This window comes from Mixophyes fleayi, chromosome 3 (assembly GCF_038048845.1).
Source record: "Mixophyes fleayi isolate aMixFle1 chromosome 3, aMixFle1.hap1, whole genome shotgun sequence".
NCBI lineage: Eukaryota > Metazoa > Chordata > Amphibia > Anura > Limnodynastidae > Mixophyes > Mixophyes fleayi.
Window position 1 is genome coordinate 191,413,261 of NC_134404.1, and position 72,089 is coordinate 191,485,349.

Here is a 72,089-nt window from a genome sequence, read left to right on the forward strand (position 1 = left end):
CCTTGAAATTGTTTTAAGATTTTGGCAAAGATCATGGCTAATAGATTACTATTACTTTTACCTCAACATCTTACACCTCATCAGTTGGGGTTTACCCATGGTAGGCACTCTATCAAAGGAGTTAGGACAGACATTGTGGCCATTATGGCAGCATCCCAGAGACATTCTGGCAATTCTGATTGCAATCATTCTGAGGGCATTCTTCTGAGCATTGATGCTGAGAAAGCATTTGATACTGTATAAAGGACACTTCCCCAACAGGTGTTTTTATACTGTGCTCTTGGAGATGCTTTTTCACAATTTATACGTTTCTTATATAATTTACCGGTTACCTTGCTCAACGTTAATGGTCAGAGGAGTGCCCCTATTACTATGTCAAGGGGAACACCCAGGGATGTCCGCTCTCCGCATTATTTAATTTGGCTCTTGATCCTTTACTCTGAATTTTAGATACTCTACTTAGCTTTAAGGGCATCCAGTCGGATACTTTTTAAATTAAGATCACGGCATTTGCCAATGTCCTAATGCTTTATATATCTAATCCTACAAGCTCTCTCATTTCAATCCTGGATGCTATTACACAGTTTGTTACTGTATCTGGCCTTATTATCAATAGGAATAAATCGATTGATATGTTTATAAACTCCACTATGATGCCCTACTGCCTTAAAAATTTAAGCTTTCTTGGGCACACTCTGCCATAACATATTTAGGAGTTCAGCTCCCTAAAAATCGTCACCAATTATATTTTGTTAATATGAAACCACTTATTAAACAAGTTTTGGATGACACCAATAGCTGGTTGAAACTCCCCTTGTCGGATTTGGACCATATCAGCTTTCTAAAAATGGTGGCTTTTCCAAAAATATTTTATCCCCTACAAATTCTTCCTCTAGTTTTAACATCGGCTAATGAGAAGCTTCTTAATAGAGAATTTTGTAAATTTATCTGGCCATAATAAACGCTCACCAATCAGCCCTGTCAAGCTTCAACAGAGTCCATCTGGAGGAGGAAGGGGTCAATCTCCCGAATTTAAAATTGTACAATTGCGCTTTATTTGAGATTGGCTTCGCTCTACAACCATTTGTACAAATCTTATTTTGGATCACTCCTTTTTGCCCTATGTTGATCTAGTATCTTTTCTTCATTTGCATAAAGCTGAACTTTCTCAGGCTATTTTAGACAATCCATTACTGATGTCCACTTGAACAACTTGGAAAGAAAAAATGTAATCTAAACAGTTCCCAATCCTTGTTTTTGCCATTTTTGGGGAACTCCTCTTTATCCTTTTCCTATGTGGAGCAATTTAGGTATTTGTAATGCTCGTTTCTTAATGAATCTTATTGATCATAAACCTATGACTATCACTCAATTTTTGACTAAATACGAGAGATACCAGTGACACATTGGTTTGTGTTTTATCAAGCTCAGCACTAAGCTTCTACTATATCTGTTCAACTGACCTCAGGTGAGTGGTCCAATAAACTTGATGATGTATTGTTACAGCTATCATGCACTCCTCACATTACCAACTCCTTTATAGTCCATTTGACCATAGCAAAGTCTCCTCTGGTTTATCTCATTGGCTTAGTATATTTTTCAGATCTCTCTATTGACTGTCTTCTAAAAACTCTGTCTTATTCCTGCACTACTATTCCAGACAGTTCATATAGGGAGATGTTTTCAAATATATTTCAACTGAGATATTTGTCACTTCAATGCTGACATACTATGGTTTTATCTAATAAAGATATATGCTTGAAATGGGGTTCTTCCTGAGACTCTTTCATGCATTGCATGTGGGAGTGCCTCCAAATTAAATATTTTTGGAGGCAAGTTCAACAATATGCCTCTGACTACCTTCTGAATTATAGCCCACTTACTCCTGAATGGCCGGTACTTGGTGTGTTCGACTCTTTAAAATTGTCTAAAGGTAGCAGGAAGCTGCTGCTTATTATTTTTACCGTGGCAAGAAAATGCATATTACACCAGGGGATTTATGAACAGTCTCCTACTCTTACTTTATTCAAAAATAAATAATTTTTTTGTGTTTAGGATGGACTGGTTGGAGGCATCACTACAAGAAGACATTTATACTGAAAAGTTTTTCCTTATTTTGGAAAGCTTTATCAACAGTTTGCCACGGTCCACGTAATGTCTTATTCTTCAATGTTTCCGCTATACCATTTGGTTCGAAACGAGAATATTGTTAGAAGATCTTCCAATTTTATTGAAAATCTCAGACTCAGTTAATAGCTATGTTCGTTGGATGCGGTGCCGCCAATATTTCCATCCATTTCTCTCTATGCTTTTGGTGTAGCAGTTTTTTCCTCCCCTTTTTCCTCTCTCCTCTTTTCCTTTCTGCCATATTTTGGACATTTTTTTGGGGCTATGTTGGGGGATTTCAGGGCATTCCTATTTAGATCTATAGAGTGTTGATCACGCCTGGAACATAATTGGTTAAGCAAGGGATAGAGAGAATGTTGTATATGTTGTCTTTCATGGCTCTACTGTAATTGATCCATTGAATTTGATTGTGAAGTTTGTTAACTGTAATGTTGTATTATGTTGCGTCAACAATAAAAATTATTTGGGGGCGTGGCTTGGAAGCCATTTCAGATGGTCCTCACATTGCAGAGCTCTGCACTAATTTATCATTTTACACCAAATTCAGGAATTTAATATATGTGCCATCCAAATACAACAGTGTCTGAACCCACCAGGCACACATGGAGACCCTTGGAGCCCTGCCAGGTGCGGCACAGACTTTGCTCTGACCTCCTGACAGGGAGTGTGGCCTGTGACCACAACTGACTCTGGAGATAGTCAATGGGCTAAAGAGAATTAGAGAATTAAAGAGAATATCTATAAGATTCTATATGGTTGGTACTATATACCTTTGCGTCTCTGTAGAATCCTTCCTGACTCATCTGATCAGTGTTGGCAGGGGTGCTCCCACGAGGGAACATTCCTCCATATATGGTAGATGTGCCCAAAGCTGTCAAGTTTCTGGGTTGAGAGCAAAACCTTGATCCACTCAATACTTCAGGTGGACATTCCCCTGGAGCCTAAATGCTTCCTCCTTCCCATGGGAGCTCCCTCGGCATCGCATCATCAGAATAAATAAATTAGACATATTCTCTCGGCAGCTACTTGCCAAATAGCGGCAGATTGGTGGCTGCAATCCCCTCCTTCCATGCAGTCCATTATCAATAGAGTCTGGCAGACCCAAAGGATGGCATATATCACCAGTGTTATACGCAACTCCTCAACAGCTTCCACCAAGGTCTGGGACCCGTGGTTATCCTTCTTTCAGTTGTGCCCACCCTTTACATAATTCAGTACTATTACTTCCTTTCCTTCCAGAGCTTCTCCATTCTCTTATATTGGATCTAGTCACTTTGCTCCCTCCCCCCTTGTTTTTCTTTCCTCTTCCACTTTTTCCATCTCCCTTTTTTCGCTTTCTCTCCTCTTCCTACTTCTTCTCTTCTGTAAGTATGAAAAATTTGGGTCACTCATTTTCCTTATATCTGATATGATTCCTAGTAAACTCAGGAAGCAGCCATGGAAGTATAATACAAATGTCTTTATTCCGGCAAAATATATGAGCAAAGATTCTGTTCAAGGAACATGCAGGTTTTCATAAACAGGTATAACTCCCAACATAATATGAACAGGTGTGCAGGAAGGTACACAGAAATAACAGGTTCCAGTGAATGCAAATATAGTTTAAATGCAGGGATAAGAATGGTGACTTACCCAATGCCAGGATGCAAGAATCTGTCCAGGGAAGCAAACAGAGGAGTAGAGTCAAATGACCAGGCAGAGGTCTGGCAACACCAGTACAAGCAAAACCAGAGTCCAGGCAAAGTAGATAGTCACAAGCATACTAGCATAGTCCGGTAATCAGACCGAGGTCTAGGGCAACGAGAGTTCAAGCAGTATCCAGTATTCAGGCAGAGTTTGGGGTCACGAGCAAACAAGCATAAATGGTAAACAGGCCAAGGTCACAACGGGAGATCAAGTATCAGCAGAACCAAACTGGAACAGGGGGACACAAGCAGCAGCCAGGTATACACGGATGAACTGCACTGAGCACAGGTTGAGGCAGATATAAGAAGCTGAGAGCCAGGTGCAGTTCTAATTGGCAAGGAGGTTAACCCCTTCAGGCATGGTGCAAGCTCAGGAGCAGAACAGCAGCACCTCTGGAGGATTAAAGGTACTGCTGACACATACAAAAACACAGGCAGAGTCGTAACAAAATCTTAATAACTGGTTGACTTGGTGATTTCTATGTTCTGCATTGGTTGTAGATTCTGAGTGGTTTTCTTTTACATTCAATATGTGTAGTCACTTTGTCAATCGTTATTTTTTGTTTATGTGACTTTGCAAAAATTAAACCTTCAAAAAAAATCAAACAACAATAAAAATGATTTAACAGGGAACAGCGTGTTGGCACTATTTGAGCAGCACATAGTGTGCTATAAGGTGTACAGGGGCAGGCATGGCTGGTGGGCAGGTCCCATAGTGGTTACCTTGGGCTGGGTTACTGGGCCACCCACCTACATTTACTTTTCCTTTAAAATGTTCCTAATAGGCTGCTGAGTCGAGTCTTGGCCCCGGGCTAAAATCTGCCAGCTCTCCCCTGCGGGTGTGTTGGCAGTGTTTGAACAGCGCTTAGTGTGCAATAAACAAATGGATATGACAGAATATATCTCAGTGACTCTGTAAAACAGAGATAGACAGCAAGTATGTGGGGTACACACACAGATGACAATAACAGATGGGATTGGCAAAACCAAATACACTGGCACCGAGTCAAAGACCCCCACAGGACCATAACCAGGGATATGAACTTTATTCAGTGAAGATCCAAATTGTGGATCAGTGTAGTTTGTTCCCCCCGTGAAAGCAACAGAATACTTGCCAAAACCACTGCAGCTGGATATGCAGGTATGGGTGTGCTACTGTCGGGGAGACTGGACATAGGAGTTGAAGAAACACAAATAGATGGTATACTTCTTAGTATAGTCCTGAAGCAGGAGTATCAATGTTGGGCATAATTGATAGTCAGACACTTGAGGAGAGCACTGAGCTGAGGTTCTTATAGCGGCTGAGTGATTGGTGATTCCCTACATGTGTCATCAGTACTGGAGGTTATATCATCTCTAGCTTGAGGCTGAGTGGTATGCGGTTGATGGTTATACATTCATTTGGTGATATTAAAAAAATTCAACAACATTAGGTTGACAATTCAAAGTTCGACAGTATTATTAGATCGAAACTTCACAGTGTAGACAGTAATATTAGGTTGACAATTGAAATGTAGACAGTATTATATGGTTAGTGTAAGGGGTAAAAGGGAGCTGAGGACAAAAGTGAGGGGAGGGTATGAAGGAGTAGACAGGGGCATCAGTAGCATATTACAAAATGCTCAAAGACAAGGGAGTAATAATAAGAGGGGGAAACTTCAAAAAATAGCAAAAAATATCTGAAAATAATATCTGTGTATAGGAAATGGCGGGAACAGTAGCAGACAGCTCGCCTCTTTTAACCACCACTGTGTGTTTAAGATAAGTAAAGGAGGGGCTGGTGAAGATTTGTGCTTTGCCTCCTGCCCTTCAAATAGTAGACTGTCTTAGTTGTCATTTGCATTTGTATACATTTCTGTTCACTGGCGTATAGTCAGTGGAGTGAATAACACAAGTGGGGGTAGTGAAATGAAAATTAAATTTCATATGTTCCTGCTTTACTCTCCCCTTGTCACACATGTTTCCCCACTATTCTTCCTGTTGTCATATATGTATACCTCCAAACTATCCTGATTCCCTCACATAAAAGGACTTTTGACCCGATTCGAGGACAATTGGGAGATACGACCCATGAAATTATGGTCCTTCAATGCTGCACATACTAGGGGCAGGTACCCACGGCACTGAAGGGGTGTTGTAGAAGAGGGGAAGTGCTGGGGTCACCCCAGCTGTTCTGAAGTGCTGGGAACACCCCCCAATGTTCCGTGGTAACGCCCCCTGTGTAACATAAGAATGCCCCTGTCTCTGTCTAGATCCTTTCATTCAAAAATGTAAGCAGTTATGCACAGTGGCACATAGGCCCACTAATTTCCTAAAATGCTGCTGCTATTAGGACACTGTTCTAGAGATTTGGAAGGAGCTTCAGCTGGTGCATTCACTAAAGGAAGTTTGAAATCTTTGTTGATAGTGTGTCTTCCTTAGGCCATTTATTTTAGACTACATGGGCCTGATTTATCATGGAATGCAAAGTTAGCACAATTTGTATTCTTTAAAATGGGCTGAAATTGTATGTACATATGCCCATATTAAAGTACAAATGGATCTCAAGAAACGTTTCCTGTTGAATACAGGTGAAGGTACACTCTGCCTACACCTCTGCATATTTATGTACAAGTAAAAATGGCAGCTTTGCTGGTTATAGCAGTGTGCTAGGGATTTTCTCTGTATTTGTTCCTTTCAGGATAACCTCGCCCCTTTCAAGCACCTGCTATCAACCTATAAATTGATTGAGTAACTTCCACTTCTGTATTGTTTGTTTGAGAGGCATGTTGGTGTCAGTAGCTGATGGGGAGTGCTGGTGCTGTATTGTCATTTTGAGGCTTCTTGAGTACATCTTGGTAAGTTAGCTCTCAATTAAAAAACACACATATATATATTTATATATATATATATATATATATATATTTATATATATATATATATATATATATATATATATATATATATATATATATGGCCCAATATAAGGACTCTCACTGTTTAGAGTTAGAACCACCCTATTAGCAGAAGCGCAGTGGGTGGGTGGCTTTCCATACATTTGCAAATGTGTGCAACTGAGATTTACAAGTACAAATGGCAGCTCCTTTGCTGGTTATAGTAGTGTGCGGGGGAATTTCCTCTGTATTTGTTCCTTTCAGGATAACCCCTCTCTTTCAATCACCTGCTATCAACCTATAAATTGATTGAGCAACTTCCATTTCTGTATTATACACTGTGCCTATATGTCACGTGCTGTATGCAGACAGACACAACACATTGCAGTATAAGCACAATGCATATGTACAATATAAAGTCCCATCAGAATGCACAGAAGAAAAAAATTAATACATTAAGGCCTGTTAATAATATAATCATTAAAAAAATATACATTTATTTTTTTAACATGAAATACATTTAATAGGGTTTTATTAATGCCTACTGTACATAAAATGCATTTTTACAGTTGCTCTTAATTGCAAACACATGTTCTGGCATGAATATGTAACTGTTATCTCTATCAATCACCACTTACACATGCCTTGTAGTTGGCGCAAGTAATATGGCAAAAATCACATACAAATGTACGTGTACTCATCCTTGGCACGCCCTTACTGTGCTTTGCCTCCTGCCCTTTAAATAGTAGGCTGTCGGAGTTGTCATTTGCGTTTGAAGATCAATTGTATGCATTTGTGGCGTATAGTCTGTTTCTGAGCATGTGCAGAGCAATTTCATGCAAAGTATGTCACACAACAGGACTCATGTTTCATAATGAATCAGACATCATATGTTATAATATTATTATTTATTATTATTTATTTATTATTTATAATATTATTTAATTCAGTGTGATCAGTGACAAGTCCTGTCTTTGTAAAAACTAAAACAAACATTTGAAAAATGTCACATGGCAATGTTGTACAAATAATTCAATTGATGAATATAAATGAAACATAATGAAATATATAACTGATAACCTGCATAGGTGTATATATTCTAATGAAATAATAAACACCTATTGAATCCAGTGTAGGAAGGGCTGTAACAATATATTGGATTTTACAATGCAAATAGATCTCAAATGCTAACTCAACCATATGTAGAGAGTTTTTGGCCAATACAGTACAGTAAATGGAGAGTTTTTAGCATAGTACAATAAAAACACATCAATCTGTAATAGAACCTGAATAAAAATGTTCTCCAGTGTCTCTGGATTGATACAGCATGCTATCTGCATAAGATTGCAATGCAGCAGAACCGGGATCAGTTCAATTTATAGAGATTGCTCAAAGATGTTGGAAGCAACATTCCTTAGTAACGTTGTAAGAGATAGATTACCCGACTATAGTTACACATTGCCTCTTAAGATTATTACTGGAACTGCACCAACACATAAAATTGAAGTGAAATGAGCTGGTAAGATGCTGAAGCTCCGTGATATGGCTGAAATGTTGATGGTGACAACATTAACAAGAGACAAGAAACCTGATATATGTTACTAGTCTATACCGGATGCTAATAAAGGCAGATTCTACAAATGCACATTTCTAGGGCAAAATGTTGCTTTGGGACCTATTCCTATGTCTGACTATCCAACATACTCCAGAAAATCCACAGAATGCTCTAACACATATATTTTATTATAGCTAATTAAATAAATAAATGAATGCATACATAGTACAAATAGATTGTTGTAGTAAAATAATAAAAGATATGCATGTTTCTTTAAACAAGAATAATACTTTACTGTATACAAATCTGCAAAAGTATACACATGAGACAATGTTACTGCTCACAAATGTTCTGTAGCTTGATTAGAAAAATAGTGTATGTCCTACAATTGTAAACATCTTGAAAAAACTTTTTTTTATAATTGTGTGAGAATCATTTCAGTTTTGATTAAAACTAGACGAGATTTGAATGATTCTGTGACCTGTGCACAGAATCCTCTCTAAGCAGACTCATTAAAATGAACTTATGAAATCTGAAGACTATTGCACATTTTATTCCAGCATCTAGATCTCCAATAGGAACTCATCCAAATAGCATAATATTTTAATATAATCCTGAGCTCTAACATACTATAATATTCTATAGCTAAGCTTGGGCAGAACTGCTTCACATTCTTTCCAAAACATCTTGATGAATGTCTGTTGATAAATGACCACAAGGGCCAAAACTTACACCACTGTGCTGTACAAGTTTGTGAAGATTTAGCATGCACGACTGTAAAATAGAGACACATGTTTAAACAATCTCTACATGAATTCTCTCCCATGTCTATAAAGTCCTGCAGATTCTCAGTGCAGAAGCATGGAGAATACAAAGGCATAAATCTCTCAAGGTTCAACTCTACTTTGTCCCTCTGAAACTGAAAATGAAGCATGATTTTCCACTGCACTGTAATCTTTCAGTTCTAATGTCTATTGGAATAACATTTGGAAATTCCACACTAAACTATGGATTGATACCAAATTGTTCTTACTTTACAATAATAATAATAGAATGTGAACACTAGGTAAAATTTTGGACTTTATCTATTATTGCGGTATTCTTTATTAAATTATGGTAAAATACAACATTCAATATAGAAGCAAATAATTTTTACTATGTGGAGCATTATAACATGGAAGTATACTGTAGTATATTTATTATCAATGTACTGTGGCATAGTTTTTTATATGATAAAATGTCATACTTGGGTTCTATTTAATAAAAAGCAATGATAGAACAAATTTTCTATCCTTGCATCTCGCAGCGATAGAAAATCTTCTATCACTGCTATTTATCATTAAATGGTCGCCGGGGCAGCTGAGCAATGCTCAATTTCTGGTGACAAGCAGAGACTTACATCTTTGCTGACCAGAGGTGATCCATTCTATGCATGTGTGACTCGGCATTGCCAGGTCAAACATCCACAGTTTGGGATTCAAAGAAAATTAAAAAAAAAAAAAAGTAAAAAAATATAAAAAAAATATAACAATTGAAAATGTAAAATATGCTTTATTTAATAAACTATTAATTATTATCGCTGCTGCAATATGCTGTGTGGATGGTTCTGTGTAAAAGACTTACTACCTAGGAACTGGCCTGAAAAAAATGACAACTGAATGGCGCTCGAATTGCCCATTTGGGACGGTACAGACATATGGTTTTTCATTTGAAAAAAAGTTCATATAAGAGGAAATTACATGTGAACAATGTATTATTATTATTTTTCTTATATGGCACCAGAAGGGTTCAGCAGTGTCTCACAAAATACAAAGTACAATACGAACAGTGGACCATACAGGGTACAACAGTACAGAACAAGACAAGTAAAACCAAGACTCCAATAGCTCCAAGCATATCAAATACAGTGCCTTTGAAGAGGAAGAAATGGAATTGTGACAGAAGAAAAGAGAGCTTACATACTAAAGGGAAAGGAAATGTACACTTATTCATGATCCCATATTTTAAAAATCCCAATCAACAGCTGACCAGCTGACCAATTTTGCTGAGACTTCATTGGTAAACCACTTGTTGTTGTATCTGGCCAGAGGAAGCCATCTGCTAAGGGACTGGGTAAAGAACATCCTATATGAGTGGGCACAATGACAATGGATTTTAGTGACAATGGACATTATAAATTCTGTAACTGCAATCTGCCTCATCTGTGGTGAGACCAATAATGGAAAAAAAACATGGATCCTTCCAAAGAGGCACCTGACTCAAACAGCAGTTTTAGATTAACTACATTGGACCAGTCCAAAAGGGCAGAAATCCAAAATAGCCCCAACACACTTATCTGGAAACAGTGTTCGAGAATCGGCCAATGACTCTGAAGTGTACTGGGTCCTGAATATGACATACCATGTCCCATACCACTCTTAGGCTACTTGTATTGCTTAGCGCTAAAATGACCTTTTCAAAGAAAAAACATGTAAACTAGTGCAGACAGTGATGCTGTTGAAGAATAGACCAATTGCTAGGAACACATCATTTGATAGGTCAATGGAGTCAGACAAACCATACACATAGTTATACTTGTCATATACAGTACGCTGGGGAGAAACATAAAATGTGGACAACTTTAATTGGGAAGTGACAGCCCATAAATACATGTTTTAAAGGAAACACACCACTAATTATGGGTGGAGATACCAGTAATGTTAAACATCAGGGGATGTTTAAAAGGAAGATATGAGGCAGTCTTTGCCTTCACAGAAGGACATATGAAGAGTCAGTTCAATATTCCAAGTGCTTGGTAGATACCACACAACCTGAGTGGAAAGTGACTTTAAGAACAGACTCAGGCCTGAACATCCGAAAGGGACATTTTGGGTACAGTATTTTTAGGTATCAAGCATTTGATAGAGGTACAGTAGCAAGGGTTAATCCGTTTCACGTGGGAGGTAAAGTGTGGATAGCCACAACACCTTGATAAATAGCAACTTTCAGTTAACAGGGAAAGATAGTAGGCAAAGGTCAGTGGTCTACTTTTCTGGTGCTTATCAAATTAGAAACTAAACAGTTATTTTTGTCTGTGCATTTTGTTTGCCATAGAGTTAAATCTCTTGGATTCAAGTCACTGTAGAATATGTTAAAGACAGACATGTATCCACCCAATTGTTGGCTTTGTACACATATACCAACTGATCAGCAAAGAGAGATACCTACGATGGGATTTCCTGTTGATTGCAATTTACAAAACTGTGAAAAATGAATTAAATGATATAACTCACCTAGGAAGTATAACACAGCTACAGGTATTACCTTGAAAGACACATTACTAGGATAGTTTTGTGTTAGTATGACCTCTGGAAACTAATGGAGTGGTAATATCTGAAATTTTCCCTTGGAAGTGAATGTTCATGAAATTAATTTACAGGAGCAGATAGTTATTAAGATAGGGCCTGATTCATTAAGGATCTTAAATGAAGAGGATTCTTATTTCAGTCTCCTGGACAAAACCATGTTACAATGCAAGGGGTGCAAATGAGTGTTCTGTTTTGCACATAAGTTAAATACTGACTGTTTTTTCATGTAGCACACAAATACTTGATAGCTTATTTGTACACAGAAATTTAAAGTTGATATGTGTGCTACATGAAAAAACAGTCAGTATTTAACTTATGTGCAAAACAGAATACTAATTTGCATTGTAACATGGTTTTGTCCAGGAGACTGAAATAAGAATCCTCTTCATTTAAGATTCTTAATGAATCAGGCCCATAGTTATTAAGCACTAGTCTGAGAATGGTGCACGCTCCTTGATTATGTTATAAATGCTGCTTCTTATAATCTATAAAAATATAGATTTAGACAGTATAGAATAAGGAGGAAAGAAGCACAAGTACAGTTGCTGATGAGGAAAATCTTGTATCTATTTAAAGATCATATTTAGCTGATGCAGCAAATTCCTACAGAAAGTAATGAGGTGGCAGCAATTATATAGTGAATGAATAAAGTGAAGCAATAGAATAAAATAAAATAAAATATACCAGAATGAGCAGCAATAAAAGTGATTCTAGAGAAGACACTTTATATTGCATAAAAAATAAATATAAATATGATGGCAAAAACTAAAACTAAAAACACACTCAGCACACAATCTGAAACCACAAAGCAATTTTTATCTGAACTGTAGAAAAGGCCCCTTCCTTGAATCCTTTCAGAAATAGGTGAAAGCGAAACTTGAATCCATAGCCTCCAAACCTAAGTTCAATCTTAACATCACTAAAAATGAAAGTAAAGCACTAAAAGAACTAAAAAATAGTGCCGATATTATCATCAAACCAGCTGATAAAAGAGGGTGGCATAGTGGTAACGGATAGAACCAAATATGCAGCAGAAGCCTCCAAGCTGCTATCGGACACTTCAACCTACAAAAAAATGAAGGAAGATCCTACTTTAATATATCAAAGAGAATTTCAAAATCTTTTTGAAGAAGGTCTGAGTCTATGCATCTTGGCAAAAAAAGAATATGATTATTTGTATATAAATATTTCAAAAATCCATGTTTTTTATCATTTATCGAAGGTTCATAAAACAATTCAGAATCCTTCCAGACGTTCAGTAATCTCTGGTATTAAATCGATAACATCAAACCTATCAGGTTATATAGATACGTTTCTACAGAAGCTGGTTACTTCACAATGAAGTCACTTAAAAGATACAACCAGCATCCTACAGGTACTTAGTTAAACCACATATATACTGGGCACTTGCGATGTCAAATCTCTATATAGATGCTGACGGCCGTGCCCATACCTATCATTATTTATACACTCAAACCAATCTTGAAAATGAACAGATCAACTTTATTCTGATTGGTGTCGAATACATATTACAACATAACTACTTTTGGTTCAATGGTGAGTTCTACAATCAATAAACCGACACCGCTTTGGGAACAAATTACAAAAATTTGTTTGTCGCAAAATAGGAAGATGATACCATCTGGAACAACAATCCCTTTTCTAAACATTTCATTATTTGGCGCAGATATATAGATGACGTTTTTCATTTGGGATGGACAAGAAGAAGATCTCTAAAAAATTCTCATATACATTAACAGCAATAACCTCAATTTAGAATTCTCCTCCCACACAAGTAAAGAACAAGTAACTTTTTTGGATTTAGAGATCTACAGTGAAGATGGATCAACCGTTGAGTATGCATTAAAAAATTAAAATGGAAAGAAATGACAAAGACGGGTTTAATTTTTACACCAGTCAAAGGTAAATATCATCCATATTGGGTGAAAATTATGTTGGCTGGTGGTGGCAGTGTAATGATGTGTGGTCTGCTTTAATAGAAGTCAACAATTTGGCCCCTTTATTAAGAAAGATGGCACTGTCTTGATCAAGAGTCCTGCATTTGACCTAAAAATGTTGACGTATTGTATAGCAGCAGAAAATAATGTTTTTGCATTAATGTCTACACTGAATTAAAGGTATTTTGCTAGTGCTGCCTACCTTTTTGCTATTTTTGATTTGATTAGAGCAACCATACTTCTGATGGGATAGGATTTGGCACTTTACATGTTTGTCTTGTACTGGTTATGTAAACAGCTATGATGAACCAATAGTATTAGATTACCACAGTAGTCTAATATGTGTCAAAGGTAAAGAGATACTCATCAGAGAAGTCATCTTTGCCCTATGGAGCAGTGGTCATAGTTACTACATGAACTCATGCATTACAGAGCAAATTGCAATGAGTAAATGACTTCAATAACATTTAAGTACACAATAATTGAAAAAAATGTAGAGCTACCATAATATAACTAAATGCATAATAGTTTAGTTAAGTTTTGTGTATTTCCCTACCTTGCAGACAGTGGCATTTTAAACCTTTGCCTGCATAACGTAGTTCTGTTCTAATTAGTTCATGTTTGCTTTGTTGGACAACATCAGCTAGATGATTTGATTGGATTATCTTTCTCTATTGCATTCTGGAAGAAATTAACACATCTGGTACAGACAGTAATCTAATATCCAAGTTTTCATGAATTGCTTCTTAGCTCTAAGGATATGCTTTGGATCTAATAATCATTCATGACAGGTTGTGGGTGTATTTATTAAGAAGCTGATATAATGTGATACATTTGAGAAAGCATTCCCATTTCTTAATAGCAGGATACAATATCCATGTAGTATTTAAAGTAGTATTTAAAGTACTTATGTTTTATAGAATCTCATTTTGCTTCTAATCATTGAAATTGATTGCAGAATTTCCACATTTGTAAGCTAAGGGGGAAATCTGCTGTGATTTGAGTCTATATACTAAATTTTAAAAAAATAATACAGAATAAGCTCACCTGCGAAAGATTTATTTTCTAGCATTGTATTTTCGTGGAAAATTTGGAAGCTGTCATAGCAACCAATCAGAAACTAGCTTTCATTGCCTAACTTGCACTAGACAAAGCTAATTGCTGATTGGTTGCTTTGGTTCAATGCAAATTTTCCACCCAAATGCAATGTTTGCAAATGAACCCTACTGTCTCTAAAATGCTGAAACTTCATGTTCAATCACCTGATTTTGGGATGATTATATCAGAAAATCTGTGAATCACTTAAATTATATCAACAACATTCATAGCATTTACAATTTGTAAGGTATATATTACATTTGAAATTGGTTATATATATTTTAAACCTATAAGAAAAATTAAATAATAATATCTAACTAATATTTACATGTTTGGAACAGTCACACTGTATTAATGACAATATTTAAATATATATCTGTTTAAAAGAAAAGTTATTAGGCCAAGCATGAGCATTACACTGATTTTTGTGGAATAACAAAATCCCATGCAACAAGTCACATAGGAAAATAATATATTATATAATTTATGTAATAATAATATATGTAATACAAGTTAACCCGTGCATGATACTCATGCATTTTTTTGTCAAATAATGTCAGTATACCAAATTTCAGGTCATTCGGATGAGCCCTTTCTGAGAAAATAGTTTTTTCCACAGACACACACACACACACTAACACACGCCGCTACACATGCAGGGGCGGATCTAGAAAATGTTTGTTCCCTGGGGGGTGTTAGGGTGGGGCGATTTAGGTCCCACCCCCTTTCTGACTTCTGAGGCTGCCGGGGGCTGCACAGTATGTGCAGGTCCGCTCGGCAGTGACAGGCAGGGACAGTGTGCTGCCCGGCTGCTCTGATTGTGTTTAAAACACAATCAGAGCAGCCGGGCAGCACACTGTCACTGCCAAACGGACCTGCACATACTGTGCAGCCGTCGGCAGCAAACCCCTGCTAGGGGGGGCGATTGCCCCGATCGCACCCCTCTGGATCCGCCACTGTACACATGTGTGTTCATGAGGTAAAATTACCTCATGAAAATGAGTTTGACCCCTCAACTCGTCAATAAGGTCAGTATACCAAATTTCAGCCCTTTTTGAGGTTTTTTTTCCCACACACACTAAGAATTTAGTAGGTCAGTTAACCCGTGCATGATACTCATGAATTCTAGTCAAATCAAGCTACTTAAGGTGTTAAAAACTCCCCACTGTCACCCCCGGCAACCACCAACCACTCCCAACTGTCACTTCTCCTTCAAGAAATATATAGGTCAGTGTATAACTCTGCCCAGCAGGTGGCGCTGCAGCTTGGTTTTTTTTTTGTTTCCACACACAGACAGACTAACACACGCCACTAGACATTTATATTATAGATATATATAATAATACAAGTTAACCCGTGCATGATACTCATGCATTCTAGTCAAATCAAGATACTTAAGGTCTTAAAAAGATTCTTGTCATGCATTTGGGCCTAGCCCAGGCCTCCTCAGGGGAAGAGCGTTACTTCCCGATGCAAGCGCCCTTTTTAATGTGTGTTCATGAGGTAAAATTACCTCACGAAAATGAGTTTGACCCCTCAACTCATAAATTTAGCCTTTACTACCCCTCCCACGGGGGGAAGGGGGGATGATGGAAGTTAACTGACTTGACTATTCTAATATTGTTGTCAAATAATGTCAGTATACCAAATTTCAGGTCAATTGGATGAGCCCTTTCTGAGAAAATAGTTTTTTCCACACACACACACACACACACACACACACACTAACGCACGCCTCTACACATGTGTGTTCATGAGGTAAAATTACCTCCCGAAAATGAGTTTGAGACCTACCAAATTTCAGCCCTTTTTGAATTTTTTTCCCACACACACTAAGAATTTAGTAGGTCAGTGTATAACTCTGCCCAGCAGGTGGCGCTGCAACTTGTTGTTTTTTTTTCACACACACACAGACAGACAGACGACACTAAGCGTTTATATATTAGATATATTTAATTATATATATAATAATATATATAATTTTTGCTTTTGATTTCTGTGATCTTGAATAATGCAACAATATGCAATAAAACGCTATGGTCATTCATATAAAAGGCATTTATTATGCTGTTAAACTATCCTATCAGCCCATAAGATTGTAATACAAAAATGTTTGTTTAGATCCAAATGGGGTCCACTGCTGCTTTCAGATCTCACTGGGTATCCCCAAGTATGAAAGCATAAGGATCAACTGGATAATGAGTGACATAGTATAGGGCCACTAAGATATACTAGTGGCCAGTAGCAGATTTTTCCAGTAGATCATATCTATGCATGAAAGCAGGACTTCTACAATAAGCAATGGAATGGGAAGTGCGTGGAACAAAGGTTTAGCACAGGTTTTTTGGCAAACTGGACAGCTGTTCCTTTCTTATTCCTCAGCCGGCAAAGAATAGAATATAGAAACAAAAATAAACAGACAGGGAGAGTACAAAAACAGTGTGGTAACTTTCATACACCAAAACAACACTGGAGGAATATTGCGTATTAATATTAAAATCTGGTAGTCTTATTTGGTTCTATATTCTTTAAGGCCATAACTGAAATGACATCCACCAAATACAAGGTAACAGTAATACTTCAAAACAATGAATAATGCCAAATCTGCCTGTGTAATGTGCCTGGTTCGTATGTGGGTGTATTAAAGGACCAACAACAGATAAGACTGAGGTGTCAAGAGCATACATGGTTATTGAGGAAAAAAAGATCATGTATTTCACCCTTATGATGAAAGTATGCATATTTTTTGCAAACAATCTGATTAGTCTTTAATGAACTAGGGAATTTGAAAACTTAATACAGATGAAACTGAAACAGCAAAGTAGTGGTTTTTGTCATCTATTTTCAGGTTACCACATGATGTTTTAACGACACAAATAGCAATATACAATTACTTTAAACCCACAATATATTTTCCAGTTTAGTGCTGAATTTGCTGAATGTTGACACCAGGAATGTAACTATTATTCAGCATTAGCAATGAGTGGATATGCTTGGATTCATTTTCGAAGGTTTTCTATTTAGCATTCTTGCATTTGCTATGATGTTTCAGTGCAATGCAATGCTACATATCCAATCTCTGGAGTCCAAATATCTTGTTATACAGTAGCTATGAATTATGTGCTTAACTTAACATGAGGAGTCTGCAAAAGCAAAAAAGTTAAAGTTAAAAGGAAACTGTACAATATTTTTATTCATATACCGCAAGGATATTATTATTAACCTTTCTGGTGGAAAATGAAAGATATTTTGCAGTTTTGTGCTTTTCAGTGTGAATGGGGACATAGGTATCGCCCTTGAGTCCTGTGCTCAGGGCCCTGAAGCCTGACTCCATATGGGAAATTTAGTACTGGAGGTTAGAGGTTCAATGTGCGGATGACTCTATTCTCCCCACTTGGACTTGATGGCTTCACGGTACTGTGTAGGCAGAGTGCAGCCACTTATTGTATCTGTCGCCTGTGTCATTCCACCCTGCAGCCGAGGCCATGTTGGGAACTGCCGAGTCCCTGCGTCAGCTGCATTGACTCAACATTTTAGTGCCCTGGGCAAGAAAGAATGCAGCCCCCAACCTTGGTTGGAGTGGATGCTTTTTCCCAGCTGTGGCACCCCCCATCCCCACCCCGCACTGTGTCCTGGGAAGGCACAGCCCTCTAGTTACAGCCCAGGGTGTATAATAAATAAAAACAAAACAATAAAAAACTTTCTAACAACAAAGAAAGTTTGAACCACCAAAGCTAAATATTATTATGCAGATTAGTATATTACAATGAGCATAACCTTAAACAATGCCCCATTCCAATGCTGTTTCTGTCTTTCTATGTATCACCAAAAAATTGTATGTACATATTGCCTTCAAACTGGGTGTATCCATTTTAGTTTTGGTTGGAAAATTGTTTATTAGCTCCATGATTGAAAGGGAATATCCACAAATGACACATTTAGGATGAATTGAGGGCAACCCTCTAATTGTAGGTGTCTGTCAAACCAGTGGGGCAATATGGAGCATGTCCCTCTTCTCCATGCTCATATAGACTGCTCAGTGGGAAGTTTCAAAGCCTTTCAGAGGAGAGCATGATGGGAAAAAATGGCATGGGCTGGCTGGAAACTAGCCTGAGAGGCGAGCACACACCACTGTCCCATAGTACATTACCATTGTGTCATCTCTATGATGATAGTTCCACTTTAAATTGTATTATGTGGCTGACTGTATACCAGTGTAACCTATGGCTCTCCATCTATCTTGGAAAGACAAGTTCCAGCTTGCCCTCTGGCAGGACATGCAGAGGAGGACCACCTACCTTGCAGCTTGTATTGTGGTCTGTCTTCGTTACTTCTGTAGCTTCTCCATAGCAGTGCAGGGGAGCTGAGTTCATCCATGTGGGAAGCTTGCTTTGCCATACAAAGTGAATTTGCTATGTAATTGCAAGTCTGATATTTAAGGTCTCTCACTATATTAAAAAAGACCCCTGCATTTTAAAAAAAATGTTTATTGTTTATGTATGCTTTACTACAAAATAACTATGTTAACACTAATTTTACTTAGCAGTATCAAAATGACCGGGGTGTTTGATGAAATTTATTTCTGCAAAAAGCAATAGAGATACAGTTCAAAGATACAGTGAACTATTTATTATGGACATCCCCTTCATGGTGATATCCACAATTTTTTATTGCCACTTATCCAAAACAAAAACATCATGGCAGCTCAGTGATACTGAACAGGAGTGGTAAAATGTATTTTTAAACAAAATAAAACATATGTAAAAACCTTCACACAATATAAATGCTTTACTCAAAAAAAGAAATGATTTCAGTCTGTTATTGCAATCATGAGGTGGTGATAACAGAACAGGTATTGTGCAGGTACAAGTTAAATTCATAGAGAGAAGACTTTCTTTAACTAATTCTTATTACCATAAGGTTTATAACTGGCAATAAACCTCTGATGTATAGGATGAAACTAAAACGTTTTATCACTAGCAAAAAAACTCCTGTTTTCGCTTGTAATAGGGATTTTCATTTCAATAAATTTGACTTTTAGTGCATGCAATTTCAATGAGAAACCCCTGACTGCCAGTATCTTAATACCCCATTAGCATGTTTGCTAATGTTTTTTTGAGCTTGATGAATAGGACCAGTAACATATCAAAAGATAAATATTCAGTAGCTCAGCTAAAATTATTAAAATGAGAAGTTTCTGCATACTTGCTATCCTTAGATTCGTCCATGTCACTTTTGATTGGCAGTCACCAGGACTCCATCAATGTCAGCAGAATAGGAGGAAGAAGGTAAGAGGTTAAGATGGTAGAAGTGAAAGAAGAAGGGGGAAACTAATGTCATCATTAAAGTAACCAGCAGAGTCCCTGTCATATGATTTTCGGAATTTTGCCATTAGAAAATAATTGAGGACAGGGCCGGTTAAGTTTGCTTCTCACCTTAACTGCCCTGTCCTGTATTTATTCTAACTTTCTGCAAAAGTTTATGCGTGTTTTTAATAAAGATGTACGTTGACCCTCATGTTTCAGTTTCGAAAGTGATGTCCGTTCTAAACCGTGCGCGTTTGTCAGCTGTTCCAATATTACTATTTATAGCATTGACATTCATTTCCAGTTGTTTCTAGTCTATTTTCTAATGATCCCTTCACAGCTGTCCCAATTTTTACCAATTTTGACCAAAGTCTGCAACGATCTGGCTGGCTAAAATTAGTGACAGAGTAGTGGCACAAATATATGGCAGTTTAATAAAATATACTCTCCCTAGACTAGGGGACACAATAGATGATCTGGCAGCCTTCATTAATCTTCAGAGGTGCGATTCAGGAAAGAAGGACCATGCATTATGTCTTTTAGAAATCAACTAGAAAAATTAGATTTCATTAAGATCTCTGAGACCATGCAATTGTCACTCTTTGGCATTGAGCACTTACTCTTTGATGCAGCTAAAATTATGTTTTACATGGAAAGAAAAAAAATATGATGGCTAAAAAAAAAATAACTCTGACAAAGCAATTCATGGCTTCATAAAACAGATTTGCTTTATCAAAGTTGTATGAAGTGTATTGCTTCCCCAGTGAAGAAACTACATTTATCGAATAACAAGGTGACTTGTGGGATGAGAGCTTAAATTTTGAAAATATGAAGTCATAAGCAGAGATAGTAATGTTTTAGAAGTCACTCAAACACGGGATCCACTCACTACACTTTTAAAGACTGAAGCTGTGGAAGCATACATCAAATTAGTAATGACATATGAAACACTGCATTTTCTCAATTGTATAATTGCTTCACAGAGGAGCAAAGAATGAACAAGGGGGTTACTTCGATGATACCTCTCTACTCTCTGATCTTTTTCATAATCAATAAATAATGTAACAGAGCATCCAGCATAGACACTTATGCTAAAGAAACAGGCAGCGTTCAATAGATGGACAGTGGTAGAAGTAATAAAGTTAGACATCGATAAAACTGAAAAGTTAGCAGAAAATACATTGGAGAGGGTCAGCACTGCAGCAAATACATTGGAGAGGGTCAACATTGCAGCAAACATATTGTAGAGGGTATGCAGAAAATACATTGGAGAGGGTCAGCACTGCAGCAAATGTATTGGAGAGGGTCAGCACTGCAGCAAATGTATTGGAGAGGGTCAGCAGCAATACATTGGAGAGGGGACAGCAGTGGCAGTATCTGAGCTCATTAGACAGACTGCATCAATATCAGTAGACATTATTTAACAGATGATAGCACCCAGGTTTGATACATACATGTGTTTGACATCTAGAGGATTGCCATAATATGATTGGGGGCAGCAGAATAGACAGGGTTATAAAGTCGACAATATAATGACATCAACAGTATTATTAGGACAACAACTGAAATGTAGACATTATTTATTAGGTTAACATTTCAAATGTAGAGAGTATTATGCCTAACTCTATCCATCCCTGTCCCTATCCTTAACCCTAACCTTGTCACTATCCCTATCCCTATCCATAACCCTATATTAATACTGTCGACATTTGAATTGTCTACTTAATCATACTGTCCCTCATGTGAATTGGCAAATAGTGCAAGATGGAATTGTCCTTGGGCCTACTCTCCCATATGTTAAAAAGGATCTGTATATAGTTTAGCAAACCAAGCACTACAGCCACAGGGGCTGCCACTTTTGTTGCTGAAGTGCTTGATTTGATTAGGCCCCCGCAAAAGAGAACATTTTGGTCGTCGATGAACTGGACAGTTTAATTCTTTAATTTCTTTTTACAAATTTCTAATGGTCATTTCGCTAACAGTGGTCATCTTCCTCTATGTTGATGACCATATCATCACCCTCATCATCATCCTTATCACTTATGTCATGATCAAATTCATTACACAATATTAATCCATCCCCACTGGAATCAACACATTCTGTTGGCGGAAAAAACGGTAATCTTCATTCAGGATGCTGACTGTCATACCTCTTGCAAACGCTTGCTTCACAGAGACAATTGTATAAAATTATGCTTAGTCGTCTTGCTTCCCTTCTGTGTCGATGTATCACTCCCAGCAGCAGCAGTTGTAGTATGTGAGGATGTTTCTTCGGGAATCATGTATTAAATTAGGGGAGTCATTTAGAATTTGGAAATTGGATGCTGGACTACATACTAATAGTGAGAAGATTCATAATGAAGGGGTTGATGCCAGTGAGGAATGCAACTGTCTATCCATTCGGCTGCAAGCTGATGCTAGGCTGCTTGCTACTGTGCACAATTTGCCTGTTTTGGAAACACGACTTGAATGAACTTGCTGCAAGTGACATTTGAAATAGGAGGTGCCTAGGTTATCAACGTTCCTACCTCTACTTATTTTGAAATGTCAAGGGCTGCAGATGGCATGAGAAATGTTGCCTGGGGTTACATAAAAATATTTCCAAACAACAGAGGTCCTTTTTTCCGTCTTCTGCCCTGGCTTGATAATGTGTTTATCATGGGCATCTGCTGGTGGTGAAATTGGTGGCTGCTTGCTTCAAAACAATCATCATCATCATCCTCAATATCTCATTCATGTCCAACACATTAATTTTCAGATCCACAAGTATCCACCTAATCCTCTTGCACATATGCAACTTCCATAGTATCCTCCTCAATTTCTATGGGTAAATTATCATAAACACTGATACTACTACTACCCATCCTCACATTTCTAAATGGATAAGGACTTTTCGAAGGAGGCTGCTCTAATATTACAGTGTCTGAATCTGAAACCTCAGACTCACATATAGCACTCATGGATACCCTCCTTAGTTTCTCCTCAGGATTCTGTGAGTGCCCAAATTGTTCTCAACCTCAGTGTTAAATTCAGGCACTGATTTGGCTGCTTTGGAGGTGTCCGTAACAGACATACAATCTGAACGACAAGATGGTGTATGTGCAGTTGAAGAAGATGCACGAATGCATTGAGCACTCTGTTTTGGATTGCGCATTCTAGTACGTATACCAGTACCAGCAGTAGCAGGACCCCTACTAGCAAAAAGTGGGCATAGTCTGAGCCTTGTCTTGCTACTTTGGCTGGTGTATGGAATGTTAGCTATTTTCCTTTTGTTCGACAAATCACCACATTCATTAAAAAATTCCCGGTTAATCCTCCTCCTTACATCAAGAGCTGATGTTTTCTTTGATATTGAATTTCACAAATAGTGTTTGAATTTTGAGGACGCTTTTGTCAACTTTCTCCCACATTACCTTTTTTACTAGTAGAGGTCATAATAGTAGTACTACTGCAAGCACTGGTACTGGGCTGCTCCTGATCTGTACAGTGATCCATGGGTACCAAGAGGAGTAATGCTACTTGTACAGATTGGAGCTATTTGTAGCTGCCTGCCACCACACCAGAGGAATGCCCATTGAGATAAGGAAAGGAAAAAATGTTATCTTACAATTCTTATGACACTGCACCACAATATTCTTCTAACAAACAACTTTTATATTTTATTGGGGGTTGTGCTTCTCTGAGTCAAAGACAAGAACACCCTCTTTACTATTTTGGGGTGTGTAGCTACTACTGACCCTCGGAGGCAAACACCATTTTTTAACATGGCTGTAACTGAATGTTCCTTCCAAAATCGACAAGTATTGAAAAATAGAATGTATAGCGTTTTTTTTTTAGTCTATAGCTGCTGCTGGCCCTTACATGCAAACATAATTTTTTTAATATTGATGTCGCTGAATGACTCTTCCTAAATTGAAAAATAGAAAAGAATAAATAGAATATATATATTTTTTGGGGGTGTGTGTTTTTATTAAGGATGTCACTAAATTAACCTTCCAAAATTGACAAGTATTGAAAAACAGAAAAATAGAATAGATTAGAATATATAGCGTTGTTTTGGGGTGTTGCAGCTGTGTGCTGACTCTCCAACACAACGCACTTTTTATTAATATGGATGTCACTGAATGACCCTTTCAAAACGGCCAAGTATTAAAAAATAGAAAAATAGAAAATATTAGAATATATAGCGTTTTTTGGGGGTATGCATCTGCTCATGAGCCTCACACGCAAATGCCCTTTTTTAATATGGATGTCACTGAATGAGCCTTTCAAAACTGACAAATATTGAAAAATACTTAAAAAGAGTAGAATATAATAATATATATAGCCTTTTTGGGGTGTGCAACTATTGCTGAATCTCACATGCAAACACCCAGTTTTTTTCTAAATAAATTAAATTATCACTGCCCCACACAAGATTACTTCCAGTAGAAAAACTTTCATTCTCAAAAGAAATACAACTATTTGTTTTTTTGGATTCTGTTGCTAATAGTCACACAGGAAAAGCACACTGTTTTTCTCCAAGAAATAAATATATACTTCTTAGTTGAAAATGATATATCTCTAAGTACTATTATATATATGCAATGCAATGCATTAACAACAACCAGAAGCCACTAGTTCATGTAAAGTGTATTTAAGATTAAGAAATGAAAAGCAATTGATCAGCAAACTTTTCTATCTGATTAATCTCTACTTAACTGCTTTACAATAATGACAGGATTCTATTGCTTTCCTATGTCCCTAGTTCACCCTGAATGCTATTTTATGAGCAGAACCCCGCAGATAACTTCCACCCTACACGCTCTCTGTTCTAAAATGACTCTTGGAAAAACGAGGGAGGATTATATATACAAAAGATTGTTCGTTCTGCCTCATTTTGAAATCTGACTTTGGCAGGAGAAACTGAGTGACGATTCAGTTTCAGTCAGATCCCCAGCGTCGGATCTTGTTGGATTATTCATAATCTGAACCGCTTATCTCTAGTTTTTAATAAACGGTTTTAAATATGTTCTATGTTACATTATTATGTATTATTATATTAAATGGATATTGTATTATTTACACACTGAAGGCATATAGAGAATAATAATAAAAAACAATTGCTATTGAAAAAAATATTTTAACAGTATAGTACACCATAGCCAAAAGAAACCAAATTTGTTGTTTAAACAATTTTAATAAACAATGGATTTTTTTAAAAAAAGAAAAGGTTTACAGGTAATGACTTTTGCAAGCAGTGTTCTTTAAAAGTGGACACAGACAATAAAATGCCAAACAGACTTTGTCTTACTGCCTTAACAACTGTCTGATTGTATAGGTACATTGCTATTGGTGCATCTGTGTCAAGTAGAGATGCTCAAACGTTTTGAGAAAGTTAAGATTTGACCAAACCTGGCTACTTTGATGGGCAAAATTTTTCGTGTCTTGATTGTCATTTGGGATCTTTTGTGCTTCAACCAGAAGTTAGATATATGTTAAAAATGTGTTCCTTGAAAGTTGAACGTGCTTGTAGAAGTTGCTTGGTGAACACACTCGATAAATGTTAAACATGATCATAAAGAACATTAAACAGTTTTGAACAGGTTTTAGTCTGTTTGACCAGCCTTGAACTAGCTTAAACAGGCACAAATCATTATCATATTTCAAACTTGAAAATAATTTTCAACGATGTTTTAAACTTTTGCATACGTTAGATTGAACCATTTCCAAATTGTTTTAGTGTCTCAAGTGGCAAGTACAGTCCTTTGCATTGACTTTTCCTCTTGCTGGTATGTGGAATGCTGAATTTTTGCTCCAATTGCATGCATTCCAGCTGCTAAGCGGTAAGCAAAATAAAACACTGTATTGAAAATAGTGCTGTGCTTTCCTATACTGCTTGCATTTACTGTTAAAACAGACATACCTGGATAATATGCAGCCTTAAAGAAGAGACCAACAGCTAAATGACATTGATGTTTTAACTACCCTGCATATTTTCCATCACCTTAAAAAAAATATTTTACCTCTGTCCATCCTGGTGTTATTTGTCACAAATGGAGACTGTGTTACTCTGCAGTGAGCGGTGTAGCCGTGCAGACTAATAAGATACTTTTATTTGTCCTTCTGTGCACACTAACCTCTGCAGCTATTTTAGTGGTGAGCAGAAAATAAATTGTAGGTGTTCTCCCACTAAAAAGAGCCACGGGAAAAAAATGCTTAAGCCTGCAATCCCTGGGGGTTCACTAGCGTGGCATATTACTGATTTAACCCCCTGGCTGTTGAGGGTGAGTGGGACTTTCCACCTACATGCAGCGAAGAGCGAGTCCTACTACAAGAAAGCACACAGAACACCACCTGCTGTAATGGTGGGTTTTCTTGTAGTACTGCAGCAGGAAATCTACTGCAACATCGCAGAGACATATGCGGTACACATTGTGACATCATAATGTGCATGAGCATGTGTCCTCTACACAATGAAACTTGTTTCCCCAACTTTTTTGTAATGAACAAATGAAAAATGCATGATTTTCTGGTATTGTGCATGTTAGCATTGAATTGTAAAGGAACCAAGGAAAAGGCAAAGTCTAGAAAAAAACAATGATTTGGATGGGTGCTGCACAGAAAATGACTGATATTGAGGTTGGAATGTGATGATCCTAAAAGTGCCAAAGCAGCGTATGTATTAAAGTTTGAAATTTAATACATGTTATTGCAGGTTTTTGCTTAGATTGGAATAGTTGTGTGCTATGTATCATTATAATAATATGTTGGATGTATTTTGAAATTGCTATTTCATATGGTGGGAACCTCTAATTTCAACTTATAAAATTATAATTATTCTTATTCTGAAGTGTACGTAACATGTTCTGGACTGTGCAAGATCAATTAAAGTTAGAGTGGATTTTGCAACTACATAAATCTTTTCACATCAGAAGCACTGTATGCTGAGGGAATGAGAGTGTGTGTCAGCTTTATAGATAATGACTAAGAGAGGGTAGTAATGATGATAATGGGTACAAAAATGCAAGCTACCTGATCCATTATCACTACCCTCACTTTTAACTATTGTATCTTTATCCAAATGTAAGTATACTCTATCTGCCTCTTACTGGTCTCCTTAACACTGATATTATTTTCAGAATCAGAATCTTATCTCTTCAGAATTGAGTTTAGCTGCAACTTTCAACTGTCAGTGCTGCTAATTTTGTTATAGGTTAATCATTGATAAGTATCCTTTGTCTACTCTGGCGACATCAATAAATCTCTTGCTTTTTGACCAAATGCAGCTGTTGTTGGTGCATCCTAGTTTGCTACAACAGAGAAAGCACATAACAGTCTCAAATCCTTTCAAGTGTCAAGTGGTGCTTAACTTGTGTTGATTCTTAACTTGGGTGGCTCATTTCAGCATGATTATTTTTCTCCCAATTTACATCATTATGAATAGATGGATATCTGCTACAACTGCTTAAAATAACAGTAAAGCAGATACATCCATTTGTTTGCTTACATTGTAGTCATTGGCTTCTCTAAAAACCATGTTTTGTGTCTGTGTTTTTACCAAACTCTCTCACTTTTGAATTTTTAATTAAACTTATTAGAATTATAGCAAACAAAGAGTTATATATATCGAAAGAGGATACAGCAGACAATGACTGTCAAATATCACATAATACATATTTACAAAACAATGATATTTTTGAAATGTAAAACAAGGGCAGATAAATTCTCACAGTGATCAGTTAACTACAAGCCAGTGGGCAAAAATGAATAATCAGTACCAGCAACATTAATTATAGTACACCAAAACAAGATCAATTATATGAATTTCAAATGCTGCAAATGCTGTACCTATGCTGCGCTGAACTAATAGCATCATTTTGCAGTACACTGAGCCCACAGTCTGAGTGACCAGCAAGTTTGATTGGTCACAGAAATTCCTTTATGTTTGGGAAACACAGTTACTAAATGGAACAGGACAGGGTAATTCTCATAGTGAGCAATAGGCATGTTAAACAATAAAATAACCATTACTAGTAATATTAATTATGGTACACTAAATCAAAAACAATTGTATGAATTTCAGCTGTTGCATTTTGTACTCTTATAATGTTCTTTGTCCTGCTCCTACTCCGGCCACACCACAGAGTAGAATTTATACATTATAAATTGTGTGAAATGCAAATTTACAAATCCAATGTGAAATGGCAAAGCAAAAGCAGCACTTAATCTTTGTGGGCCTGATTCATTAAGGAACATAAAAATGGTTACATGCTGTATTTGCGTAAAATCGCTCTGCGCATGCCCAGATCTGGGTTATATGCCAGTGAATGCAACAACATCCAATTCATCTTGAGTGGAATGGACCCTTAAAGCAGCCTAAGATTTCATGGGCAGAAAATTTACAGTAATACCCCATTCATACTGCACCAAAATCCCGGGTTTTTGCCGGGGTGAGCTTTAACGACCCGGGTCTTGGTGCAGTATGAATGGTACAAGTCAAAAATCCCGGGCCCAAAAACCCGGGTCTTCAACCCGGGATTTATCGAGGGGTAATTCCCGGGTCGGACCAGGGTTGCCTGCACTATGAATGGTGCAACCCGGGTTTTTCAACCCGGGTTGCACAGAAAACAAGCTGATTGGCTGTCTGCCTGTCTCTGGAGGATGATGTCATCGGTGGGAGCCCGTGGAAGATTCGAGAAGGAGTTTAGGAGAAATGGTGGATGACATCACCATTTTTCAGCCAATGAAAACTGCTCTGGTGATGACTCCCACAAATTGCCAGGGCACAGACTTGTGCAGTATGAATGGTGTCAACCCGGGAAATTCCCGGGTCCGAGGTGCAGTATGAATGGTGTTTCTGAGCTGGGACGCTCCGAGCCCTGGCAAAAACCCGGCTTGAAAAACCCGGGAAATTGCCGGGGCGGCAGTATGAAAGCGGTATAAGAGTGTGTGAAGCTCGAGCGCATGCAACAGCTTCTGATTCAAGCTTTGGGCATCTTAAAAGTATGTGTTTTTCTGTCATATCACTTGCACCAGCTACAGGTCGGGTATAAATGCAGATTACTAGTGATAACAGCTATGTATGCATGCCAGAACATATGTTTGTAATCAGGAGCAACTGTAGAAGAGCATTTACATACAATGAACATCAAGAACATCATGATAACTGGGAAACTAAAAATGTAAAAAAAAAATCTATCTCACAAATAACTAACAGGTGTAGCCAAATACTTTTGTCCATATAGTATACATTATATATATATATATATATATATATATATATATATATATATACAAGTTAACCCGTGCATGATACTCATGCATTCTAGTCAAATCAAGCTACTTAAGGTGTTAAAAAGGTTCTTGTCATGCATTTGGGGCTAGGCCAGGCCTCCTCAGGGGAAGAGCGTTACTTCCCGACGCAAGTGCCCTTTTTTAACGTGGTTTTGTCCACATGTCACCACCTCATCATTTTTCTCCATCACCTCATCCTTCATCTTTATCGCCACATCTATCCAGATGTCTATCCAGACACAGGGATCTCTCTCAGCGGTCCTGAGTATCACACTCCTCTCGCTCTGTCACCCCTGGCAACTACCAACCACTCCCCACTGTCACCCCCGGCAACCACCAACCACTCCCAACTGTCACTTCTCCTTCAAGAAATATATATATTTTTTTAAAAAATCTTTATAAACACTTTTAACAATTAACAAATTAAATTAACAAATTAAAAACATCTTAGTATACCAAATTTCAGCCCTTTCTGAGTTTTTTTTTCTACACACACTAAGAATTTAGTAGGTCAGTGTATAACTCTGCCCAGCAGGTGGCGCTGCAGCAAATTTCAGCCCTTTCTGAGTTTTTTTTTTCCACACACACTAAGAATTTAGTAGGTCAGTGTATAACTTCGCCCAGCAGGTGACGCTGCAGCTTGTTTTTTTTTTTTTCACACACAGACACACGCCACTAGGCTTTTATATAGTAGATACACACACACAATTTTGTCATTAATGACTATATTATTAATAGGTGGCAATCACTGAATACTTTTTATTTTATTTTCTGAGCATTGGGACTTTATATTCCACATTTGTATTGGACATATCCTGCAGTGTTTTGTCTGTAAGAGCAGGGCTCACCTAGACCTGTATTCCACTAAAGATGTTTTTCAGGCCTGCTCCTAGTTGAATAAAGACGTGCGTCTGCCCGATTTACTTTCATTATTAAATTACCACAATTTACGATCATCAGGCCCAGCTGAAAAATTCAATTTGCTAGCATTTTTCAGCATAGATTTGCTTCTCTATTCCTAGTATTCCTAGTTGACATGCACTACAGAAGCTCTCTATTGACTACAAGTTTAAGTGTTCTATAACTGATTCTCTTTAAACTTTACATTCCTTTTATTTTAAATAGATTTTGTAGATTTTTGCCCTTTGTTTTATCTACATTATCAGCAGATAGGTCTTAATTGTGTCATCATCTTTATTTTTAAAGACTCCCAATAAATGCATTGATTCCAGACTGATTTCTACACCTTTATTTGCTCAAACCATTTCGCTATCAGCAAGCTTGTGAGAGAATGTAGGAATACTGTTTGAATCGTGATCAAAGCCCTTGGTCTTGAAACACTTCTTAGAGAATATAATTATAAGTAATTTGCAGTGTGACTTCACAAGGGTGAGGTCATACCATGCTAACTAAAATATCTCTTTGAGGGGGGAATGTGTTATTTAACATCAAGGAAAGTCACTTTCTATGATCTGGTTATGCTATATTCAGTATGATGCCTGAGTCTGTAATGTGACTGATTTGTAATCCCTGCACAAATTACTGGTTAAACTGGACTTTGAGAATTTTAGTTATTTATTCGCTTAAATATCACACATGGCAACATACTTTTTATAACCCGCACCCGCATGAAGTTTGTTCACACATACACAAAACACTTACCTAACAAGTGTTACATTTTTCCAGTAGGCTACTCCAGCCAATGGGATCCATAGGGGAGTGTCCCGGTTTTCCATATAAAATCCCTTTCTGACTGTTTATCTTCCTCATTCCTCTGCACAAAATCTGTCCCTCCTGCCGTTGCATTCATGCATTGACGTTTGATGGTGTGCTCTGTTTCGCGCAATTAACCTTTTTCTCTCCCTTTATACTGAGGAGGCACAGTTGGCAGGAAAACATTGCGATCAGCGACTGATACATACGGCGCTATCGCTGATTGGTCGCAGGTGCTTGACCTGCTTTCTGTGGGCAAGCGATTGTGAGTCTAGAGGGGGTGTAGTCACTCTGATGCCAGATTTAGCGGCAGGCATTCAGTAAAGGTGGTTATACTTGGTCAAGTGTAGTCAGGGCCATTTGGCCATCCACTAGTTTGATTCAGTATTTAGTTTTTTTAGCTGTTTTGGACTTTGCTTTCTCCGACACCAATTTATTCTGTTTAAAACTGGGACCTATTTTTGCCAAATTTACACCTGTGTCTATTTCTTTATATTATTTTATAATTTACAGTATTAAGTTATGTCATGTAGGAGGTTTATTGCGCTCATTGCACATCAAACCTCTTACATGACATAACTTAATACTGTAAATGGGTATGGGATATGGGTATCAACAATATGCAGTTTAATGCTTTCTTTGAGACATTTGAATACACTGAATATAATGTGTCCATGTAGTCACAGGATTGCAAGGCGTTTTTAATGCAAACAATTTCATTGTGAAAAACACAAATGCGTAGCTGGTGTGTTTGATGGCAGGAAACTGCTTCCAAGCATCCCACTTTATAATGAGCTGCATATGGGACAGGAGAGAAACTCAATATCCTTTTATACTTGCTCAAGTCACTGCAAACTATTGGAATAAACATAACCTGATCAGCTATAGTACTAAGAGTTTGAATAAATATGCCAACTTACCTTATGTTTTATTTCAAATCAGATTTTACAATATAGTTGATTAAGTGATTTAAATAGAGTGCATGATATGTTCTGTTACACCGTAATTAAATTTTTGCAATGTCTTTGCTACACTGGGAACAGCTATTTTTGTTTCTTATATATACAGGTATGGGATCATTTATCTGGAAAGTTCCAAAAACCAGAAAGAAAACGTAAACAATAATTCCACATAATAATCCCCAGTTGTTCTTCTTGTAGTCATTGTAAAAGTACTGCTAAACAATGCCAGAAGCAGTGTGGAAGAACATCATTTGTAAATACAATATAGAATATTTATCCCAAACATTATGCATAATAGATCCCATATACTCAGAGGTGTTAATGCTGTCTGAACTGCCAATGCGGTTCTGAAGAAGCCAGACGATACAGGTTCATCCATTTTGGAGGCCCTGACTCAACTTTTCAAAGCATACACAGAGCCTCTTTTGTCTATTCTGTTCCAAGATTTCACTGTGCGTGTGCCGCCCACTGCGCATTCTCAGAAGATCAGAACGGTGCCCCCCGGAGGGGATTTATATGTACTACCGGGCCTCTTTTCAAATTTTGCTCTAGGACATGCTGACTGCATGTCATACACTTGCCCATACATGTGCATATGTTATTATCTGTGTAAGGAAATCAAACAAGCTGCGATGTGTCCGTGCAGCAGCAATAACTGTAATATTAACTGTGGGCCTAATATGTACGCACATGACTCAGGTGCTGTGGGGATTGCTTGCAGCACTGGGTGTGCACTTTCTTGTGAATATTTAGTTTCTGCCATGCCATTTCATAAACAAAAGAACAAATGGCACGCATAGGAAAAAAACAAAACAAAATAAAAACCCCGGAGGTAAAAGCTTTTCTAAGTCAGAGAAACCAAGATTCTTCTGGTGTATATGTATTTCCATCTGCCATTAAATTATACCCAAAGAAGGGAAATGATGAGAACTGCTAGTCAGACTCAAATAAATCACATACAGTAGCAGTCTCTATCCCAGGGGCTTCCTGATATTGGTGAAGATGTTATACTGTGTACAAGTTAAAATGATTGTGTAACTTTTTGACACATATTTGACTGTGTTCAGCTTTCTACATTAGTTCTTAAATATTTAATTAAAAGTGTCTGTATGTTTAACCCAACAGTTAAACATAAAACAATACAGTACATGAGGAAGTGATTGAATTGGATGCTAGGGGCAAATAAGAACTTACATTGGGGGTTTGTAGTGGAAGCTTGGCTCTGATCACATTAACATTCTATACAGAGGGCACCTGGATGATACTCTGGAATTAGGAACAGTCACTGATAGCCAGCTTCAATGCAGGGTCAGTAATGACAGTCCTGTTTGAGCTTAGTGACTATATTACCTATCTCAATCACATTAAACTTGAGCTAGGGCTACTTTGTGACCTTATAATGATTTTATAGATTTTCTCTAAAAAGCAGGGGTCAATTACACCAAGAACAAAGCAAATACTTATGCATCTCCTTTTATATATATGTGGACAACTACAACATGTATGAACATGCCCATTATTTTCGGCCTGTCAGAGTAAGGTAGTGTAACCCATTTTTTCTAACACTGCAAAGTGGTGTCTAAGAACTGCTTAACAGTCTTTCCTTGGCTCGCCACTGCTCAAAAATCATCCAATTCACTGAAGTTCTGTATTTTAACATCTCATTTAAAACACAGTGTCATTTAATGCAATGACGTAAGTTGATAAATGGCTAATATATTATTTAATGATTCATGTTTGTTAATTTTACCTTTTATTTATTTTATTTTTCAGTATCCACAAATGCAAGCCAAGCACTAAGTGTGTGCTTAGAGAAATATGAGAAAAGTAGAAGAGTAGGCACTATGCCAGCTTAAAAACAATCAATATCGCCACTCCAGAGGCGGAAAAGGGAGATAAAGTGGTTATACTCAATTGTACAGATGAGTGTAATAAATAAGTAAGTGAAAATCAGGCCTATTTAAATTTAAATACTATTCCCATTAGAGAACTTAACACATCTCTTAAACACATTATGGATATGGCATTAGAAAAATGGGTTGTTTAAAATTAGGAATGTAATTATTTATATATACAACATCCGAAACTCCCATATATCTATCTTAATCCAAAACCTCATCAAACCTCAGGCAGAAACATTATCTGAGACCAGGCTTTTTTAAAACCACACCTATATGTAATGTATATATATATATTTTTTTAACCACATGTTGCTACGGTTACAGACTTATTTAAAGAACGTTAAGGATAACATCAGGAAATATGAGGGAATAGAGTGATGCAGTTATCGGTTTTTGGTCAGCTGTGACATAGAATCATTGTACAAGTCCATGTTTCACTGATGGCTATTATTATTTGTGTCAGAGAAAGCACATTCAAAAACACTAATTTGGATTATAATGATTTCACACTAACCAAGAATAATTTACCATGGGTAGAATATATGCAAAAGTACTTTTGGGGATATGGGAACTGATTATATTTTGCACAATAATATCTTCTCTCATTATTTAATCCCATGGCACAGATACATAATGATTATTAAGTCAGCAACAAGGTGATATGACAAAGAATGGATAAGAAATACAGACCATACATCAACAACATAACCAGAGGTAAAAAAAACACAGGCACATCATAATAACAACATGGCTAACACAATAAAGTGCTGACCAAATTTTCATTAAAAGAAGGGTAGGATAAGCGAAATTGGGACTAGGGAAATAAAAAGGAGGGTAGGAATTGAGAAAAGAATTGAATGAACCTTCCGCTAAATTCATGGATGTATGATGCAGGGCCGGATTAACCCGAGGCATCTGGGGGGCCCGCTGGCATTCATCAGGCCGGGGGCTAACAGCAAATGTTATGCTGTTAGCATAACAGCATAACAAGATCTCGTGAGAGTGAGACTATGAGTTATTGTCTCACACTCTCACAAGATCTCTCAGTAATGAGCTTACTGCGCACTACAGGGAGTGACAGAAGAATGCCTGCTGCTTGCAGGCTGCACACAGTGAAGAAAGATGGATCAGAAATAGGAGGTAAGCACTTGGGGGGAGTACACGCTGGGGGCTCACTGGGGGGGCCCTCACAGCTTTATATTATGCTCTATTATATATATCGCAGAGGGGGGCTCACTGTACCCTTAGCCCGGAGGCCTCCATTCCCTTAGTCCGGCCCTGGTATGATGGCTACAAAGTGAAAGGGAAGCAAACATTGAAATTACTTGTCTACGGTTCCCATGTTTTACAAAATGAATTGGAGGAATTATAATGATGCTTGTCATAAATTATTCACAGTAAACATACCGTAGATAATTGCTTATTTGGTAGGAGCAGAGGGAATTTCCAATCAGTCGCTAATTGGCAGATGGCAACCAAGATTATGTGACTGATCAGTCTATTCTGATGGCAAGTAGCCAAAGGGACACCCAGTGGATGGAGAAAGATGATGGAATCTATTAAGAGTAAGAGTTTAATATAACTCAGAAAAGAATAACCTTTGGACATTATCACCATATGTGAATAAAAGACCCAAAAGCAGAACATCCTCATCCAACAAGCATCTAAAACATCAGGATTTATTTCATGAGACCTCGAAGGAACAAAGTTCAATAGTTTGTGTTAAAGCACCTGTGGTAGCGCCTTACATGAGCACGCTATCCTCTTATTCTGTTCTTAGATACACTCGCTATAAAACTCGCACTTTTATGCACCTCTACCAGACCTTTGGTCAGGTCTGGTAGAGGTCAGAGCACAATGCAATAATCAGGCTGAGGTCAAGACAGAGGTCAAAAGCAAGTCCAGGGAAAAGCAGTGGTCCAGGGCAGGAGAGAGTGGCAGAAGTCCAATACACTGTCGAGGTCACAACAGTAATTCTATTCAGAATCAGAAAACACAGAATACTAGGTAAATCTAAACTATCACCAACACAGGTGATAGGAGGGAAGGGGTATATAAATGCTGAGCCACTAATGAGGGGACACAAGGTGCAGATATATTTGTTCTCAAAGCCTATTATTTCAAACATGTTACCATGAAGTATAGGTTTATTTTGGCAATTGACTTGGAAGCTGGGTATGTGAGTTTGTGGGGTTTGCAGGTCTGCCCCGTGTTCTAATCTGACTGCTATGCAAACAGAGGCTTTCATTTACTCCTGGTGTTCGCATCATCATTGGTGCACACAACACAGACACTACATTAACCCAGCTCACTGACACTTGCAAGACTGTCATCATGTCTAGCGTTTCCATTGCTACTGATGTTATATCATGTGCCAGACCCTTGGACTGTTCCTGACTATGATTCTAAGTCCTTCTATTTTCACTGTGTATGCTGAATCCACTAACACTTTGTCCAGCACTGCTATCAGGGTTTCTGCTTATGTCCTAACAACTCAGTTGCCTATATCCTTGATTTGTGAATTGACTACGATTAGAGATTAATTTCAAACATTAATATATGACACCTCTGCACACCTTATAGCACATTACTTATTCCGCTTTCATAAGTCCGTTAGTGGGGAGTGAAAATATTTCCATACTGCGTATATGTTTGTATTTTGTTTTGAGTTTATCTTAGCTTTCGGCGTCCCCTGACACTTAAAGAGGTGGAATGTAGACTTAGTCTTAGCCTCATGTGTCAAATTCCCATTGTCCCATAGATTGTAAGCTTGCTAGCAGGGCCTTCTCACCTCTTTGTCTGTTTTACCCAGTTTGTTTATTAGTTTACTATTTTTGTCCCCATTTGTAAAGCGCTACGGAATATGTTGGCGCTATATAAATAAATGATGATGATGATGATGATGAAAGGGATGGAATAGGGACAGGTAAGCAAAAGTTGAGTATACTACAGGAGTATATACATAAGCATGCCACTGTCAGGCCACATCTCTATGCTCTATTTGGTCATAAGTATAATCATTTGTAAGCATGACATACACCTGATGTAAAATTACTGTTATGTTTTGCTATATGGATTTACCATGAGATATGTGCCACTCAATTTTGCAACCAAATGATTACGCATATGGTCGGTATGTAAAAATTCATAAAACATTAAGTCAATCCATTTTTTTTCACTAATCACTGCCAGTCATGCCACATGCAGGTAAGCCACTTATTTTACATTAATATATGGTATGTTATGGTTTTCAGGAAGCTTATAATATATCTGAAATAATTGATATTTGTAAGCTTTATATAATGTAAGCAAAATGCTGTCTGTTTGATATTTCCAATAGAGAAAGCAGTCATTGCTTTGTAGAGCGTCGCTTCTCTATCTTCCGGAAGAATCCAGAGCCTTTGAGAATGGTACGTAGATCTTCGTAGATCTTCAAAGTAACACAAATGTTCAGCCAAAAGCAGAACATTTGTCCTTGTATGTTTGGCTACTGATTACTCATTTTGTATCTCATCCCATATGACTTGTGTTGCTTTTCTCTCAATATTCTTTATTGAATTTTTTTTTGTTTGTTTTTTTACAAGAAGCTGTTTACATAGTGCATCATGTGATTCATTACAATGAATTCACACAGTGTCAAACTAACATGTGGCTCATGCCTACTGTTCATCCTTGATAACAGGAGTTACGCTTTGAAGAAAACATATATTATATATTACCATTACCGGACAATTAAGTTTTCCATTCACAGAACCTCTACTAAACAACTAGAAATGAAGCTGGCTAAATGGAATTGTAAGAGATCCAGAATGTCATGGGGGTAAATGTATTAAACTGCGCTTTGTGCAAGTCGCCGATATTCGGCGACTTTGCAGGGGAAATTTAAAGCGGCAATGGCTTTAAAGGCAAAACTTGCAAAAAGCGCTGGTTAATACATTTACCCCCTGGGGCTAGATTTACTAAACTGCGGGTTTGAAAAAGTGGAGATGTTGCCTATAGCAACCAATCAGATTCTAGCTGTCATTCTGTAGAATGCACTATATAAATGATAACTAGAATCTGATTGGTTGCTATAGGCAACACCTTCACTTTTTCAAACCCGCCGCTTAGTAAATATACCCCCTGGTATTTTTTAACAGTATTAAATAAAATGATGTAAATATTTTCATTCATCATAAACAAATTTAATTTATTGTTAATGAACTACATGTCATTTGTGGATTACCAAGACTTTGATATTGCCAACCTAACTGCTACAACCATAAACAATAAATATATCATATTATGGAGAGACACAGGTACAGTTTTTGTTAAGGAGAATGGCCATCAGGAGGTCTCAAATAAATTATGCACCCAGCTCCGAACACAAGGTAACATGTCTGGGGAGACTCTTAATATATTGTATAGCACTAACACTGTACAAATTCTATGAGGATTCTGGATACACATCCTGTCATATATTGTCATTGTTGTGATATCAGTATCACAGTGGGTCAATTTTAAGTAGGATATAAAGTGGCGTACTTGCTTATGACTATAGTATGCAATAAGCGGTATCTTGTTTCAATGTATTGAATTGTGGATGTATCCAAAATTGTTCAATTATATCATTTTTCCTATTTACTGTATAATTTGGCTATTAAACCAGCAGAAATACAAGGAGGGAAAACGGGGAAAAGCTGTGGTTGAAACAAATGGTTCTGAAACAATGGAGTAGCAAGAGAATGGTGAGAACTAAAAGGCTACTTGGTCCAAAGCTTTAGAGAGATGGAAAGTTGGTACATACAGTACCCAGCCTAGCCCACTTAAGAAACAAGACACAGGTGAGCTTGACAGTATGTTAAAATTTCGATTGTAACCCATAAAGGCGGAACTAAGCAGGAATATGTATTAGCTATCTGAACCAGTTGTGAGATATAGTAATAGATCATGGTATCATGGTATTTGGCATTCATAGACCACCTTTTAGCTTATCAAGATGTAATGTAAATGTTTTAATTGGATGTTCATTGTTTATCCCAAATAAAGGACAGCTGACTGAAGTATTTTAATCTCTAGTGGGGCTATATATTTTAGGAGTCTACAAAATAGGTACGTTATCTTTAACAAAATGCTCACATTAATGTAACTGCTTCTTCCTATCAGAACAAATTGTGATCTGCCAACCTTTGTATATCTTAACTCCAAAGCTTAAACAAAGGGGGGGGGGGGGGTAGTTTGCCTTATACATGTACTACTGTACATGTCCAGATGTTTAAAGAAATAAAGTCACAATAAGTTCTAATAATTTCAACATTGTTTCAGGAAATGGGATATGTAAAGCATCATAGTTTACACTTTTGATTAATCTACCAAGTTGATGATATAGACTAGGGAGCAAACTTAAGGGGGCTGCTTAAAGATATGAAAATATCATCCACAAATACCAAACATTTATATTCCATCTTACCGTCTTTATTACCCTGTACTGTATAGTTGAAATAGTTTAGAGCAGTGATGGCTAACCTTTTCAGCTTGGTGTGTCGAAAATCGGAAAAAAGTGTTGCCGTCCTTGGGTCGTGTGTCACTTCAAGAAATATCCATAATTTGGTGATATTTACAGCCCTAATAAAGAAAGAGTTATATTTTTAATATATTTGTACTGTTTATTAGTTTGTTGTTGGACAGACTCCTGTACAAAATAATTTAAAGCACTACACTACGTACTCCCTTCTGTAACTAGCAGTAGGCAGGCGCGTACCTGCAGCACTTTTGGCAGAACTCAGCAAGTCTGTGGAGCAGGAACTAGGCAGGGCTTGGAACAGTAGAAGAGGCTCCAGATGACAGGACAGGAAAACACAGCCCCTAAAAAAGAACCCTGGCAGGAGAAAGATAAAAGTTAGGTTGATGTCTGTTAAAAGGGACTATTGCACTCCCTCTAACTAAATCACACATCTAAACATAAGAAAAACAACAGCACTGTGGGGAGTAAAGTGTATAAAAATGTATATAATTGATAATATCTATAAAAATATATGTATATCATCATTATCACCATTTATTTGATTCCGCAGCGCTGTACAGAGAACACATTCACATCAGTCCCTGCCCCATTGTATATATAAAAATAATTCTTAACTAATAATAGTAAAATTCATTTCATTACCCACCTTTGGCCATTTTCATTACCCCTTCTGCAGGCATTGACACCCTTCCCTGTAGCCATTTTTCCTTACTTCATCCTGCAGATATTTTCATTACCCCCTCCTACAGTCATTGTCCCCACTGCAGGTATTTCTTAACCCCCCACACAGCCAGTTTTAGTTGCTCCCCCTGCAGATATTTTTACTTATCCCCCCACAGGTATTTTCTTTTCTTTCCTTGTCTCTCCTACAGCTGTTGCCCAGTATTTTTTAGCCCCCGCCCCGCCACCCGCGCAGGTATTTTCTTACCTGCTATTTAAGCTGCCGGCATTCACTCGCCACCTCGGGAAGAAAGACCGCGCAGCCTACTACGCAGCTGCGCGTGACGTCATCACATCACATCGGGAGCTCTGGGAGGGAGGGGAAGCACCAGTGACAGCTGAGAGCCGGGAGCCAGAAGCACATTGGGGGCAGGTGGAAGTCGGGAGCGGACCATCTAGCGCCGGCCCTGCGTGTCAGTCAAAATGCCTCAGCGTGTCACCAGTGACACGCGTGTCATAGGTTCGCCATCACGGGTTTAGAGGCTCTGGGCCTTTGTCATTAAGGAAAGTAAGGAGTAGCTGTTCTCCAGGGCAAACCATATTACAATGCAAGGGGTACAAATTAGTTTAATTTTTTGCACATAAGTTAAATACTGGCTGTTTTTTCATCTAGCACACAGATACTTGATAGCTTTCTTTTTAACACTGAATTTAAAGTTGATCTAGGACATGCCCTACTCCAACAATAAATCTGTCCCCACATTTTAAATTTCCCTTCCCTTCCAATGCAACATGGTTTTGCCCAGGTGCAAAGTTACTCCTTTTTTATGCTTTACTGTCCTTAATGACTCAGGCCCTTCATGTCTAGCAAAGTTTTTTTCTTTATGCTGACCTTTATTAAATATATTTGGATTTTGCAAACAAATATTAGAGTGAGAATTTTCTTTAAAACCAATAGTAAGTAATGTTTAGCTCTTCAGCAATGGCTGGCTTTATTACTGGGACATTCACAAGACAGCAATTGCAGTGCATAGTAAATAACATTCCCTGCCTACAATGTGTTTCTTATTATGTTGTTATGAAATACTATTCATATATCAATCCAAGAATTTTAATGAATATAGTTGTAAAGCATAAACAACATATTAATCAAATAATCACACTCTCTGTAGTAGAAAATATGGTTAATATTTATAATACTAATAATACTGAAGAAAAATGCATTAGATCTCATTAATAATCACATTAATTATTGGGGTGTAATATAATTTGTAACTCTTCTGCTATTTTCATCACATCAAATTATATGGCATCTGTGACATCTCAGATGTTGTTAAGAAGTATCTTTCTATACAACCTTATTAAATATTCATCTTGCAGCACTACATTCATAAAATAGGAGTCCCTGTTGTTACGCTGATGTGTCCCAACTATATGTCTGATACCCCGTTCACACTGCCTCAAAAACCCGGGTAATTGCCTGGGCAAGCCCCGACGACTTGGGTCGAGACTGAGTATAAATGGGTCCCCTGCTAATTCCTGGGTCGGATGACCCGGGAATTAATCCCGGGTCTTTTGGAGGGTTATTCCCGGCCTGTGCCGGGTAGCCTTCAGTCTGAACCTATTGAAAACATTAAAATATAAAAAAATTCTATCACAAGAGGAGCCAATCAAAGCTCCTTTTGTGATGTTGCCATGGAGACCGGGGTTCAGTGTGAACCCAGTCAACCCAATAATTTGCCGGGGTGGGAGACTCTGTATCCCGACAATATCCCGGGTTCATATACCTGGGATATTGCAAAGAGGGCAATGTGAAAGTGGTATGAGAGAGCTACTCATGTGACTGCCTTTGCTTGACTGGGTTCTATATCGTTCAATTTTCACACATCTCTTGACCTCCACATCAAGTAGGCCTTAATTATATATTAACCGCTAAATAGGCAGAAATATATCATCAACTTCAGCCTGATGTACTATAAATATTGACAAGCCATTCATTCATCCTTTCTCTCAGTTTTCATTAACTTGCAGACAAACAGATAGTACAAAATATTATTCTTCACATAGATAACTTCGAGATATATACAGTACATAAAATATTTACATACAGTACATATAATACAATATAGTTTAACAGGCATTATGTTATTATAAGTTAACCCGTGCATGATACTCATGCATTTTAGTCAAATCAAGCTACTCAAGGTGTTAAAAAGGTTCTTGTCATGCATTTGGGCCTAGCCCAGGCCTCCTCAGGGGAAGAGCGTTACTTCCCGACGCAAGCGCCCTTTTTTAACGTGGTTTTGTCCACATGTCACCACCTCATCATTTTTCTCCATCACCTCATCCTTCATCTTCATCGCCACATCCTTCATCAAGCTACTTAAGGTGTTAAAAACTCTCCACTGTCACCCCCGGCAACCACCAACCACTCCCAACTGTCACTTCTCCTTCAAGAAATATATAGGTCAGTGTATAACTCTGCCCAGCAGGTGGCGCTGCAGCTTGTTTTTTTTTTTCCACACACGCCACTAGGCATTTATATAGTAGATAAGATACTTGTAACAATTCCTCACTTAGAAGAATACTAAGCCACTGTCAGAACTCTGTGTTTCATTAATCCTTTCTTGTGTACACACCTTCAAGGTTTCTTTGGTGTGGGTGTATATATATTTGGTGTGTAGAAAGTTAGAAATAATGTATGTTAGTGTGATATCAGTTTTTCCTCTATGTTTACCAGAGTTGGATTATGGCTTTTGGGAGCAGGGGGCAGTTAAAAAACAGATGAAAAATATTAAAATAAAATAAAAATATATTAAAATATTAAAGATCATCCAAAGGATAAAGCATTTTTAAATGATTTTCAGCTGTTATTCTCATCCTGAGATGACGATAAGCTATTTCATGTTAAACAGGCTTCCTCATGCAAAGGCAGTCTTACCATCTGCAGGAGTTACTGTAAGGACCCTCCACATTATCACCAGCAAAAGCAGTATTATCCCCAGCAGTATGCCTCTGGAGTGAGAAAAAGCTATACTATTTAATAAAGAAAAATTCTGCTTACCTGCCACCCTCAGGTTCAATTATGTGGAGTTGGACATGGTTTCGTCCCTGGTTGTCCACATCACTTCTGAGCAGCAGCCACCAGCACAGCCTACCACATCTAGAAGAGGAGGAAGGAAATGTGTGAAAAGAGGAAGTAGATATCGAAGGGAAAGGAGGTGAGGCACAAGTGGTCAGATGGGCAAAAAGGTCACCCATAATAAGGAGAGAGAAACACACAAAAAGCTTGGGGCGGTGGTGGGGGGGCACAGAGAAATACACATGGGGGATAGAGAGACAAACACACAAAAAGAGAGTTGCACACACATAAAGGGGGAAGGACAGAGGCACAAATGGGCAGTGGGGCAGAGGCACAAGTGGGCAGGGGGCAGAGGCACTCATGGAGAGGGAAAAATGGAGACAGGAAGGGGCAAGAATGGATGAGCTAGCATCAAATATGCATAGTCTGCTGTTATTCAGGTCACAGATTTCTTCTTCTTTTACTGTGTACTGCCGTAAATTGCACAGCAAAGCATGTTGAAGAGATCCAGTTGCAAGTAAGAGTATGTGCTATGGCAGCATATAATGCCCAGGACCCATTCTCTCGTCACTTCCAGCAACCACTTGTGGGTGTTGATGTTTTCACCCACATGTAAATGATAAACAGCACAATGCAAGTAGTGATGATTCATCACTAATACTCATGCATATCTTTAGATATGAATTAGCTGGAATAATCCAGCACAGGCCGCACACTGCAAGAGCAGCAGCCTGGGATTCCAGTTACCAGACCACACCACCCACAATGACATCACACATGGAGTCTAACATGGCAAAGGTTTTCACCTGAGACCCCCGCAAGGAGGTTTGGTCTTTGCTGCTTCACTACACAGATTGTGGTTCTCCGGATGGTCACTAGGCAAGACTGAGAGGAGAATAAGATGTTATGCGAAAAGGGAAGACCAGAAAAGGAAGGCCAGGATACAAGGATAACTTGACCTGTAGTGGATACAGGACACCCAGATTCCAAGATTTGCTGAGAAGCATATAGCGCTGGATACCATGATCTGCTAAATAGAATGGATAAAGGATACCAATTTACCAGGATTAGCTGAAAAGCATATAGCACTGGATACCAGGATCTGCTTAATAGGATCAGATACAAGATATCAGGATACACAAGTAGGGCAGGATGAAAGGGGGGGACATCATATCTGGGCTCCCCCTCTGTCAGGGGGTGCCCTGGACTATGTGCCAGTGTTGTGGTTGGTTGCTGGCCCCTTTTCCGGGACTGGCCGCCTTCCTTCATTTGCCCGTGGATCTCCCTTCCTCAATGTGTGGCTTGACAGATGTCACATGGGATGCACGCCACATGAAAGGTGCCATCTCATGTACACAGAGCAGCAAGAGACGCAGACAAAGGCGTCTGCTTCTCCTACACAGCACAGATGGAACAAGATAAGTGTGAAGGAAAGGAGGGGGGTATGTTAATGTAATGTGTGAGGGAAGTGAGGGGGGTATGTTAATATAATGTGTGAGGGAAGTGTGGGTGGTATATTAATGTAATATGTTAGGTAAGGGAAGGGTGTATGTTAATAAAATGTGTGAGGGAAGTCAGGGGGGTATGTTAATATAATGTGTGAGGGAAGGGAGGGGGGTATCTTAATATAATATGTGACAGAAAGGAGGGTAAGGTCTTAATATAATGTGAGTGGGAGGCTAATAATTTAATGGTGGAGTGTAGGTGAAGGCTAATTATTTTAAGGGTATTATTTTATTTGTGAGATAAGGTGTGGCGATTTAATTTATTGGTACAGTTACTTAATGTAATAGTGGTGCCTATTAATTAAGATTGGATGGTTTAAGGGCTATTTATTGAATGTGGGGCTGTTTGGGGAGAATGAGGTCTATTAATTAAATTTGAATATGACTTATTTAATGGCAGTGAAGGCAGCAGTAAATAGGTATATTTATTAAACATAAATGCTATCAATTTATTGCCAGGGGGAAAGTCTCTACTATAATTTGGGTGGGAGGTAGGCTATTAGTTTAATGGTTGAGTGTGGGTCGGAGCTAATTATTTAATGGTGGGTGCTATTAATTTATTTGTGGGGTGATGGTGGGGATGTTTAATTTAATAGTATGTCCTATTAATTAGAGGTGATGTGACGGAACCTTTCATTTAATGCTGGAGGGGTGTTTGGGGATATAAATTGAATGTGGGGCTGAGTTTGGGGAGGAGGACCATTATTACTTGAATATGAATTATTATATGCCGGGGATAGTTGAGGGAAATGGTTGTATTTATTAAACATAAATGCTATTAATTTGTTGCTTTGGCTGTTTGGAGGTAGGGAAACAGGTTTAATTATGAAATGAGAATACTATTAATTTACTGTTGCGGCTGAATGAGGAGATATAGGTCTATTTATTAAATGCATATGCTGTTAATTTAATGTCAGGACTGGTGTGAGGGCAATAGATCTATTTATCAAATGAAAATATATTTTTTTTAATGTTGGGACTGCAAGGAGGCCTAATTACTAAACATAGGTGCTATTGATCTAATGGCGGGGCTGGCAGCAGCCACAGGTAGTGAAAGTGACAACAAGGTAGGAGAGAGCAGAAAAGTCTGCCAACTGTCCTGAAACTGATGGGGCAGTTCCGTATTTGGGTGACTGTCTCACTTAGTCAGGATTTGGTCAGACTGCAAGGACAGTTGGGATATATGCCCTGCTTCATACTGTACTGCTTGCAAAGACAGAGCTACGGGCACCTAACAATCGTGCACACAGTGTTACTTGTATATTTGTCTAAAATTTGTCTAAAACGATAACCATGTTGCATTACAGTGGCACCACTGTCTTAGATGCCCCAGGCCCCCCAGAGCATTAATCCAGTTCTGTACACAAGGAAAATACAAGATTACAGAAGCCAAACAATATAGCATCTAGCAGGCTAACTGAACACGACGATCTGGTACCATATTGCAAGAACAGATACCTTAACTAGTCTCGAGGTGGGAATCTAAAGTAATCAGCCAATGTCTGATCGTGGCCGCCATCAAAAAAAGCTGAAGCGGAGGAGATCAGTGGAGGAGGCCAGCCATGCACACCGAACCACGTAAGTAAGCCGAAGGATCCAGAATTTGAAACTATGTATATGCAGCCTTCTTTTAAAATGATTTTGTTATTTAGTTGTTTAAATTATTAATACACAGATCTCTAACAGTTCCCATCAGCCTTCCTATTGGGCATGATTTTTAAAGGCATGGCACACATAGGAGGTTTGAAAGTGTCCTTGATTAATAGCAAGATTCTGTATAAAACTCCTGTTAGCGGTACATCCGCTTTCCAGAGCATATGCTATGTATTACAACCTGTTGGGCGCTTGAAAATATTTGAATTTCTGTATCATGAAACAGGGGAGGTTGAGGATAGTTAAAGTAGGACACATCTGTATACCCCAATTAAAAAATAGAGTGAGAAAGCACTTTATATTTACAGTATCAGACTTCCCAAGATGTATGCCCACAAGTAAAAATCAAACTTAAATAGACACATTTATATTTTGATTACCTTCTTTACTCCACCTGTGTAACCAAATCATTTGCTTTTTTAACAGTAAACAAGAATGATTGATTTTCATAATAAGCATTGGTCACTGATGCTAAACTGTTTAAACTGAACATTTTGCTTATTGGGTATAACATGAAAGGCAGTTAAGCCTCAATTGGCAAAAAGCATGATGTGTTCAGCAGTTTAGAGACAGTTACATTGCTTGCTCTTAAACAATGCAGTTTATACAGACCCAGCAATGGGCATGTGGTAAATGACTAATGTAAAATGTGTTCATGATTGGCGTTTATTTCACTTTGAAAGGAATTAAATAATTGTAAAGCCTTATTTTTATCAACACAAGAGTCCACTTCAGAACAACATAAGATCATGCAGAAAATCTTGTTACGTAACATTTTCTTTCTGGGAAAATGAAGTTTTAAAAAGAAAATTTTCACTTATATTAAAATGAATATTTGATTGTTACAAGAAGTGATTTAATACATTAATGCTGAAACTGAATAATCTTTAGGGCTGAAAACTTAAGACTTTTTTTCGTCTAAGGGCCACATTGAGAAATTGATAAATTGTACTCATATGAAGCGGCAATAAACTGTTTCCTTGCTCCCATATACAGTCATTGCCAAAAGTTTTGAGAATGACACAAGTATTGGTTTTCACAAAGTTTGCTGCATCAATGTTTTTAGACCTTTTTGTCAGATGTTGCTATGGTATACTGAAGTAAAATTACAAACATTTCATAAGTGTTAAAGGCTTTTATTGACAATTACATTAAGTTTATGCAAAGAGTCAATATTTCCAGTGCTGACTCTTCTTTTTGAAGACCTCTGCAATTCGCCCTGGCATGCTGTCAATCAACTTCTGGGCCACATACTGACTGATGGCCAGTTATTCTTGCCTAATCAATGCTTGGAGGTTGTCAGAATTTGTGGGTTTGTGTTTGTCCTCTTGAGGATTGACTACAAGTTCTCAATGGGATTAAGGTCTGGGGAGTTTCCAGTTCATGGACCCAAAATTTCAATGTTTTGATCACAGAGCCACTTAGTTATCACTTTTGTCTTATGGCAAGGGGCTCCATCATGCTGGAAAAGGCATTGTTTGTCACCAAACTATTCTTGAATGGTTGGGAGAAGTTGCTTTTGGAGGATGTTTTGGTACCATTATTTATTCATGGCTGTGTTCTTAGGCTATATTGTGAGCGCCTTGGCTGAGAAGCAACCCCACACATGAATGGTCTCAGGATGCTTTACTGTTAGAATGACACAGGACTGATGGTAGCGCTCACCTTTCCTTCTCGGGATTTGCTTTTTTCCAGATGCCCCAAACAATCTGAAAGTGGATTCATCAGAGAAAATTACTTTACCCCAGTCCTCAGCAGTTCAATCCTTGTCCTTTTTGCAGAATATCAGTCTGTCCCTGATGTTTTTCCTGGAGAGAAATGGCTTCTTTGCTGGCCTTCTTGACACCAGGCCATCCTCCAAAGTTCTTTGCCATGCAGATGCATTCACACCTACCTGCTGCCATTCCTGAGCAAGCTCTGCACTGGTTGTATCCGGTTCTGCAGATGAATCAACTATAGGAGACGGTCCTGACACTTGCTGGTCGTTCTTGGGTGCCCTGAAGCCTTCTTCACAACTATTGAACCTCCCTCCTTGAAGTTCTTGATGATCCGATAAGTGATTGATTTAGGTATAATCTTACTAGTAGCAATATCCTTGCCTGTGAAGCCCTTTTTGTGCAAAGCAATGATGACTGCACGTGTTTCCTTGCAGATAACCATGGTTAACAGAGGAAGAACAATAATTTCAAGCACCATACTTCGTTTAAAGCTTCCAGTCTGTCATTCTAACTCAAACAGCATGACTCTCACCTGTGTTAACGAGAGAATCACTGACCTGAAGTCAGCTGGTCCTTTCGTGGCAGGGCCTAAATGCAGTGGAAATGTTGTTTTTTGGATAAAGTTCATTGTCGTGGCAAAGAGGAACTTTGAAATTAATTGCAATTCTTCTGATCAATCTTCATGACATTCTTGAGTATATGCAAATTGCCATAAAAAAACTGAGGCAACAGACTTTGTAAAAATGTATATTTGTTTAATTCTCAAAACTTTTGGCCATGACTGTACAGAACTCAGCTGAGCCTGCATGGCTTTGTGGGTGTAAAAGGGTTAATCAAAACAAAATGACCTTGTCTGTCTAAAAATGTTTAGGAATCCTTCAAAATGCTATCTCACACTCACTATTCCCACCTTCACTGACCTTCCTTCTGACTTCATTTAAAGAGGTGTGTATCATCTAATTGGTTTCAAAGCAGCTTTTATGACCCTGTTTCCTAAACCACTGTTAGGAATTCTTATAAAATCAATATTTCTATTCTGAAAAATGATAAAAATATAATATGACAAGTCATAACTTTCCTCACATTCTTAATATGAAACATAGTAATATTAGGTATCTTATTTCTGACAATATTTTCTTTCTATGGGTTTTTGATGAGACTAGCATTTGAGCTTTACAAATTTAAAGGACTTCATTTTCCTGATTATGAATATGTCAGATGTCTTCTCAGATATAGATTCAAAATTATTTCATTTGATACATATTTGTCCCTGTATAAATATATAATGACCTGGGAGAGAGTCATAGCCATTGATCTCCAGAAGGCATATCTAGAGGGTATAAAACTTAGTGACATGCTTATTTAACTGTAATTCTTGAACTGGCTCATAGACCATTAGAAGATTTACACAACCCAACTATATGACATGACCCAGCTACTTTAGATTTCACCTGACTTCTCCCAATATAAACCATCCTCAGGCCTTTGAATTTCACATGTTAAAAACTATTCATATCTGTGAGAGTAAGCTGTTATATATGTAAAGGTAATTTGAGCAACTCCGGGCTATGCCATAATCATGATACTTGCTATGAAATATAAATACATTGAATTTACTACAGCTAAGAAGAACTGCTTTGTAGTTATGTCATATCAGTCAATGTTAATGTGTTGATAGAAGTCCTGTAAGATCGAGTTTGGTAATGCCTCATAGTGCTGTTCCCATGTCACATGGCAAAGGCGCTTTGTTGGCATGCCTTATGCCTCTACTTTGTAAAATATCTGGTACCGTTTCACCTCTGTAACACATTCCATTATTTGGAGACTTGACCATTACATCAACAGGTACCGTAATGACATAGTATTTAAATACATATACTTTAGTATGGAGATGGGCCCCTTTTTGCAGCAATAACAGCTTCCACTCTTCATGGAAGGCTTTCCACAAGATGTTCAAGTGTTTCTGTTGAAATGTATGCCCATTCATTCTGTAGAGCAATTATGAAGTCAGGCACTGATGTTAGATAAGAAGGCCTGGCTCGCAATCTACATTCCAGTTCATCCCAAAGGTTTTCGTTGGGGTTGACGTCAGGGCTCTGTGTGGGCCATTCAAGTTCATCCACAACAAACTCATCAAACCATGTCTTTGTTGTCTTTGCTTTGTGCACTGGGGCACAGTCATGTTGAAATTGAAAAGGGCCTTCCCTAAACTGTTGCCACAAAGTTGGAAGCATAGCATTGTCCAAAATGACTTGGTATACTGAAGCATTAAGTTTGCCCTTCGATGGGCATAAGAGGCCTAGCTCTAATGCTGAAAAACAGCCCCATACCATTATCCACCAAACTTCACACTAATGTTGTCAGACAGGTAAGGTTCTCCCAGAATCCACCAAACCTAGGTGCTACCATCTGACTGCTAAATAGAGAAGTGTGATTCGTCACTCCACAGAACATGTTTCCACTGCTCCACAGTCCAGTATTGATGTGTTTTACACCACTCCATCCAACGCTTGGCATTGGTCTTGGTGATATGAGGCTTGCATGCAGCTGCTCGGCCCTGGAAACCCATTCCATTAATCTTTGTGCCATCCTGCCCCCCTCTTCTTCATCACTGTGCCATGCTGCTTCCCCCCTTCATCACATTGTGCCATGCTGCCCCCCTCTCCTTCATCCCTGCGCTATCCTGCCCCCCTCTTCTTCATCACTGTGCCATTCTGCCCACCCTCTCCTTCATAACTGTGCCACGCTGCCCCCTCTCCATCAGGTAGGTCAGGTGATATGTTCATGATGGATATCAAGACCTAATTAGGTGCGTTAACTAATGGTACGAAAGAACTTCTTAAAAATCACCGGAATCCACAAAAGGGGAGGTGATATGTTTACTATGGATATTAAGATCTGATTAGGTGTATTAATGTATGGGACAAAATAACTTTATTGAAACTTCTGGGATTTACATAAATGAAAGTGCTTGATCGGAGCCAAGCCTCGCTCTTATGAGGGGAATAATTATAAGATGCTGGCAAGTTCGGACTTGCATTTAGCCTTGACAAAGACTCGTGCAACAGAGTTGAAACACGTTGGCAGCTGGATATTGGCCCAATTTCCTGAGAATTCAACCATTATTGTTTGAACACCATTCATTTATAGAAGTCTGGTACGAGTCCATACATTATTACTATCGCTGGATGTTTTTATGGTTTTAAGATTTTACTTGTGGAGCTTTCTTATATGTGATTGATGCACAATAAAAGGTAATATACTAGATCCCTCTTCCTCTCTGATTTCATGGTCGGTTGAGTTTCCAGCTGGAACAGCAGGAAGTGATAAGAGGTTTTTGATGGAAGGCTAATGATTGCCGGAGACATTGTAAGCACAGGTCCTTTGGGGACATCATGTTTGAAGAGCACAAGATTAATAGGTGTTTCCTATAAGTAACCTACGGTGGAAACAGATGTTATTTGGGACTCTATGGCCTTGGTGGCTCTATATAAGATCATAGTGACATGTAACACTATCATGTGCTTTGTGTTATGACCTTAAATTTCAGATTTAAAGTCAGTTTTATACAGAGGAAGAATTCCACAATATCAAGTGGCTTTAGATTTTATTGATTCCCTTGTGTGCTAAAGAGTGAACGCAAGATGTACATATATACTTGTTCCTTTTGATATACTGCTCCCTCCTTCATCACTGTGCTATTCTGCCCCCCCTCTCCTTCAGCACTGTGCCATGCTGCCCCCTATCTCTTTCATCACTGTGCCATCCTGATCCCCTTCTCCTTCATCACTGTGCCATCTGCCCCCCCTTTTTCCTCACAGTGGGCCTGATTCATTAAGGATCTTAAATGAAGAGGTATCTTATTTCGGTCTCCTGGACAAAACCATGTTACAATGCAAGGGGTGAAAACTAGTTTTCTGTTTTGCACATAAGTTAAATACTGGCTGTTTGTTCATGTAGCACACAAATATCAACTTTAAATTTCAGTGTACAAATAAGCTATCAGGTATTTGTGTGCTACATGAAAAAACAGTCAGTATTTAACTTATGTGCAAAACAGAAAACTAGTTTGCACCCCTTGCATTGTAACATGGTTTTGTCCAGGAGACTGAAATAAGATACCTCTTCATTTAAGATCCTTAATGAATCAGGCACTGTGTGCCTTACTGTGCCTTTTTCATCATACTGTGCCTTTCTCCCCCCTTTTTCCTCACACTGTGCTTTTCTGCTTTCCTCCCTTTGCCTCCATTCTTTTACTTATCTTTGTATTAGCTTCTTTCATCTCTTTTCTTTTCTTCTGTCTTCTCTCTTCTTGCTTTTGTGTGGGTACTCTCTGTGCCATTCCTCACTGAATGTCGGGCATGACTTGATGGCGTCACGACCGACATTCAATGTGAACAGAGCAGAGAGGAAGGAGGAGGGATGCCGACACCGCGATCACGTGAGCAAATCTTTTAATGTTTTAACTACCCGCTCCCCCCCACCAACGAAGGGGCGGAGCGCTTCCCCTGCAAAAATAAAAAATTAGGTTTAAAAAATACAGATAATAAAAAAATAAAAAAAATTTGGGCAGTGAGGGCCCATGCCGGGCCTCCTGGCATGTCCGGTCCCGGGTAATTAGTACCCACCCCACCCTCTCTTGACGGCCCTGTCAGAACGATCCATTTTGTATCACAAATGTTTGCCGATGGAGAGTACATGGCTAGGTGCTTGATTTTATATACCTCTGGCAACAGTTCTGGTTAAAACACCTCAAATCAATAATTAACAGGTATGGCCAAATACTTTTGTTTATATAGTGTATGTTATATACATTTTACATGTAAGAATATAATTATATTATGTCTGATACTGTTATTGTGTTCATCTATATTTATCTTTATGTCTAAGAATCACTGACAAAATGGAAATAATTTTTTTGTCCTGTAAGTGGTCTTTCTTGAACCACCAACAAAATGGTGTTTCCGATAGTTACTGGTATCTTATGAGCTAATGATAGGTTATGAAATAGCTTCATAGGGTACAGTAGTGATTACTTGCATAGATACTACATATGTTGTGTTAGTATATACTGATTTCTATGTATGGATTTCCTTTTCATTTTGCTCCCTGAAAACTGGATATGATGTCACCAAACACAGCCGAATGTTGGCGGAAGTGACGGGCCTGTAAGGGCAGAAGTTAGAAGGCTACATTAGAAGCTCTTACTTACTCACAGGCCACAAATTGGCCCGATTATCGGATTATGGGACTATTTAAACTTTGTTTTCTTGTAAGCTGCATTTATGTCATTGCTAACCTCTTGATAAATTCGGAAAGATGAAATGCGTGGAGGATTACTCTGCAGAGCCTGCATTGGCATATTGAGACTTTCTTCTTTGCCAGGAGTATGCTCTTTCCCACCGGAATATCTTGGAGCAACATAGATAAGCTTCATTGTTGTTTCTTAATATATAAGCATTTGATGTTTTAATTACTATATTTTAATTATTAAATATATTTATATTGACAGCTGTTTATTGCTATATGTCCCAAAGCAAGATTACTTTTGCCTCCCTTGAGACTTGTTATTTCTGTATGGCAAATTGAGAAGAAAGGTTCTTCAATCATTTCCTGCATTCCATCTATGCATCAGATAAGCCTCATATTTTCTGTTTTTTGGTACGCTGCTTCGTCACATTATATATTTTAACTTTTTATGTTATGCTTTGATCCACTATGTGAAGGTGCTTCTATTTCATGCTATAGGGTTAAGAATCCTACTGTTACCTTAAGGAAGGGTTTTACTTACAGGAGCACAACATGGGTGCGATTGCTGAGGTGTGTTTGTTGAGAATAAAAGGATTGTGGGATCTGGTGGGCGGGGCTTCTGATGCTGAATAGCAGCTGGATGATAGATAGGGCTGGGGAGTTAAGTTAGTGCTAGGAAGCCACTGAACATTTGATGTTTATGTTACAGTGTTGTTGTGACAAAATAAAATAGCAACTTGTTAAGAGAAGAAAGAAGTCACTCATTTGATAATTCATACACTACTATCTGCTGTAGTTGAATGCATAACAACAGTTAGGAGGGAGGGGAAAGAAATAAAAGTTAGCAAAAAATTTGCACGAGAATGGAAAATGGATGTCACTGGAAACAGTACAAGCTTTTCAGACTCAATATGAAAAAAAAGAATGCAGAGTGTTTTGACACTTTAATCAGCTTAGTCATATTGTATTGCTTTTATACATGCAGGTCTTCACTTTGTAGGTCTAATGACTTTAATACTAAGAATAAACTTGCATGAAAGTGTTCATGGCTTTAAGCACTATTGTAGAATGCTCTCAGATAAATCTAAATGATCTTTTTGATTTCTTTCCTAGAGATGAGGTCATTGCATCAACTTCTCACATTTCTGTAAACTAGATAATGCTGGCAAAACTTTAACTTTTATACAATATATAGCTTAAAGTACTACAATGCTAGCTCAGCTAGCCTAGCTGTGAATTCAAGCTTAAATTATGAAGCTGTTTTATTGTACATATGATGCAGTTTCAGATATTTACTTATTCTCAATGATATAAAGTTTGACAAAGCTTTCATAACCATTCATATATAACTGTACAGTCTTGACCAAAAGATTTGAGAATGACACAAGTATTGGTTTTCACAATGTTTGTTGCTTCAGTGTTTTTAGACCTTTTTGTCAGATGTTGCTATGGTATACTAAATTAAAATTACAAGCATTTCATAACTGTCAAAGGCTTTTATTGACAATTACATTAAGTTTATGAAAAGAGTCATTATTTCCAGTGTTGACCCTTCTTTATGAAGACCTCTGCAATTCACCCTGGCATGCTGTCATTCAACTTCTGGGCCACATACTGACTGATGGCCAGTTATTCTTGCATAATCAATGCTTGGAGTTTGTCAGAATTTGTGGGTTTTTGTTTGTCCACCCGCCTCATGAGGATTGACCACATGTTCACAATGGGATTAAGGTCTGGGGAGTTTCCAGGCCATGGACCCAAAATTTTAATGTTTTGATCCCCAAGACACTTATTACTATCGCCTTATGGCAAGGTGCTCCATCATGCTGGAAAAGGCATTGTTTGTCACCAAACTGTTCTTGGATGGTTGGGAGAAGTTGCTCCTGGAGGATGTTTTGGTACCATTATTTATTCATGGCTGTGTTCTTAGGCTATATTGTGAGTGAGCCCACTCCCATGGCTGAGAAGCAACCCCCCCACATGAATGGTCTCAGGATGCTTTACTGTTGGTATTACACAGGATTAATATAGTGCTCACCTTTCCTTCTCTGGACACGCATTTTTCCAGATGCCCCAAACAATCTGAAAGGGGATTCATCAGAGAAAATGACTTTACCCCAGACCTTAGCAGTTCAATCCCTGTACCTTTTGCAAAATATCAGTCTGTCCCTGATATTTTTTTCTGGAGAGAAATGGCTTCTTTGCTGGCCTTCTTGACACCAAGCCATCCTTCAAAAGTCTTCACCTCAGTATGCGTGCAGATGCACTCACACCTGACTGCTGCCATTCCTGAGCAAGCTCTGCATTTGGTGGTGCCCCGATCCCACAGCTGAATCAACTTTAGGAGATGGTCCTGGTGCTTGCTGGTCATTCTTGAGCGCCCTGAAACCTTCTTCACAACTATTGAACCTCTCTCCTTGAAGTTCTTGATGATCCAATAAATGGCTGATTTAGGTGCAATCTTACTAGCAGAAATATCCTTGCCTGTGAAACTTTTTTTGTGCAAAGCAATGATGACTGCACATGTTTCCTTGCAGGTAACCATGGTTAACAGAGGAAGAACAATGATTTATAGAACCACCCTCCTTTTAAAGCTTCCAGTCTCTTATTCTAACTCAATCAGCATAACAGAATGATTTCCAGCCTACTCCTCGTCAACACTCTCACCTATATTAACAGGAGAATCACTAACCTGATGTCAGCTGGTCCTTGTTTGGCAGGGCCTAAATGCATTGGAATGTTGTTTTTGGGGCAAAGGTCATTGTCATGGCAAAGAGGGACTTTGAAATTAATTGCAATTCATCTGATCACTCTTTATGACATGCTGGAGTATATGTACAAGTCATCATAAAAACTGAGGCAACAGACTTTGTGAAAAACAATATTTGTGTCATTCTCAAAGCTTTTGGCCATGGCTGTTTGTAGTCAGTGGTGGATGTTATCTCGTGGTGCCCTTTGATTATTTTCAAAGCTTCTGTCGGCTGAGTGTAGTCTGTGTATCACAGTCTCCTCGCCCGCAGTTAGAGGAAAATCAGAGAGAGAACATAGTGAAGTCTGTAAAAAAAAGTTCTCTTTATTGTCAACTTCAATGTTTCACTCACATTAAGAAATTCTTTAAACAGCATTTCTAAATAGGGTGTGTCGGAATTTTGCCCCTTGATGTCATACAGTTCTCATAACTTATGTGGGTAGCTGAGTTAATGCCACTTTGTAGTAATACAATTGTATCTCCTGATTGTATGGCTGGTCCAATAATAATTTATTGTATACGTCTCTTAAAAAGTTCAACAAAAGTTCTCTTCATATGTTCAAAATCTCTTACTTAAATTAAATGAATAATTATCCAATGTGTTTTGTACGGTACCTGGACTTTTCCAAGGGAGTTACTGATTGCATGAAGTGTCTTCTTTAAATGCTAGTCTAATCAGATAATTAGTTCCCATATGTGATACCGTAAGCTCTAAACTATCAGCATAACTTTTCACATGTATTTAAATGTTTTCCATAACAGTAATCGTGTATCATGTTCCGATAACTCACCCCCTCTTATTGAGTACTATATAAAAACATATAAATATAAGTTTATGTTACTCGAATAATAGTTGCAATTCTGATATCTTGATTTTGAGACATGCAATGCATGCACTTGCGGTTTATGTTAAGATGAATCAGTGGAATTAATATTTAAATGGAAATTGCCATAGATCACATGGATCTCTGTGACTAATAAACTTCTGGCTATCGATCCATATTAGATGGTCTCAATGTTAAGTACCTCCAAATGTAATGTCTGGAATTGGAGAGTTTTCTAAGAGTTGCCTAACATTCAATAAATATATATGGCCTACATATGGCCATCTCTAGTCATAACGAATGTGACTTCAATAACCATATAAAATACATCCAAAATACTGCCTGTAAATATAACATATCCCGATAATATAGGCTCATGTTAAATCAAAGATGTTGATACATATGGCAATGGAATAGTGTCTGATAGTGTAATATAATTTGCCTATATGATGGTAAAGCTCCAAAGAATCTTGATTGTGTAACTGCCCTCTAACAACCTGCAGAAACTGCTAACATGACCCAATTCTGTTCATGTATTTAATATATATTATATCTAAATGTAGTTGCTATAGAATGGCTATGGTCTAGACTTTGACCTTAGCTGAGATGTCAATATGAGTGTTACTATATTACTTCAATTACTTCACTCCCGATAGCTCCCATGTAATAACTTGTGAGGCTTGCATATAACACTGTCAAGTAATCTTTGCAGTAGAGATGCTCAGGCTCGGTTCCACGAGAACCGAACTTAGCAGATCTGTGTACCGAGCTGGCTTGGTACTTTTATGCGCCCTCAGAATTAAAACAAGGCAAAATGTCCTTGTTATGTCATCAGATCTCGCAAGTTTTGTATTCTATATGTACCGCCTCCACGGCGATCCAGTGCCATTTCACAGAGGGACACAGAAGGGGTAGCACGGATCACGGATCTTGGCAGTCTCTAGTGCAGTTGGGCAACGTCACAGGTACAAAAGCAAGAGGAGGGGTAACAGTGTTACATTCAGGAGACCTCCATTGCTACATTGCTAATTGTCATTGCTGAAATAGAAATAATAGGGCTGGCAGGCATGGTCTTCTAAGTCTGTCAGTCAAATTGTACTGTGTTATATAGTTAACACACAAAGAGGAGAGCTCCATTGCTCCATTGCTAATTGTCATTGCTGAATTAGAAATAATAGGGCTGGCAGGCTTGGTCTAAATCTGTCAGTCACATTGTACTGTGTTATATAGGTAACACACAAAGAGGAGAGCTCCATTGCTCCATTGTTAATTGTCATTGCTGAAATACAAATACTAGGGCTGGCAGGCATGGTCTTCTAAGTCTGTCAGTCAAATTGTACTGTGTTATATAGTTAACACACAAAGAGGAGAGCTCCATTGCTCCATTGTTAATTGTCATTGCTGAAATACAAATACTAGGGCTGGCAGCCTTGGTCTAAATCTGCAGTCAAATTGTATGGTGTTATATAGCTATCACGCAAACAGGAGAGCTCCATTGCTAATTGTCATTGCTGAAATAGAAATAATAGGGTTGGCAGTGTTCTTCAAAATCCACAGTTACATTGTACTGTGCCATAGCTCACCCAGAAATAGGAGAGGTGGCAGTGTTTAGTGCTGAAACAAAAATTCAAATAAAAGGGCTGGCATTGTTATTAAAAGATTCCAGTCACATTTTACTGTGCTATAGCTCATACAGAAATAGGAGTGGTGGCAGTGTCCTTGTCACACTCCAGTCTTCAGTCACATTGTTCTTGTCACTCTCCAGTCTCATTCATGATGATACCAATCCCTCTTCCTCATATGCTAAAGCCTATGCTCAAGCGCATAGTGGTTTAAGTCAAGGAAACCAAAATATAACTAAAAATCTTGTACCTTTACAAAGAAAAAACACCACTCTAATAAAGGTGAAAGCTTACTGTAGAAAAATATAAATTTGCCAACATGCCATTCTACCCAAAATATTACCAAGCATACCAGCATCAGCTAGCGCCCTTCTCTCAGCTAGATCTCAACACCTGCAATCTACACTGTCATCATATTCACCCTCATCAGTGTGTACATCATACTCAAACAATACTAATTCATCCCCGCTGGAATCCACCATCACAGAAGTCTGTGTACTTTGATGTAATTGCCGGTAATGACCTTCCTCATGGAATTTGTAGTTTATTTTACGTAAGCTCTGTCACAATTTTTGGGCTATTCTTTAAGACCAGACTAAATACAGACAAAATGTCAAAATGTTGTGCAGACTCATCCGCATCACAACTGGGTTTCTAGGGAAAGCTACGTTTTTTCCTAGCAGCAATTTCCAGAGAAACTGATGGAGGAGACGTCATTTGTATCATGTATATTGAGATGCCAGCTTGCTGACCAGGAGCTCATTTCATCTCTTGAGATCTGGGTCAGTTGTAAAGAAAGAGAAGACATAGCTCTTAAACCTAGGATCAAGCACAGTTCCCAAAATGTAATGATCCGATTTCAAGATGTTGAAAACTCGAAAAAAACAAATAAAGTACTACATCACAAATCCAACATAATTAGCGCAATTGCTTTGTTTTATTTCCTCCTTCAATTTCTCTTGCTGCTTTTCAAAAATTTTAATTAGGGGAATCACTTGACTTAAGCTAACAGTGTCTGCACTCTCTTCACAGGTGACTACTTCAAGTGGTTTCAGCACCTTGCACAACATGGAAAGTATTCTCCACTGTGCTTGACTAAAGTACATTCCCCCTACATTCTATTCTTCTTGCACATATCCTCAGGAGACTCCAAGGAGGAATCATGTTGCAATGATATCAATTAGTTTTTCAAACAGGTTGTCAGTGGTATTACCTCTGACCTGCGCCTTGTCTCGATGCTGATAACCACCTCTCACTCCCTCCTTCAAGACTTCTCCCATGCTGCTCCCTATTTATGGAATTCCCTACCACGCTCAATCAGACTTTCCCACAGCCTTCAAATCTTTAAATGCTCTTTGCAAACCCATCTCTTTTTTTAGAGGAGACCTTAACCTCTATAATACTATTCACACTAATGCACTCTCACAACTATCAGTTGTGACCTCCTCCCTTTAGAATGTAAGCTCTCTAATGAGTAGAGTCCTTTATACCCTTTGTTTTCATGGCTCCTTTCATTTTGTCTGTTCTTGTTTTACGCATGTCCTGTTTTATGTATGCCTTTGTCTTCCCTACTGTACGGCTCTGTGGAGCACTGTGGTGACTTACAAATCTACGATAATAATGTGAAAAATGTGACATACTTTGGTACATGCAGCTGCTGTCCCTGCTGGTGAAGGCGAATCACCAAACCAGTGAGCTGTCACAATCATATAATGTTTGGTTTGCCCAGTTCCGCTTGTCCACATATCTGTGGTTAAGTGTACAATGGGTAGAATGGCATTTTGTAGCCCAGAGGTGAGGAATAGCTTTTCAAGTAAAATGGTGTCATGATGGTAATGGGGACAAAAGACCTCAAGTAACTGTCTAAAAACAGCTGCATTAATAGTGGATATTGGACGTAGATCTAATATTAACATAGTCGCCATGGTGTCTGTGATCCACTTTGCTCTTGCAAAGGATTGTATAACAGTCAATTGTTGTAAACTACTAGTAGTCTTTTTCTTGGTCTGCTTCTAGGTTGAAGATCCACCCCCAGCAGCAGGAGCAGCAGCAGTTGGCCTAACGCTCAAGGATTCTTTTGAGAAGTCCTGGATAGGGGAGGAGTCATCTTGCCTTAGAACTTGGAAGCAAGACTAACTCCGATCACTTTTGAGGATATTGATGATGAAGGTGTTGGGGGTGTGGATTGCAGGTGCTGGGATCTAGCTGATAGAAGAGAGGTAACTGATGCTGTACTGCTTATTGTTATTTTGTAGCATAAGTTTCTGATTTTCATAAAAGCTTTCCATGAACTCGCTTCAAATGGCGCAACATGGATGAGGTTCCTAGATGGTTAAGGTCCCTACCTCTAGTGACTGTGGCTTTACAATACTACAAATGGCTAGACAACTGTTGTCAGGATTTGTGTAAAAATAATTACACACATAAAGATGGATTTTTTGTTCTTGTGCTCAGGCATGACAATGGCCTTCTTCTTATCACTGGCAAGAACTGCTTCCACTGGTGCATAACTTGCCACAGTAGAGTTCATTAACAGCACTGCTTGCATATGTGCATTAAGCCCATTGTTAGCTTGTTTTGTGGGTGCCCAAACAAATCAAGCACTTCAGCCACAAAAGTGGCACTTCTTGTCGCTGGAGTGCTTGCTTTGTTAAACTGTACATGTCGTTTTCAATATCTTACATAAGGGTGGGTGGGAGGGCCCAAGGACAATTCCATCTTGCATCACTTTTCTTTTCTGCCACTGCTGTGTTGCAATCTTTCCTAGATGTGCTATGAATTGCCGTGTGTTTGTGTCATTGCTCTGTCGCTTAGCATCCAGCCAGGTTGCTGCCGTCTTTGTTTGAAAGTGTATGAAAATAATATTGTGACCTGTTAGGTGGTCAAAATTGACTGCAAATGATTTGAAATTAGAGTTATTGAGGTTAAGAATAATGTAGAGAAAAAAAAAGCAAAATTATGTGATTTTATCTAAAAAAAAGTAAAATGTAAAATGGATAATCCACTATAAGATAAAGTCTATGTGCCAATAAAACTTCCTGACTCATTTCATTATAATGTAACTTTATCAGAGGGAAAAAATAAAAACTTTTGTTACCTTCAATTCAAAACTTTGAATGGCTTTGTGTTGGTACAATTTAGTGTTTTACAATTGAAAAATACACCACAATAAAAGAAACCTATCTGTTGCTTTTTCGGATTACCAAGCCAAGTGATGTTAATGATTTTATTGATATGGAATATGATTTCAAAAACGTTTTGAGCTCAGATTAGAGGCTTTTTTAAAAATTACTTTTGGTTTAGATTGTAGTAGTGTTCCTAAAGTACAATCTTTGCTGCTGTGGAGTATGTTGTGATTGAGTGAACATTCTCAAAGTGTGTCTCCGTCTATTCCTTTGACTTCGCTAAAGAGAGCTTCTCTTTCTGTATTCTTGACTTTTTCAAATGGTGCTTTTATGATTTTTGCATTGTGAGCCTTCTCCAAAATACGTTTTTGCTGCTTTTGTCCCTGCACCATGTAGTTGTTTAAGTCTGAATAATTTATCCAAATTTGTGTGAATTGTCCTGTTGGTATGGTAACCAACTTGGATGGTGATGACTGCTGGCTAATATAGAACTATTTACATTTACTGGTTGTTGGTAAATCTTAGTTGCAATATTGTCATTTTTTAGAAATGTGGTCCTCCGCTCACTTGCTCATGAACAGGTTCGCATAGCTGAGCGTGAATCTGGTGCCCATTGCTGTTCATTTGTTTTGAAGTTAATAATGGTCCTCAATCCAAACCACGCATTTGTGTTTCAGGATGAATCGTATCCCTTGTATTATATTGTATATAGAGATGTGATGTCGCTGGATGCAAGCCACATGTCTCCGTCACATCTTGCTTATATTACTACTTAAGCTTATAAGGGTGGAACTGGAGAGGCAAGGGGTATGCAAACATGTAGACCTGGATGCAGAAGCAGATAAGGCAATCAGGAAACATACTTACGTATTTGTTGCAGGTGCTCTACTCCTGGTGTAAATTACAAACTGATACTATGTTTTAGATGTAAATTGCATCTCACTCTGCTTGATTCTTTGTATGTGACTATTTTCACTGACTCAAAATTGGCACAGTGATTTCCCAAAACATGGATTATGACAACATTTTCTTTTCATTAAACCATAGCTGACATGCTATTCTTCATATGAGGAACAGCAGACTTCTCAAAAATAAAAATAACCCAGCTTTACATAATGAAGTACAAAGTTGCAATATAAATCTGCAGGTTCATTAGTAATGTGGAAAACATTAAAGAGCTTGACAAGTATCAAGAGAATACAGGATGAAAGAACATGGACTGTTTCCATCTGCAGTGTCTGCAAGTAAATAAAGGTAATTTAAGAAAGTCAAAAAATGCAGGTGTGCAATGAATTCCACATACACTTACATAGGAGCACACCCACATTCCACTTTTGGAAATTGTCTCTGGTATATTGTCCTGTGCCTACTTTTGCAGTATTGAAGGTCTGATTGGAAATGCTCAAAGTGAAATGAGTAAAAACGTCCCTTCAGAACTCAACCAACTACCAAATATGAACCACCCACTTTGTGGTTTTGAAAATTTTTTAGCCCAAATACTGCTCATTTCAGGCCTATTTTGTTTTACATTAGTCATGACAATGAGAGGACGTTACGGTAGTCTTTATTATGTGTCATTGTTGTATGTTTGAACATGTTATATTTTATTGATATTTAAGTGCATATAAATGTGCTAATCTGCCTGAATGCTAAAAAAAAACACTCCCATTATAAGTATAGAATATATTTCTCCTATACTGGCAGCTCCTTGGTATTTTTACAAATAAAATTATTTTGCAGGGAGAAAGAATTTCTGTGGCCACCTAGTAGCCATAGTAATTAAATATCTTTTCCTACTTAATACAATATAATTTTTGCATTTTAGAATAGATCATATTCCTACCTGTCTATCTGCATACATGGGTAGCTGAATGGCCCTATCCACGTGATTCCTGTCCATGTGGATCAGCCATAGACTTTACTGGGAGTTTTCCCTGCAGGCTGGTGGTCCAAATGATGCCATGGGACCATCTGGGGGCAGCCTGTATTATTTTTATGAAATTAGTTTTCTCTTCTTTCTTCCATTTTTAAGCTTAGGGGTAGGTGGTCTGGGACACCCAGGCTTATTGAGGTCTGTATCTCAGTGCATTATGTGAGGCACAGTGATTTTAGTCTCTCAGGACCGATGAAGAACTTCTCAAGACTAACAGCAAAAACAGACCTTTTCTCCTCTTGCTTTTCAGGAATCCTTTGTAACAGGTAAACTGTAGAATTAATTGAGAGGAGGGTTACCTGTATGACATGGTGAAGATCAATATAGGTGGACATTACATAGAGTACAATTAATACAGGAGGGCATGATATGGAAACACATACAGCTGAGGCCATGATATGGGGAAAATTAATACATGGGGATATGATATGGGGGGAATCAATATGAGGGCAGCATGATATGAAGAAATTCAATATGGGGGCATTAAATATAGGATAAAACAACATGTGGAGAGAATAAATTCAGTTGGAGCATGATATGGAAAGAGCCATTATAGGAGGAAAATCAGCATATAAGAGAAAATGATTTCAGCAGTGGCATGATCCCAGGAGAATCAAATATAGGGGATCATGATATCTCTGAGCATGAAGTGCAGAGTGGAGCAGCAGCCCAGTGATGAGGTAAGTGGAGTGACTGTGTGTGAGTGAGTGGTTGTGACTTTTGAGGTGACTGTGAGTGTGTCTGCAGAGCCGTTTTGCTTTACTGCTGTCTGAGCCTGAGTTGCCTTGTGGCCTTGTTCGGTCAGCGGCTTCTCACAGTGCTATTTGGTCAGTGGATTCTCACAGTGCTGGCCGCTCAGAAGCCTCTTACAGTGCTCCCTGCTCAGAGGCTTCTCACAGTGCTGCCCACTCAGAGGCTTCTCACTGTGGTGTCTGCTTTGCCATCTCAGCTGGGGATTCCTGCTCTGCCATCCCAGCCAAGGACTCCTGCTCTGCCGTCCAAGTCAGGGACTTTCCAGAGACTGCTGCCCAAGTTGAGGATTTCCCAGAGTCTGTTATTCAGCCAGAGCGCTCAGAGGCCTCTTCTGAATCTTCAGACCCTCCTCCAATCTTTTTTGACGGAGACCTCAAACAATTTTCTTTAGTCATTCAGCTCTGTATGAAACAATTTGAAGAATCTCCAGTATATTCCTCTGACCAATTTAACCAAGTTGGTTCCATTATCATGAGTTTCAGAGGGAAGAAACAGATTTGGGCCTTCTCCCTTCTTGATTCTGATGATCCCATTACCAACAACACCATGAACTTTGCTAATGCAGTCTGCCAGAAATGTTTTACATCTACAGAAAAGTCATCTGATCACGGTTTTTCTGTGCCCATTTCAGCCTGTGTGTCAGTTCCTGCACTTGTCCATAAATCTGCTATGACTGTTTCTTCAATCAGGCAGTCTGTGTCACCTAGAGAGGAAGATAACAAGAAGGAAAAAATCCTCTCTATGCCACTTCAGTCACAACAAACATCAACCTTGGTGGCTGGCTTTATAGACATACCATCTTGTTATAAAATAAAAGGTCCTATCTCGACCCTAGGCTGGGACTAAGACTCTGAGAGTGAATTTATACCTGCCTCTATCTGTGTTCTGTGCAGTTCATCATTTATACCTGGCTGCTGCTTGTCTCCTGCTTATCCCTGTTTCAGTTTTGCTTTACTGCTGTCTTAACTCCCGTTGTGACCCTTTGCCTGATTACCGGTACTTGCTTTTTTGCCCGCTGCCCTGACATCTGCTTGTTTACTCGGATTATGCTTGTTCGCTTGTGACCATGACCTCTGCTTGGCTACTGGATTGTTTGTATACCTGTTACCCTGACCTCTGCCTGGTCACTGGACTCAGCTAGTCCAGCCTCCCTAATCTGGTGCCTAGTGCCTCCTGGCAATTGGGTAACTTAATCTACTTGTTCCTGCATTTCGAACTGTATTTGCCATTTAAATCTGTCACTCACCGGACTATTAGTTCCTCTAGTTCTAGACATGGGCCTCTCTCTCTCTTGCCGGCGCCTGTCTTGCGCCGCGGCCGTCCGCCATCTTGACCAGAGGATTGCACATGTGCAGACCTACAGACTGTTAAAACCTTGTTCCTATCCTCATTGGATGATTAATCACTCCTCACTATTTAAAGACACCTGTTGCCCTATTACCTTTGCCTGTTCTTGGTCCTCATTCTGCTGAGATACCAAGGAGTTTCCTGTTCCTGCCTATGGTACCGGTTTGTCGTGGACGCTACCTGCACCTGGACAAGTCTCTACTCCACATAAGTGGTAATACATGCCTGCTGCAGACCGTTCCACGCTACCTTGTATTTTACCTGCTCCTGGACAAGTCTTCATTCCACATCAGTGGTAATACCTGCCAGCCGCAGACCGCTCCATGCTACTTCGTTTCTTACCTGCTCCTGGACAAGTCTTCACTCCACATCAGTGGTAATACCTGCCAGCCGCAGACCGCTCCATGCTACTTCGTATCTTACCTGCTCCTGGACAAGTCTTCACTCCACATCAGTGGTAATACCTGCCAGCCGCAGACCGCTCCATGCTACATTGTATCTTACCTGCTCCTGGACAAGTCTTCACTCCACATCAGTGGTTATACCTGCCAGCCACAGACTGCTCCATGCTACTTCGTATCTTACCTGCTCCTGGACAAGTCTTTACTCCACATCAGTGGTTATACCTGCCAGCCACAGACTGCTCCATGCTACTTCGTATCTTACCTGCTCCTGGACAAGTCTTTACTCCACATCAGTGGTAATACCTGCCAGTCGCAGACCGCTCCATGCTACTTTGTATCTACCTGCTTCTGGACAAGCTATTGAACTACATTCTGATGAGTAAGATATAAAGTGGTTTTAATGAACGTTTGTTTAATCCTGATATATCAATTTGAATAAAGAGATACTGCACTGTCCTGCACCGCAAGCCCCCCCCCCCTTCATGTTTTGCTTTTATTATTCAGAGTCTGCCAGTAATGAAGAGCTAAAAGGAAGGGGACTAAGCCTAAAGGACTCTAAACTTTAGGTTAGTACAGTGAATATGTGTAATATATATGTATTTCATATATAAACTGATCTACTTAGGCATATAGGTAGGGACATATGTTTTTAACTATTTGCGGAGTGGAATCAGAATATATGTTTTGGGGAGGGGTTCTCAATGAGCACTTCTCCCCCTGGTGATCATTTGGTCTAGAACCGTTCCGAAGAGGAACTGTCAGGTTGTAGGCCAATATGACTTTATACATTTCTATACTAGAACTCAAAAATCCACTATAAAGAGTGACTACAGCTGTATAATTATATTCAAGTAAGTTTGGCTGAATTGTATATATTATAAGTTTTACACATCATCAACTTCAATGTGGAATCATCCCAGAACATATGCTGACCATGTGAAAACACCTGCTAGCATTTACTTTAGATTTTAATATGTATAAAAACATAAATCAGAACGATAGTTATTATTTGGTTCAATGGTATGTCATTTAAAATATCCAGAGCTATAAGAGTTACTCTGTAGGCCACCTTTCAGATCTACTGAACATGTGTGGGGGCCCTTAATATGTGTGGAACTGGGAGCTTGCTTTGAAATTCCTGTTTCACTGTTTAAATTATAAAAATAAAGAGGTTTTTTTGAAAAGCAAGCCAAAAATATCTTAAATATAAAAAAGGACTCACATAATTTAAAAGTTTTATTATATCTACACCCCATCCTCCTTGAAAATAATATTTATTTATTTATTTTCTGGGCCAAAATCTATTGAATAGGTTGTGGGCTTTAAAAAATAGTTTACTTTATTAATAAATACACTTTGTCAGCTTCTTTATCTGTTAATAGCATTCAAAGATGGCGTTAATGGAACAGTAATTGGCGCATTGCAAGTACTGTCACCATACCTGATAAATAGACCCCAGGGTGCAAAGGTGTGCATATATTTTTCTGGAATATTACAATATCTTGGGGTATAATATAACAGCATACATTTAACACGTAACTTCTTTTTTTAGACAGCAAATTTGATTAAAAAATTACTATATATAAGGCTCTCCAGTGTCACGGTAGCAGCCACGGGACAAGGATTGCACCAGTGTTTGAACTGAATTAAGAAAGTGCATTTTTATTTCACTGTTTGTTTGTTTAAACTTTTTATTACTAGTGTTTGTTGGAGTTTAATGAGGGCTTGATTGAAGAACACTGATCACATGTGTTTGTTAACCATATCTATTCATTGTAGAATGGCTGCATAGCTAGTGTGTATAGTTACAAGTGTAAAAAATTTAAATAGCATAACGGAGTTAGACAGGAGGAAACAGGAGAAGAACATTCTGCCAATTTGTACAGCTACACAAGGACAACAGTCAGTATTCACCTGCAACTCCATATTCTACTCCTGATGTTTCCATCTCTCCCTGGCTACAAGCTTCACACCACAAGAAGACTGTTTTGGAGTCTGCTCTTATTTTCTACTCAGCTCATGAAAATTTGTTTTATCTGTCAGTTTATTTTCCCTGCAAAATCCCCTCTGGTTAATCAGCCACTTCCTACCCATGCTACAGCTGTTTCAGTCCTCTATCTCATCATAGTACTTTCAATTCTACTAAAGGCTTCATTACTCCATGCTGTACAGATATCTACGAATAAACTACATCTACTACAGTCTCACACTGCACTACTTCTCTGATTACACAGGACATTGCAATTAGGTAATTCTTTTAACTCCCTAATTCTTTGCTATTTTACTCACAAATCCCAATGCTTGCTAAAATATTTTTCTTTCTCTCTTTTCATGGCATTATCTTTTGGACTATATCATCCCTCACTCATTCTGCAACACAAACCTCTCCACATTGCCCTTTCATTACTTCACTCACCTCTAGTTAACACTCTTTTCCTATTTAAATTCAATAACTTTAACAGCCTCCCCCTGTCGCCAGAAACTAAAAGGACACACATCTTACAATCATCTTTCCTACCTTTCTTCCTACCTGCTTCTATTAGCTGGTGATATATCACCTAATCCAGGTCCCCCTCACTTCGCCCACTTACATATATCTGAATGCTACAGAATCCAGCAAACCTCAAACGCATCACCTGTCTCGCCTCTCTTCCAAAGTCCTTAAATGTGCTCTTTGGAATACACTCTCTGTTTGTTACAAACTTACCTCCGTACACGATCTCTTCCATTTAAACAACCTAAACCTTCTAGCAATAGCAGAAACATGGCTCATGCAATCAGACACTTCCTCACCTGCAGCCCTTTCACATGGTGATCTTCATTTCACTCACACCCCCAGACCAGGAGGCAGACAAAGAGGTGGGATTGGACTACTTCTCTCCCCACAGTGCACATTCACAGTTCTCTGAAATGTCCCATCACTCACATTCACATCTTTTAAAGTACATGCTGTTAGGATTTTTAACCCATCCTCTATGCGTGTTGCTGTCATCTATCGCCCTCTGGACCACACCAACAATTTCTTGAACACTTCTCTGCATGGCTCCCTCACTTCTTATCCTCTGACATCCCCACCATCATCATGGGTATTTCAACATCCCTATTGCTAATCCATGTTCCAATGCTGCTTCCAAACTACTCTAACATCCTCACTTGACCTCTCCCAGTAGATTGAATCCGCTACTCATCAGGATGGCCACTGTCTTGATCTTGTATTTTCTAGACTGTGCTCAGTTTCTGATTTCCTTAACACTCCTTTCCCCCTCTCGGATCATCACCTTATTAGCTACTCGCTCACTCCCAGTTCTTTAGCCTCCCCAGTGTCAAACTCTTCCAAGCCTCCTCACAACCCCGTGAATATCAACTCTATTGATCATCAACAGTTTTCCACCTCTCTCCAACACCTTCTCTCCCCAATTTCTACATTCACCTCCCCTGATCAGGCAGTACCCCATTTTCACTAAAACCCTATTAACTGCGCTTGATCAAATGGGTTCAGCGACACTATATACTTTGCGTAGACTTCGTTGCCAAACGTGACACACTAAAGTAACACAAACTTTACAAAGACTTTCTCGTAAAGCAGAACGTTACTGGCGCAAATCTTGTACCTCTAATGATTTCATCACATATACTGTTATCTACCACTACTATAGAAATTCTCTAGATACTGCAAAGCAAACATACTTCCAATCTCTCATCTATGCTCAGGCTTCGAACCTCAATGCCTTTTTAACACATTTAACTCTCTTCTCAATCCTCCCACCCCAAACCCTCCAACTACCATCAGTGCCCAGGATCTTGCTTCCTATTTCAAGGACAAAATAGATAAGATCAGACTTGAAATGGTATCATCTCCCTCGTCAAGCAATCAGCTCCTTTCCTTTGTAGCACCCTCTGACATTCTCTCTTCATTTGATCCCACAAATGAAGAGAAAGTTTCTACTCTCTTCTCATCTTCCTACTCTACCTCCTGTCCTCTTGATCCCATTTCCTCACAAATTTGTAAGTCCCTGTCTCCTGTGCTTATTCCACCTCTACCTAAAATCTGTAATCTATCTCTCTCTACTGGTATTTTTTACTATTCAAGCATGCAGTGATTACTCCTATTTTAAAGAAACAAAATTCTGACCCAAACACTCTCTTATATTACCGTCTCATCTCTCAGGTCCAATGCCCCGCCAAGCTTTTCGAGATAATAGCCTACACTCACCTCACACACTTTCTTACAGCAAACAACCTACTGGATTCTCTTCAGTCAGACTTTCGCTATCAAACCATCCACAGAGACTGAGGTGACCAAGATTGTCAATGATTTGATCACAGCAAAAAGTGAAGGTCATTACTCTCTTCTAATTCTCCTGGATCTCTCTGCTGCATTTGACACTGTTGACCACTTTCTACTCATACAAATGCTACAATCCCTAGATCTTGAATGCACTGTCCTATATGGTGCTCATCCTACCTAATTGCTCTTTCAGTGTTAATTTCTCTGGATCCACCTCTGCTCCGCTTTCTTTATCAATTGGAGTACCACAAGGCTCAGTCCTAGGTCCTCTGCTATTCTCTATCTACACCACTTCTTTTGGAAAACTAATAAGCTCCTCCTCCTATGCGGATGATACACAAATCTATCTATCCTCTCCTGATCTTTCACCATTTGTGTTGTCTCATGTTACTGCCTGTCTTTCTGCCATTTCCTCTTTTATGTCTTCTCGCCAACTCAAACTCAGTCTTTCAAAAACTGAATTAATAATATTCCCACCCAAAAACAGAAGCTTCCTGCCTGACATTTCTATTCTGTTGATGACATGACTATAAATCCCACCCCACAAGCTCGCTGCCTAGATGTAATCCTTGACTCACAACCATCATTTATTCCCCCCCATCGACTTTATATCTAAATCATGTTACATACATCTAATGAACATTTACAGAATACGCCCATATCTCACACAAGACACTGCAAAAACCTTAATTCATGCACTCATCATTTCCCGCATCGACTATTGCAACTCCCTCCTTACTGGTCTTCCCAAAATCAGACTTGAACCCCTACAATCTATTTTGCACGCAGCGGCTAGATTGATTTTCCTTGCAAACCGTTCTTCCTCTGCTGAGTGACTCTGTCAGTCTCTACATTGGTTGCCTGTAGTTCAACGAATTCAATCTAAAATTCTTATACTAACATACAAGGCCGTCAACAAAATTGCACGACATACATCTCCTCACTTGTCTCAAAATATCTCCTGACTCGACACCTCCGTTCTGCACAAGATCTGCGTCTCTCTTCCACTCTCATCACATCCTCCCATTCCCGGTTACAGGACTTTTTTCGGGCTGCACTCACTTTGTGCATAAAAGGTCATAAATTTTATTGAAAATTAAATGTAATCAAAATGGTGCCAAATAAGACCAATCAGCCTTCAGCCATATCTATAAACCGTAAACTTCTTGAACTAAATATTGGGACATTTCTAGGTGGTGAAGCCCAACTCTACTCTATTTGGCTCATTAGCTGACACCCGTCCAACCAAGCGGTCCCCCATATCTATCCCAAGGGGTAGTATAACTAAATAACATAGCTCTTAGAGTGTCCAACACACCACCAGAATGTGTCATTATGACCACTGATTGGACTGCTTTCTGCCAACTGGACCTTTCAGGGGGAAAAAGCAGAGCAACAAACAAAGCAATCAGACAAACAAAGGGCCTGGGAGGGCGGGGAACTTTCCAAAAGACAAGAGGATGCCAACTGCTACTTACTGCCCTTATAAGCCTTGCCTAGTGTAGCCCTTTCCTAAGCCCTAAAACTGATAATTACCAACCCCTCTATGTTAAGTTAACTCTTGTTAAGTTCAATACTGTTCTTCAATATAAACAACTTTGGCAGTTAAGCTACTTCGGGCCAATTCATGGCCTCTGTTATCCTTTCTGTTGCCATTTTATAAATGACAGTGCAGGTTTCTAAGACCAATACCATATACAGTATACATCGGCAGTTGGCAAATAGTAAGCATACTGTATGTAAGAGAAGTGATATTGTAAAGTTACTTGCCATTCAAAAAAATGCAGCGAATTTAACAGGCAGATACACATTTGTGCGTGTGCACACATACATATCATATAACATAATATGCTTCTTATATCACTAAAAAAT

The 72,089-nt window shown here is 38.5% G+C and overlaps 1 long non-coding RNA gene across 1 annotated transcript; it reads left to right on the plus strand.

The window, feature by feature from the left end:
- The first annotated feature begins 38,458 nt into the window (after window positions 1-38,458).
- Window positions 38,459-53,330, plus strand: LOC142142838 (uncharacterized). The gene is made up of 3 exons (XR_012689351.1): window positions 38,459-38,624; window positions 43,042-43,185; window positions 53,064-53,330. It is a non-coding gene; the product is annotated as an uncharacterized LOC142142838 (long non-coding RNA).
- Window positions 53,331-72,089: the final 18,759 nt, after the last annotated feature.